Source organism: Ranitomeya variabilis, chromosome 2, assembly GCF_051348905.1.
Source record: "Ranitomeya variabilis isolate aRanVar5 chromosome 2, aRanVar5.hap1, whole genome shotgun sequence".
NCBI classification, from domain to species: domain Eukaryota; kingdom Metazoa; phylum Chordata; class Amphibia; order Anura; family Dendrobatidae; genus Ranitomeya; species Ranitomeya variabilis.
In genome coordinates, this window is record NC_135233.1 from 906621003 (window position 1) to 906693091 (window position 72089).

The 72089-nt window shown below is 42.9% G+C and overlaps 1 protein-coding gene across 2 annotated transcripts; it reads left to right on the forward strand.

Annotated features, from left to right (window-relative positions):
* Positions 1–17779: 17779 nt before the first annotated feature.
* Positions 17780–49245, forward strand: TNFSF10 (TNF superfamily member 10). 2 transcript variants are annotated; one of them, XM_077290525.1, is made up of 5 exons: positions 17780–18016; positions 39791–39937; positions 40059–40104; positions 43005–43118; positions 46523–49245. In XM_077290525.1, the coding sequence occupies exons 1-5, from the start codon at positions 17891–17893 to the stop codon at positions 46930–46932; spliced, it is 843 nt and encodes a 280-aa protein (XP_077146640.1). In that variant the 5' UTR covers positions 17780–17890; the 3' UTR covers positions 46933–49245. The 2 variants fall into 2 exon arrangements, with proteins under 2 accessions (XP_077146640.1, XP_077146642.1); XM_077290527.1 differs by lacking the exon at positions 17780–18016 and adding an exon at positions 34815–34957.
* The last annotated feature ends 22844 nt before the right edge of the window (positions 49246–72089 follow it).

Genomic DNA, 72089 nt, shown 5'->3' on the forward strand with positions numbered 1-72089 from the left:
CTGAACCCTGTTCCTCTCCTTTGCTCCTTCCCTTCCGGCTCCTCCACATACAACCCCTCGGGTTATCTGTCCTTTCCAGACCATCTACCTAACTCCTCCTCCAGGTCAGTATCCATATATCTTAGGGAAGCTCCCATGAAGCCGGGTACTGAGCTCCCCCTCCTGGCCTGGATTCAGAATGTGTTGTATGTGGGTGCCTTACCTAGTGAAGAGAACTCCATTGCCTCTGAGCATGATATTACTCTCCCCGAAGGAAAGGCAACATCACAGTAGCAACCGGTTACCTGGGGTGCTACACACCCTAGTAGTGGATGTAGGAGAACCTCAGCAGATGACTGCACTGTTGCTGAAAATAATCTCTATTTAAAAACCAACATTGATATTACCACCATATGGTCAGTGGTAGATACCAGTCGTACAGAACATATAAGAGATCACAGTACAGTAATAGATGGTTACTTACAGCTGACATTCTTTCTGATGGAATTGTTCATTTTTCACGTTGCTTTCCATCAGGTCCAGACCAACATGGCAACTCCTTCTAGCCAGGATTCAGATGCAGAGATTACAAATACACATTTCATGTCTCATATTTTCAGCACTGTTCCCATAGGGACTATTCCCAACCTGCACAAACTCATCATCCTGCTGATATCCCAATACTGAGCCACTGCTGCCGTATGTGTCCCTATTACTACATCTGCTATGTGGTTCTGTGTGCCCACTAAATTCTAAAGCAACCATCTAGAATATAGTAATAACAGGTTCAAATGCCCTAGAAAGCAGTGCCCATATTTTGTCTCCTAGAAAGTAACAATGCCCTCTGTATGCCCCTTTGACAGTCACAGTAACCTGAGTTCTCCTATAACAATAAATGACCACTTTACATTTAATAAAGTCCCAAGTCTCCGCCCTGTACAGCTCCCCTATACACAGTATGATATTCTCTTATACACAGCATAGTGCCCCTCACTGTATATATACTGACCCCTTAGTATCCCTCAAACTGATTGATGGCTCCAACACTGTTTGATGGCCCCATCACTATATTTTCCACACTGTATGATGGCCCCCTAGATAGCCTTTATATACTATAATGCACCAGATAGTCCACAATATAGTACAATGCACTCCCCACAGGCCTCCATATAGTATAATGTATTCTTCTTAGACAGACACTATATAGTATAATGCACCCACCATAGGCAGACTCTATAGTATAATGCAGCCCCCATAGGCAGACTCTATAGTATAACGCAGCCCCCATAGGCAGCCTCTATAGTGTAATGCACCCCCCATAGGCAGACTCTAGTATAATGCAGCTCCCCACAGGAAGACTCTACATAATATAAAGCACCCCCAGAAAACAAAAATACAATACTCACCTCTCTTCCTCCTCGTTCCTCTGCTGCTCCGAGAGCCCGCACATCTCCTGACAGTGGATGCCGAATAGTGACATCATGACCCCTGTCAGTGTCTGCATCAGGGACATCAGACACTGAGAGGGGGATGATGGGAGAGGGAGTGTAATGCTCCCAGTCTCATCAATGCGGTCAACTGTATAGACATCCAGCCGATACAGCTGACCCTGCGATGACGGGCTGGGAGGCCCACTGCTGGCACCAGACGCCCCGCCTGCTCTGCTGCAGAATGTAACTGTACATGCATTTTGATACAGTTACAGTAGCAGAGCTCCTGGTGGGCCCCCTCAGAGCATGAGGCCCAGGGCGGCCACCCCCTCGGTAGCTCTACGCTACTGGCTTTTAAGCCATAATAATCATTAACAAATAAACACTTGAAATAGATTACTCAGTATGTAATGACTCTATATCAAATAGGAGTTTCACTTTTTGCATTGAAGAACTGAAATAAATTAACTTTTTGATGATATTCTAATTTTGTGAGAAGCACCGGTACAGTTGTGGCCAAAGTATTGACACCCCTGCAATTCTGTCAGATAATACTCAGTTTCGTTTCTTCCTGAAAATGACTGCAAACACAAATCAAATTCTTTAGTATTATTATCTTCATTTAATTTGTCTTAAATTAAAAAACACAAAAGAATTGTCCTAAAGCCGAATTGGATATAATTCGACACCAAACATAAAAAAGGGGGTGGACAAAAGTATTGGCACTGTTCGAAAAATCATGTGATGCTTCACTAATTTGTGTAATTAACAGCACCTGTAACTTACCTGTGGCATCTAACAGGTGTTGGCAATAACTAAATCACACTTGCAGCCAGTTGACATGGATTAAAGTCCTGTGTCCTTGTGTGTACCACATTGAGCATGGAGAAAAGAAAGAAGACCAAAGAACTGTCTGAGGACTTGAGAAACCAAATTGTGAGGAAGCATGAGCAATCTCAAGGCTACAAGTCCATCTCCAAAGACCTGAATGTTCCTGTGTCTACCGTGCGCAGTGTCATCAAGAAGTTTAAAGCCCATGGCACTGTGGCTAACCTCCCTAGATGGGGACGGAAAAGAAAAATTGACAAAAGATTTCAACGCAAGATTGTACGGATGTTGGATAAAGAACCTCGACTAACATCCAAACAAGTTCAAGCTGCCCTGCAGTCCGAGGGTACAACAGTGTCAACCCGTACTATCCGTCGGCATCGGAATGAAAAGGGACTGTATGGTAGGAGACCCAGGAAGACCCCACTTCTTACCCCGAGACATAAAAAAGCCAGGCTGGAGTTTGCTAAAACTTACCTGAAAAAGCCTAAAACATTTTGGAAGAATGTTCTCTGGTCAGATGAGACAAAAGTAGAGCTTTTTGGGCAAAGGCATCAACATAGAGTTTACAGGAGAAAAAAAGAGGCATTCAAAGAAAATAACAAAATCCCTACAGTCAAACATGGCGGAGGTTCCCTGATGTTTTGGGGTTGCTTTGCTGCCTCTGGCACTGGACTGTTTGACCGTGTGCATGGCATTATGAAGTCTGAAGACTACCAACAAATTTTGCAGCATAATGTAGGGCCCAGTGTGAGAAAGCTGAGTCTCCCTCAGAGGTCATGGGTCTTCCAGCAGGACAATAAGCCAAAACACACTTCAAAAAGCACTAGAAGATGATTTGAGAGAAAGCACTGGAGACTTCTAAGGGTATGTTTCCACGTTCAGGAAACGCTGTGTGTTTGACGCTGCACAGAGCCGCAGCGTCAAACACGCAGCGTCCAGATGTTACAGCATAGTGGAGGAGATTTTATGAAATCCCGTCTCCACTATGCATGGTAACACGCATCCGGCAGCCCTGCGATTCCGGACATGCGGCGCGTCTTTTAAGATCGCAGCATGTCCGTTTACCTTGCGGCGCTGCTGCGCCGCCGCAAGGTAAGACACAGGGCCCTATGGGAGGGGGCGATGATGCCGGATGTGTGCAATAAACACATCCAGCATCATCGCGTCACAGAAGGGGGCGGAGCTTAGGGCGGAGCCGGTTTGCCGCTCCGTCCAAACCGCCGGCCTTCCTGAAGATGGACACGTACCCTAAGGTGGCCAGCAATGAGTCCAGACCTGAATCCCATAGAACACCTGTGGAGAGATCTAAAAATGGCAGTTTGGAGAAGGCACCCTTCAAATATCAGGGACCTGGAGCAGTTTGCCAAAGAAGAATGGTCTAAAATTCCAGCAGAGCATTGTAAGAAACTCATTGATGGTTAGCGGAAGCGGTTGGTCGCAGTTATTTTGGCTAAAGGTTGTGCAACCAAGTATTAGGGCTCATTTCCACTGGCGAGGAAAACGGACGAGTGCAATCCGATAAAAAATCGGATTGCACTCGGACCAATGTTATTCAATAGGTGTCTTTTCATTTGCGATTTTTTTCTCAGCCGAAATCGGACTGAGAAAAAAATCGCAGCATGCTGCGTATTGCTGCGATTCTCGGACGAGACTCGCCAATGCAAGTCATTGGGTGAGAGAAAAAAATCGTACAGCACTCGCACCATGCGAGTTCTGTCCGATTTTTACGCACGGGAGTCCTTTGAAAAGCCGGTAATTCAGCGCGGTGTACAGTAAAATCACACTGACAGGTTAGAATAGAGTAGATATATACGCATAGAATAGGTATATATACATATATATATGTCAGTGAGACACCTATATATGTATATTTATATTTAATTCAGCGCTAGATAGCATTAAAGCCGCTAATTCAATTGCCGGCTTTTCATTTCTCCTTCCCATACCCGACAGGATATGAGACATGGTTTACATACAGTAAACCATCTCATATCCCCCTTTTTTTTGCATATTCCACACTACTAATGTTAGTAGTGTGTATGTGCAAAATTTCGGCACTGTAGCTATTAAATTTAAGGGTTAATTCGCGGAAAAAATTGGCGTGGGCTCCCGCGCAATTTTCTCCGCCAGAGTAGTAAAGCCAGTGACTGAGGGCAGATATTAATAGCCAGGAGAGAGTCCATGGTTATTGGCCCCCCCGTGGCTAAAAACATCTGCCCCCAGCCACCCCAGAAAAGGCACATCTGGAAGATGCGCCTATTCTGGCACTTGGCCACTCTCTTCCCACTCCCGTGTAGCGGTGGGATATGGGGTAATGAAGGGTTAATGCCACCTTGCTATTGTAAGGTGACATTAAGCCAGATTAGTAATGGAGAGGCGTCAATTATGACACCTATCCATTAATAATCCAATTGTATGAAAGGGTAAAAAAAACACACACACACATGATTAAAAAGTATTTTAATGAAATAAACACACAGGTTGTTTTAATATTTTATTGCTCTCTCAATCCGTGTGTAGACCCTCGCTTGGAAAAAAAAATAAACCAACAATATACATACCTTCAGATGACTTGTCACGTCCCACGAGGTAATCCATCTGAAGGGGTTAAAATATTTTACAAGCAGGAGCCCTGCTAATGCAGCTGTGCTCCGTGCCTGTAAGCCCCGGGGAATGAAGGAAATGTAGGTCAATGTAGTTACCTTCAGTCACGGTGATGCGCCCCCTGGTGGATGTCCTCATGAACAGCAGCCTGGGAACTTTTTCCCACGCTCGAGGTCATATGAGGACAACCAGCAGGGGGCGCATCACCGCGACTGAAGGTAACTATAGGTCATTGACCTACATTTCCTTCATTCGCCGGGGCTTACAGGCACGGAGCACAGCTGCATTAGCAGGGCTCCTGCTTGTAAAATATTTTAACCCCTTCAGATGGATTTACATCGTGGGACGTGACAGATCATCTGAAGGTATGTATATTGTTGCTTTATTTTTTTTCCAAGCGAGGGTCTTCACATGGATTGAGAGAGCAATAAAATATTAAAACAACCTGTGTGTTTATTTCATTAAAATACTTTTTAATCATGTGTGTGTGTTTTTTTACCCTTTCATACAATTGGATTATTAATGGATAGGTGTCATAATTGACGCCTCTCCATTATTAATCTGGCTTAATGTCACCTTACAATAGCAAGGTGGCATTAACCCTTCATTACCCCATATCCCACCGCTACACGGGAGTGGGAAGAGAGTGGCCAAGTGCCAGAATTGGCGCATCTTCCAGATGTGCCTTTTCTGGGGTGGCTGGGGGCAGATGTTTTTAGCCACGGGGGGGGCCAATAACCATGGACCCTCTCCTGGCTATTAATATCTGCCCTCAGTCACTGGCTTTACTACTCTGGCGGAGAAAATTGCACGGGAGCCCACGCCAATTTTTTCCGCGAATTAACCCTTAAATTTAATAGCTACAGCGCCGAAATTTTGCACATACACACTACTAATATTAGTAGTGTGGAATATGCAAAAAAAAGGGGGATATGAGATGGTTTACTGTATGTAAACCATGTCTCATATCCTGTCGGGTTGGGGAAGGAGAAATGAAAAGCCGGCAATTGAATTAGCGGCTTTAATGCTATCTTGCGCTGCATTAACCCCTTCCCGACATTTGACGTACTATCCCGTCGAGGTGGGGTGGGCCCGTATGACCGCCGACGGGATAGTACGTCATGCCCTTTAATGCGACACCGCGACTTAAGTCGCAGTGATCGCATTAAAATTCCGATGCCATCTTACCGTACGGAAGATGGCCTCGGCATTTCGGGGTATGGCGCCGCCCCTCCGGCCTCCCGATCGCTGTGATTGGCTGTTCAATTCTGAACAGCGAATCACAGCCTTTCTCACTGTTTCAGCCAATCAGATTGGCTGAAACAGTGAGGTCCCAGGCTAGGATCGAGTACCGATGAACTCGATCCTGGGGCCGGTGCCTGGCAACGCCAGGCACTGGCCAGAACCCCCCGGATTGGCGCGATCGACGATCATATCGATCGCGCCAATCGCAGGGCACAGCGGCGGTGTTACCGCGCTGTGCCCTGCCTGTAACATTCTCCGCAGCCCCCTCTGCTCTCCTGTGCCCTGCCTCCTTGTGCTCCGGATCCTGCAGGTGTGATTGGCGCGATCGATGTGATCGTCGATCGCGCCAATCACAGGGCACAGCAGCGGTATGACCGCGCTGTGCCCTGATGGTGACCTGCCGGTGACCTGCCGGTCACCTGCTGGTGACCTGCCGGTAACCTGCCTATGACTGGAGCTGTGAGCTCCGATCATAGGCTGGTGCCTAGCAACACCGGCGTCACCAGGGCCTCCCCTGATTGGTGGGATCGATGTGATCATCGATCCCACCAATCACAGGTCACAGCAGCGGTGTGACCGCTCTGTGACCTGTGTCACCTGTCCCTGACCTGTCTGACCGCTCTTCAGGAATCCTCACACTTGGTGAGGGTTCCTGCAGAGCGGTCACGCTGTCAGATCCCCCTCCTGTGCTGAGACTTGTGGTGCCACAGTAGCCTGTGACACCATAATTCTCGCTAAAAAAACAAAAGAAAGAAGACAGAAGAAAGAAGACAGAAGAAAGAAGAGAGACTACAACCGTAAGTGTTGATACCCCGATCCCGGCCCGATCTTTCTTACCCCCCCATCCCCCCCTTACCCCCCCCATCCCCCCTCCACCCTCACTTTGCGCCGCGTCTGTCCGTGCCCAAATTTAGCAGCCGCCGAGCGTTGATTAGTGACGCAGTTCACCGATCAACACTCGTGCTCGCTTTTCTTTTTCACCCCCCTTAGTGCCGCCGAGCGTTGATTGGTGACGCAGTTCACCGATCAACACTCGTGCTCACTTTTCTCCTCCACATCCCCGTCCACGCACCCCGCCGCTGCGTCTGAACCCGTGCCTTTCGTTTCTTTTTTTTTTTTTCCACATCCCCGTCCGCGCACTCCGCCACTGCGTCTGAACCCGTGCCTTTCGTTTCTTTTTTTTTTTTTTTTACACATCCCCGTCCGCGCACCCCGCCGCTGCATCTGAACCCGTGCCTTTCGTTTCTTTTTTTTTTTTTACACATCCCCGTCCGCGCACCCCGCCGCTGCATCTGAACCCGTGCCTTTCGTTTCGTTTTTTTTTTTACACATCCCCGTCCGCGCACCCCGCCACTGCGTCTGAACCCGTGCCTTTCGTTTCTTTTTTTTTTTTTTCCACATCCCCGTCCGCGCACCCCGCCACTGCGTCTGAACCCGTGCCTTTCGTTTCTTTTTTTTTTTTTTACACATCCCCGTCCGCGCACCCCGCCTCCGCCGCCGAACTTTGATAAGTGACTCGGTTCCCTTATCAGAGCTCTCATGCCTGGTGTTTTTTCCACATCCCCATTCACACACCCAGCAGGCGCCGAACTTTGATAAGTGACGCAGTTCACTTATCAGAGCTAGGGCCTGCTGTTTTAGACTTTTCCTTTCACAGGTATTTTTTTTCCCTATTTGCTTTTTTTCTTTTGCTTTTCAGAAGTTTGCACCAAACACTATCCCCCACCCACACGTACACATAGTTCCAATAAATTGCACCCAAGCACCATACTCACACAAAAAATGTCCCGTTCGTCCCGTTCGTCCCAGCAGCGCTATTCAGCAGAGGAGGCATATTCTTTTCTTGCCTCCGACACTGATAGCGAGGGAGAGGATCCCACATTCCTTTACTCTTCAGATTCTTCATCCTCTTCCTCCTCCTCCTCCTCATCTTCCTCCTCGGGTCCTGCGGAACCGCCTCGCAGACGCCCCAGGAGAGAAGATGACGCAGCACCCACTCCTGAAGATGAACCAGCGCGCCCTTCTTCGGACCCCATATGGACCTCGCCCCCCGAAAATTACGAGCCACTGATTCCTGATTTTGTGGCAGAATCAGGAATCAGGTTTGACACCACCGGCCTCACAGAAATAGACTTTTCAAAGTCTTTTTCTCTGAGGATTTTATTAACCTCATGGTGGAGCAAACTAATTTGTACGCTCGGCAATTTTTGGAGCAAAACCCCAGTTCATCATTTTCTAACTGGTCTCCTGTAGACGCAGTAGAAATGATGCAGTTTTGGGGCCTGGTCCTCCACATGGGGATCGTGAAGAAGCCAGACCTTCGGCAATATTGGAGTGTGGATATTTTATATAACACTCCAGTGTTCCGAATGGTCATGGCTCGGACGCGTTTTGAGGCCATCCACAAATTCCTGCATTATTCCGATAATGCACAGTGTCCCGCACGAGATGACCCCAATTTTGACCGTCTGTTCAAAGTTCGGCCGGTCATCGAACACTTCAGCAAAAAGTTTGCTGAAGTGTACGTGCCCAAAAGGGACATCTGTGTGGATGAGTCCTTGGTTCATTTTAAGGGGCGGCTCAGATTCCGTCAATACCTGCCCAGCAAAAGGGCCAGGTACGGAATCAAACTCTACAAACTGTGTGAGAGTACCTCAGGGTACACCCACAGCTTTAGAGTTTACGAAGGGAAGGACAGCAGGATTGAACCGCCTGAGTGTCCCCCTGTCTTGGGAGTGAGTGGGAAAATAGTGTGGGATTTGGTGCACCCACTGCTGGATAAAGGTTATCACCTCTACACCGATAACTTTTATTCCAGCATCCCACTCTACAAATCCCTCTCTGCGCGAGGTACCGCAGCCTGCGGTACTGTCCACAAAAATCAGAGAGGCCTCCCGAAGACGCTACTTGGGCAGATGCTCAGAAAAGGTGAGAGAAAAGCCCAATGTAGCGACCACCTGCTGGTGGTCAAGTACAAGGACAAGAGGGATGTCCTTCTGTTGACTACCATACACGGTGATGGCAGCGCCCTCAGCACTGTACGGGGTACCTCTACACAGGTCTGCAAACCGGACTGTGTACTGGGGTACAACAAAAACATGGGGGGCGTTGATCTCTCCGATCAACTCCTCCAACCGTACAGTGCTTTGAGGAAGGCCAAGGTGTGGTACAAAAAGCTGTCGGTGTACATCGTACAAATGGCAATGCTTAACGCTTTCCTGCTGTCACGATGTGCACGCCACACCGATACGACGTACCTTCAGTTCCAGGAGGTAGTGGTTAAGGCCCTGATGTTTGGCACGAGGGAAGGAGCGGGCCCCAGTACATCCGGAACTGAGGGTGCTCGTATTGTACCAGGTCAGCATTTTCCGGGGGTGGTCCCGCCAACTGGTAGAAAAGGTAAGCCGCAAAAAAGGTGCCGAGTGTGCTACAAACGAGGAGTACGCAAGGACACCATCTATCAATGCGACACCTGCCCCGACAAACCTGGCCTGTGTATGAAGGACTGCTTCAAATTGTACCACACCTCCATGCACTACTAATTAGGAACCAGTAGATTAGTCCCAAAGAGGGGGCACATCTAAGTAAGTTCCATGGGGGTCTAGGTTCCAAAATGATGTCACTTGTGGGTTTTTTTTACTGTTTAGGCACATCAGGGGCTCTGCAAACGGAACATGACGCCCTCAGAACCAGTCCATCAAAGTCTGCATTCCAAATCGTCACTGCTTCCCTTCTGAGTCCCGAAGTGCCCAGTTTTTTTCCCACATATGGGGTACCAGCGTACTCAGAACAAAATGGACAGCAACTTTTGGGGTCCAATTTCTCTTGTTACCCTTGGGAAAATAAAAAATTGGGGACTGAAAGATCATTTTTGTGGGGAAAAAATAGGATTTTTTATTTTCACGCCCGGGCGTTATAAACTTTCGTGAAGCACTTGGGGGATAAAAGTGCTCACGACACATCTAGATAAGTTCCTTAGGGGGTCTAGTTTCCAAAATGGGGTCACTTATGGGGGGTTTCCACTGTTTAGGCACATCAGGGGCTCACCAAATGGAACATGATGCCCGCAGACAATTCCATCAAACTCTGCATTCCAAAACGTCACTACTTCCCTTCCGAGCCTCGAAGTGTGCCCAAACAGTAGTTTTCTCCCACATATGTGGTACCAGCGTACCCAGGACAAATTGGACAACAACTTTTGGGGTCCAATTTCTCCTGTTACCCTTGGGAAAATAAAAAATTGGGGACTGAAAGATCATTTTTGTGGGGAAAAAATAGGATTTTTTATTTTCACGCCCGGGCGTTATAAACTGTCGTGAAGCACTTGGGGGATAAAAGTGCTCACGACACATCTAGATAAGTTCCTTAGGGGGTCTAGTTTCCAAAATGGGGTCACTTATGGGGGGTTTCCACTGTTTAGGCACATCAGGGGCTCGCCAAAGACGACATGGCATCCGATCTCAACTCCAGCCAATTTTAGCTTGAAAATGTCAAAGGGCGCTCCTTTCCTTCTGAGCCCTGCCATGCGCCCAAACAGTGGTTACCCCCCACATATGGGGTATCAGCGTACTCAGGACAAATTGGACAACAACTTTTGGGGTCCAATTTCTCCTGCTACCCTTGAGAAAATAAACAATTGGGGACTAAACGATCATGTTTGTAGAAAAAATAGGATTTTTTATTTTCACACCCGGGCGTTATAAACTTTCGTGAAGCACTTGGGGATAAAAGTGCTCACGACACATCTAGATAAGTTCCTTAGGGGGTCTAGTTTCCAAAATGGGGTCACTTATGGGGGGTTTCCACTGTTTAGGCACATCAGGGGGTCGCCAAACACGACATGGCATCCGATCTCAATTCCAGCCAATTTTAGCTTGAAAATGTCAAAGGGCGCTCCTTTCCTTCTGAGCCCTGCCATGCGCCCAAACAGTGGTTACCCCCCACATATGGGGTATCAGCGTACTCAGGACAAATTGGACAACAACTTTTGGGGTCCAATTTCTCCTGCTACCCTTGAGAAAATAAACAATTGGGGACTAAACAATCATGTTTGTAGAAAAAATAGGATTTTTTATTTTCACACCCGGGCGTTATAAACTTTCGTGAAGCACTTGGGGGATAAAAGTGCTCACGACACATCTAGATAAGTTCCTTAGGGGGTCTAGTTTCCAAAATGGGGTCACTTATGGGGGGTTTCCACTGTTTAGGCACATCAGGGGCTGGCCAAACACGACATGGCGTCCGATTTCAATTGCAGCCAATTTTAGCTTGAAAATGTCAAACGACGCTCCTTTCCTTCTGAGCTCTGCCGTGCGCCCAAAAAGTGGTTCTCCCTCACATGTGGGGTATCAGCGTACTCAGGACAAATTGGGCAACAACTTTTAAGGTCCATTTTCTCTTTTTACCCTTGGGAAATTAAGAAAATTATTGCTGAAAGATCATTTTTGTGACTAAAAAGTAAAATGTTAATTTTTTCCTTCCATGTTGCTTCTGCTGCTGTGAAACATCTGAAGGGTTAATAAACTTATTGAATGTGGTTTTGAGCACCTTGAGGGGTGCAATTTTCAGAATGGTGTCACTTTTTGGTATTTTCTGCCATATAGACCCCTCAAAATGACTTCAAATGTGAGGTGGTCCCTAAAAAAATGGTTTTGTAAATTTTGTTGTAATAATGAGAAATTGCTGTTCAAATTTTAACCCTTATAACTTCCTAAAAAAAAAAAAATTTTGTTTCCAAAATTGCGCTGATGTAAAGTAGATATGTGGGAAATGTTATTTATTAACTATTTTGTGTCACATAACTCTCTGGTTTAACAGAATAAAAATTCAAAGTTGGAAAATTGCGAAATTTTCAAAATTTTCGCCAATTTTCCTTTTTTTTCACAAATAAACGCAAGTGATATCAAAGAAATTTTACCACTATCATGAAGTACAATATGTCACGAGAAAAGAATGTCAGAATCGCTAAGATCCGTTGAAGCGTTTCGGAGTTATAACCTCATAAAGAGACAGTGGTCAGAATTGTAAAAATTGGCCCGGTCATTAACGTGCAAACCACCCTTGGGGGTGAAGGGGTTAAATATAAATATACATATATAGGTGTCTCACTGACATATATATATGTATATATACCTATTCTATGTGTATATATCTACTCTATTCTAACCTGTCAGTGTGATTTTACTGTACGCAGCACTGATTTGCCAGCTTTTCAAAGGACACCGGTGCGTACAAATCGGATAGTAATACGGATGTCATACGGATGATGCGATTAAAAATCGCATTGCACTCGCATGACACTCGCATGACAATCGCATACGCTACATCCCTTTTTTCGGTCCAGATTACGGACCGATTTGTCTCTCGCCAGTGGAAATGAGCCCTTAGGGTACATTTCCACTGGCGAGGAAAACGGACGAGTGCAATCCGATAAAAAATCGGATTGCACTCGGACCAATGTTATTCAATAGGTGTCTTTTCATTTGCGCTTTTTTTCTCAGCCGAAATCGGACTGAGAAAAAAATCGCAGCCTGCTGCGATTTGCTGCGAGTCTTGGACGAGACTCGCCAATGCAAGTCAATGGGTGCGAGAAAAAAATCGCACAGCACTCGCACCATGCGAGTTCTGTCCGATTTTTACGCACCGGTGTCCTTTGAAAAGCCGGCAATTCAGCGCGGTGTACAGTTAAATCACACTGACAGGTTAGAATAGACTAGATATATACACATAGAATGTGTATATATACATATATATATATGTCAGTGAGACACCTATATATGTATATTTATATTTAATGCAGCGCTAGATAGCATTAAAGCCGCTAATTCAATTGCCGGCTTTTGCTCTCTCCTTCACAAACCCGACAGGATATGAGACATGGTTTACATACAGTAAACCATCTCATATCCCCTTTTTTTTGCATATTCCACACTACTAATGTTAGTAGTGTGTATGTGCAAAATTTGGCCGCTGTAGCTGCTCAAATAAAGGGTTAAATGGCGGAAAAAATTGGCGTGGGCTCCCGCGCAATTTTCTCCGCCAGAATGGTAAAGCCAGTGACTGAGGGCAGATATTAATAGCCAGGAGAGGGTCCATGGTTATTGCCCCCCCCCCCCGTGGCTAAAAACATCTGCCCCCAGCCACCCCAGAAAAGGCACATCTGGAAGATGCGCCTATTCTGGCACTTGGCCACTCTCTTCCCACTCCCTGTAGCGGTGGGATATGGGGTAATGAAGGGTTAATGCCACCTTGCTATTGTAAGGTGACATTAAGCCAGATTAATAATGGAGAGGCGTCAATGATGACACCTATCCATTATTAATCCAATTGTTTGAAAGGGTTAAAAAACACACACACACATGATTTAAAAGTATTTTAATGAAATAAACACAGCGGTTGTTTTAATAATTTATTGCTCTCTCAATCCATTTGCTGACCCTCGCTTGGCAAAACAATAAACGCACAAAATACATACCCTCTGTTGAACCATCACGTCCCACGAAGTAATCCATCTGAAGGGGTTAAAATAATTTACAAGCAGGAGCCCTGCAAAGGCAGCTGTGCTCGTGCTTGTAATTCCCCGGAGAATGAAGGAAATGTAGGTCATTGACCTACATTTCCTTCAGTCGCGGTGATGCGCCCCCTGGTGGATGTCCTCATATGACCTGGAGCGTGGGAAAAAGTTCCCAGGCTGCAGTTCATGAGAACATCCAGCAGGGGCGCATCACCGCGACTCAATGTAAGTACAGATCACTGCTTTCCTTTCAGCACCCGGGGATTACAGACACGAGCGAGTGGTTTATCGCAGCTCGTGCCTGTAATATTAGTTAACCCCTTCAGATGGATTACCGCGTGGGACGTGATCAGACATCAGAAGGTATGTATATTGTGTGTTTATTATTTTGCCAAGCGAGGGTCTTCAAATGGATTGAGAGAGCAATAAATTATTAAAACAACCGCTGTGTTTATTTCATTAAAATACTTTTAAATCATGTGTGTGTGTGTGTTTTAACCCTTTCATACAATTGGATTAATAATGGATAGGTGTCATAATTGACGCCTCTCCATTATTAATCTGGCTTAATGTCACCTTACAATAGCAAGGTGGCATTAACCCTTCATTACCCCATATCCCACCGCTACAGGGAGTGGGAAGAGAGTGGCCAAGTGCCAGAATAGGCGCATCTTCCAGATGTGCCTTTTCTGAGGTGGCTGGGGGCAGATGTTTTTAGCCACGGGGGGGCCAATAACCATGGACCCTCTCCTGGCTATTAATATCTGCCCTCAGTCACTGGCTTTACCACTCTGGCGGAGAAAATTGCGCGGGAGCCCACGCCAATTTTTTCCGCCATTTAACCCTTTATTTTAGCAGCTACAGCGCCGAAATTTTGCACATACACACTACTAACATTAGTAGTGTGGAATATGCAAAAAAATGGGGATATGAGATGGTTTAGTGTATGTAACCATGTCTCATATCCTGTCGGGTTTGTGAAGGAGAAGGAAAAAGCCGGCAATTGAATTAGAGGCTTTTAAGCTATCTAGCGCTGCATTAAATATAAATATACATATATAGGTGTCTCACTGACATGTATATATGTATATATACACATTCTATGTGCATATATCTACTCTATTCTAACCTGTCAGTGTGATTTTACTGTACACGGCGCTGAATTGCCGGCTTTTCAAAGGACACCGGTGCGTACAAATCGGACAGTAATACTGATGTCATACGGATGATGCGATTAAAAATCGCATTGCACTCGCATGACAATCGCATACGTTACATCCGTTTTTTCGGTCCAGATTACGGACCGATTTGTCTCTCGCCAGTGGAAATGAGCCCTAAGGGCTCATTTCCACATGCGAGGCACACGTCCGTATCTCGCATGTGGAAACCAAGCTGTGGAGCCGGCACTCAGGAGCGGAGCGTGCGGCCGCATAGGAACACATGGAGCTGCACAGCTCCGCTCCTGAGTGCCGGCTCCACAGCTTGGTTTCCACATGCGAGATACGGACGTGTGACTCGCATGTGGAAATGAGCCCTTAGGCCGGCGTCACACTCGGCGTAAGACAATACGGTCCGTATTTTACGGCCGTAATACGGCCGAAATACGGTGAAATGTTCCCAAAATAGTGATCCGTAGGTAGGGTGTGTCAGCGTATTTTGCGCATGGCATCCTCCGTATGTAATCCGTATGGCATCCGTACTGCGAGATTTTCGCGCAGGCTTGCAAAACCGACATCTAATGGATTTATGTGCTCAAATGTTCATTAAAACATATATACAGTATATATATATATATATGTCATTGAGACACATATATATATATTCTGTATTTAGATTTCATTCAGCGCGATATCTGTGAACAGCCGGTAATTCAATTGCCGGCTTTTCATTTCTCCTGCACAAACCCGACAGGATATGAGACATGGTTTACATACAGTAAACCATCTCATATCCCCTTTTTTTTTGCATATTCCACACTACTAATGTTAGTAGTGTGTATGTGCAAAATTTCAGCGCTGTAGCTGCTAAACTAAAGGGTTAAATGGCGGAAAAAAATGGCGTGGGCTCCCGCGCAATTTTCTCCGCCAGAGCGGTAAAGCCAGTGACTGAGGGCAGATATTAATAGCCAGGAGAGGGTCCATGGTTATTGGCCCCCCCGTGGCTAAAAACATCTGCCCCCAGCCACCCCAGAAAAGGCACATCTGGAAGATGTGCCTATTCTGGCACTTGGCCACTCTCTTCCCACTCCCTGTAGCGGTGGGATATGGGGTAATGAAGGGTTAATGCCACCTTGCTATTGTAAGGTGACATTAAGCCAGATTAATAATGGAGAGGCGTCAATTATGACACCTATCCATTATTAATCCAATTGTTGGAAAGGGTTAAAAAACACACACACACATGATTAAAAAGGATTTTAATGAAATAAACACAGCGGTTGTTGTAATAATTTATTGTTCTCTCAAATCCATTTGCAGTCCCTCGCTTGGCAACATAATAAACGCACAAGATACATACCTTCTGATGTACTGTCAGGTCCAACGATGTAATCCATCTGAAGGGGTTAACTAATATTACAAGCAGGAGCCCTGCTATAATGCAGCTGTGCTCCGTGCTTGTAATTCCCCTGCGAATGAATGAAATGTAGGTCATTGACCTACATTTCATTCATTCGCGGTGATGCGCCCCCTGGTGGATGTCCTCATATGACCTGGAGCGTGGGAAAAAGTTCCCAGGCTGCAGTTCATGAGAACATCCACCAGAGGGCGCCTCACCGCGAATGAATGAAATGTAGGTCAATGACCTACATTTCATTCATTCGCAGGGGAATTACAAGCACGGAGCACAGCTGCATTATAGCAGGGCTCCTGCTTGTAATATTAGTTAACCCCTTCAGATGGATTACATCGTTGGACCTGACAGTACATCAGAAGGTATGTATCTTGTGCGTTTATTATGTTGCCAAGCGAGGGACTGCAAATGGATTTGAGAGAACAATAAATTATTACAACAACCGCTGTGTTTATTTCATTAAAATCCTTTTTAATCATGTGTGTGTGTGTTTTTTAACCCTTTCCAACAATTGGATTAATAATGGATAGGTGTCATAATTGACGCCTCTCCATTATTAATCTGGCTTAATGTCACCTTACAATAGCAAGGTGGCATTAACCCTTCATTACCCCATATCCCACCGCTACAGGGAGTGGGAAGAGAGTGGCCAAGTGCCAGAATAGGCACATCTTCCAGATGTGCCTTTTCTGGGGTGGCTGGGGGCAGATGTTTTTAGCCACGGGGGGGCCAATAACCATGGACCCTCTCCTGGCTATTAATATCTGCCCTCAGTCACTGGCTTTACCGCTCTGGCGGAGAAAATTGCGCGGGAGCCCACGCCAATTTTTTCCGCCATTTAACCCTTTAGTTTAGCAGCTACAGCGCTGAATTTTTGCACATACACACTACTAACATTAGTAGTGTGGAATATGCAAAAAAAAGGGGGATATGAGATGGTTTACTGTATGTAAACCATGTCTCATATCCTGTCGGGTTTGTGCAGGAGAAATGAAAAGCCGGCAATTGAATTACCGACTTTGCACTAACAGCGCTGCGTATTTCTCGCAAGTCACACTGCTGGTCCGTGTGGAATCCGTATTTTTCTCGCCCCCATAGACTTTCATTGGCGATTTTTTTGCGCAGTACGCTGACAAACGCAGCATGCTGCGATTTTGTACGGCCGTAGAAAGCCGTATAATACTGAACCGTAATATACGGCTAATAGGAGCAGCCCCATTGAGAATAATTGTGCCGTATGTTATGCGAGTTTTACGGACGTAGTTTCTGCGCTCTTACGTCCGTAAAACTCGCCAGTGTGACGCCGGCCTTAGGCTGAGAGTGCCAATACTTTTGTCTGGCTGATTTTTGGAGTTTTCTGTGAAATGATCAATGTTTTGCTTTTTGCTTCATTCTATTTTGTGTTTTTTCATTTAAGACAAATTAAATGAAGATAATAATACGAAAGAATTTGTGTTTGCAATCATTTTCAGGAAGAAACTGAATATTATCTGACAGAATTGCAGGGGTGTCAATACTTTTGGCCACAACTGTATCTTACAGGGGCCAATAGAAACTCTTGTAAACTTGAAACCAAATAAAAGCAGGTTGTATAAGAGCCATGGTTCAAGCAGTCAGTAAGGAAAAACGAAAGCCAGAGTTTAAGAATGTTCCTCCCTCCCTATAAGAGGGCGTAGAGGAGAGTGCACCTCACCACTCAGAGTGCAATCCTCCTACCATGAACATGAAGGCTGCTCCAGGATCCCCCTATCTCCCTCTGGCTGGAATTGTCATTTTCATACTCTTGCTTCAGTCTCTATTTTTTGCAGTCACATTTATTTACTTCAGAAATGAAATGAAACAGGTATGCTGCGTCTTCTTCACCTTTTGAAGCTTTTCAGACTGAAGCTTTCCTGACAGCTGGGGGCGACAGCCTTTTCACAGTAGCACACTCGTGTGTATACATACACATAGATTATACTTCATGTGTGTGTATATATTATATTTACACATATACTTCATGCATATATACATATATTATACTTCCCATAGTCTATATATCGTACATACTGTATATGTTTTTCTGTCTTTTCTCAGCTTTCTGTGGGAGAAGGGAATAAATCCTGTTGATTCCTTCATGCACTGCCGATTTCTGACTTTTTAGAGTTTAGAGCCTTTGTGATATTTTTCTCTGCTGTTTGCAGGGTATATGCTGCACCATTATTGCTCTGCAGCTGCAGAATACCCTGGTTAATATCTCTGGCTAGTTTCCAGAAATCACAAGGTTGTCCAGTGTTTGTGTCTGGAAATGTTCCCGGGGCACATTAGTGCTGTTTTTCTCTAAGTCAGATATGAAGCTTATTATCTTTTTATTATTGTGTGCATGAAATCTGCTGAATTTGCTATTTAACTATTTGGGACGGTACTGTCTGCAGAGCAATAATTCTAGAATGGAAGTTACTGCTTGGGTGGATCTTCAGTCCTATATAAAGTGACAAATAAGACATTAAAGGCTACGTTTCCATGATGAGTTTTTGGCAAGTTTTTTGCGTATTTTCGGGGGGAAAAATGCAAGTAACCTATTTTATTTAATGGGTGAAGAAATGGTACATAAAATCTGCAACATTAGAAGCTCATTGTGGGAACATCGCCTAACAAACCCAACACTTCTGCTTCTGACATACTTGGGTCAACAGAATCTACAGCTCACCATCTGTTCCAATCTCATGCAGGGGGGCAATGGGGTGACGTCAGGGCCGGACTGGCCATTTGGCAATTCTGGCAAATGCCAGAGGGGCCGGTCTGGTTGTGGGCTGCCTTGTGTGATACATTGTTAACAGAATCAATGTTCTCAAGACCCCCATACTGTTAACAGTTGTGACGGAGCACAAATCCGGTCACTCCGTCACTTACCTCAGCATGCCGTGGGTATAATTAGAAATATTGGTCTTGTAGAAAATCTTCCTTTCCTCCATCCAGGGTAATATTAGTAATATATCCCATCTGGTTATTGGGGACGGGGACACCATGGGCCTGTGTGATTTCAAATGCCAGGACTGAATTTCATCCCCAGTCCGTACCTGGGTGACGTTACAACATTGCACAGTTGTAGGTGTTGTGTGACGGTACAGTATTGTTATTTTGTGACGTTAGTGTGTGATGTTTCAGTGTCTCTCAGTTGTGGGTGTTGTGGTCTTTGCATCAAAGCTTAGTGTGCAACCACATCCATTGAGAAGTTTTAGGATGTTTTGACCATACAGTTGAGCAGTAGTAATCTTGTGATCAGTTTGCAATTCTGATGAAGTTCCTCCACTGGAAACTCTGGGATTATGGCTGCCCTGGTGTTTACATGCGCGTCCATGTAGCCAATATACACAGCTGGTTGTTGTAGGCTACAATAGAGACGTAGGTGTGTGAGCCTGTAAACAAGCTCAACCCTGTAACCATAAAACACAAACAGTGCTTGGCTATATGAGCACTGCGAAGTAAAGGTAGATATCCCATCTACATTCCAAACTAGCAAGAAAAGAAATGCAAATGTACATGCATGTGTTATAAAATGCCCAAGGACAGTGGTTTAATGTATAGGCCATATGTAATGTTCTATATACTATATGTATGGTTGGATTATAGGGTGGTAATAGGGACAAAATAACTGGGGCCTTCATCATACTCCTTATAATGATTCACTGCAGACTAGAGCTATGTTCACATTGAGTCTTTTCAGCCATGTTCACACGTTCAGTATTTGGACAGTAATCGAAACCCAGGTGAGGAACAATGAGAGGAAAAGTATAATAGAAACACGTTCTCACCCAATTGGGATCCATGTTCTCTGGCCACTGTATAGCACTATTACTTAGGCAAGGTCTGGAGGTATTAAGTTACTCTATTTGTGTTTCTAAGTTTAAGGATATGCGCACATGTTGCGGATTTTGCTGCGGATCAGCAGCCGTTTTGACACTGCAGATTCCCAGCAGTTTTCCATGTGTTGTACAGTACCAAGTAACCCTATGGAAAACAAAATCCGCAGTGCGCATGCTGCGGAGTCAATTCTTTGTGTGGATTCCGCAGTGATTTACACCTGCTCCTCAATAGGAATCCGCAGGTGTAAAACCTCAGGTGGAATCCGCACAAAATCCGCGGTAAATCCGCAGGTAAAACACAGTGCTTTTTACCTGCAGAATTCTCAAAACAGGTGCGGAAAAATCCGCAGAGGTTCCATCTACGTGTGCACATACCATAATGTCTAGTTTGTTTCTCTTCCCAAGGGACCTTGAATTGGCCCAATTGTTTTAGCTGAACTTTAATTTTACCCATTAATAGATTAAAAAAATCCCTGATACATTGTAATTTAACTTTCTTTTTTCACTCATAAATCCCTGCAAATGTTATTGCTTATGAAGGTTATAAGGTACAAGGCTATTAACCGATTGTAAAGTGATAAAAAGGAAGGCAATGTTCTTGGGCACTGATAATAATGTTACATTCTCAGCAGACAGGATATTGTTTAGACCATAAAAAAGGGAGAAACCAGCACTGCTTAAGGTCAGGAGTCAGGACACAATACATAAGGTGCACATGCACATACTAAATTCTATCTGTATTTCAAATTGTTTAGACCATAGTTCACACTATCATTAGCAGATTATAACAAAATAGGAGGATAACATGCATGTTTTCAGAAAAATCTTTCTTTTGTGGTATTTTTGTGCCATGGAAAAACCATTAAACACCACTTTAAAATGCTGTAGAAAACTGCACGATCCAAAGGGAAATTCAAAAAGTGCAGCTAAGTCTTACAGTAAAAAAATAGATGTGAAGTAATTGACAGCTTCATACTTAAATTACATTTTTTACTTTAACTGATGTAAAAAGGCAACTGGAAAAAGTTGAATATCCACCAATAAAGAATGATCTTTTTCATCTAAATAACTTAGGAATTGTGCCCGCCTTTATTTTTCATGTATTTTTATAGTAGGTGGAACTGTTTGTTAGAGGCAGCTTTAGGGCTCATACTCACATGCGAGAAACTCGGATGAGTCTCACACGTCAATACCCGGCACTCAGATTGGAGCGTGCGGCCGCATAACAATACATGCGCTGAACGCGCCGCTCCTTTGTGCCGGGTATTGATGTGTGAGCCTCATCTGAGTTTCTCGCATGTGAGTATGAGCCCTTAGTCATATTTCTGCTATGTACAATGACCAATAGAGGGCGCTATGAGATGTGCTGCATACATGCAACCTATACATTATACCCAATAACACAGTATGCAGTACTGGACACTGCCTGGTGGTTGGAGGCAATCTGAACTTCAAAATAGAACTCAAGTGGGCAGAATTATGAATGCCCCTGTATTTTCCAGTCACCGTATTTCTGATATTTGTGGTGCACATTAGTATAATAAGGCTAAGTCCTAACGATGAAGGCTTTCGTGCATTTTTCCACTATATGTTTGCTGTGTAAAAAAAAAAATGCATCGTATTTAAATACAACTTGATGCTTTTATATATACTGGAAGCTGGATCCTTTACCTGTCTTGGACATATCTCCCTAAAACTCCATGCAGTGGGGCGGTTTCTGGGCTTCCCCACTGACTGGATCAATTTTGGAAAGGGTCAGCTGGATCATTTCGTTTGTTTGAATATAAAAAAAAAAACATGGATGAATGGGAATATTGTAATATAACTTCACATCTGGCTAAAAAAAAAAAAAAAACTCAAGGGAACTGCCCTGTATGAACTCTCCCCTAGTAATCTGTTCCAGATGTAAATTGCATCAGGCTTTTTGTTTAGGAAAGGAAATACAGTATGGGGAGAATGCAGGGGTTTGTATGATTTAATAAGGCCTCATCCTCTGTGCTGTGGCAGTGGTGAAGTTCTTCACACTTTTGATTCTAATTATTAATTTCTTAACACTGAATGCAAGCAATCCTACGTACCTGAAAATGAAACCAAAGTGTTTTGTTTTTATCCGAGCTCTGTGTTAACCTAGGGAGGGTCTGGATTTCATCCTGTTTCTTTTCACAAACAAGGAAGTTGAGCCCAGTCCAGCAATGAAAGATAAGATATGACTGATTGCTTGCAGGCATCCACTGAGGTGGGATATACAAGTGGAATCCCCTATGGAGTTTATAATGTGAGCGCTGCACATGTGTATACCATTACTGTAAGCATTTTTAGGGCAAAAAAATGTCTCCAGGTTGCAAGGGGTAAGGTTTCTCCTTGTGGTGAGTGACTAACCAGCACTGGCTTGTCAAGGTAAGGAGGCTTATTCGCCGTGCAATGCTCCTCTGGGAAATATAATATGCAAATTGCCTCTTCAGAGAAAAAGACGACTTGAACTCTATATAGTGCCACTTGTTGGAAGTAGCGATCCTACAAGTCAAAATCAACCCTTTAAAGAACCTTGCAATATGGCTTAGGATAAAAGACAGATCAGTATCTCAATTCACAGACATGGTGTTTTGGGCTGTTGGCCCTCGTCAGTACGAAGCATGAGAACTAATTTGGCTAGGTGAGAGGCTCTGGACTGGCGTCTAAGGCCACATTCACACAGTCAGTATTTGGTCAGTATTATACATCCGTATCTGTAAACCAAAACCAGGAGTGGAACAGTCAGAGGAAAAGTATAATAGAAACACGTCACCACTTCTGTATTCATCACCCACTCCTGATTTTGGCTTCCAAATACTGATGTAAAATACTGACCAAATACTGATCGCGTGCATATGGCCTAAGGGTGCGTGTCCATGATCAGGATGGCCGGCGGTATCGCCGGAGCGGCGAAGCCGCTAGGCGCTAAGCCCCGCCCCCTTTCTGGGACGCGATGATGCCGGATGTGTTAACTGTACACATCCGGGATCATCGCTCTCTCCCATAGCGCCCTGTGATATGCCTTGCGGGGACGCTGCGTCCCCGCAAGGTGTACGGACATGCTGCGATCTGAAAAGACGCGCAGCATGTCCGGAGTCGCAGGGAAGACGGATGCGGGTTTCCACGCATAGTGGACACAGGATTTCATAAAATCCCCTCCACTATGCTGGAACATCTGGACGCTGCGTGTTTGACGCTGCAGCTCTGCGCAGCATCAAACACGCAGCGTTTACTGACCGTGGACACTCACCCTAAGGGTATGTGTCCACGTTCAGGATTGCATCAGGATTTGGTCAGGATTTTCCGTCAGTATTTGTAAGCCAAAACCAGGAGTGGGTGATAAATGCAGAAGTGGTGCATATGTTTCTATTATACTTTTCCTCTACTTGTTCCACTCCTGGTTTTGGCTTACATATACTGATGTAAAATCCTGACCAAATCCTGATGCAATCCTGAACGTGGACACATACCCTAAGGGTATGTGTCCACGTTCAGGATTGCATCAGGATTTGGTCAGGATTTTTCATCAGTATTTGAAAGCCAAAACCAGGAGTGGGTGCGTGTCCACGTTCAGGATGGCCGGCGGTATCGCCGGAGCGGCGAAGCCGCTTGGCGCTAAGCCCCGCCCCCTTTCTGGGACGCGATGATGCCGGATGTGTTAACTGTACACAACCGGGATCATTGCACCCTCGCATAGGGCCCTGTGATATTACTTGCGGCGACGCAGCGTCGCCGCAGGTAACACTGACATGCTGCGATCTGAAAAGACGCGCAGCATGTCCGGAGTCGCAGGGCCGACGATTTCAAAAAATCCCCTCCACTATGCTGGAACATCTGGACGCTGTGTGTTTGACGCTGCAGCTCTGCGCAGCGTCAAACAAGCAGCGTTTACTGACCGTGGACACATACCCTTAGGGGTAAGGTTTCTCCTTGTGAAGAGTGACATACCAGCTCTGGCTTGACAAGGTAAGGAGGCTTATTCGCCGTGCAATGCTCCTCTGAGTTCAAGTCCTCTTTTTCTCTGAAGAGGTAATTTGCATATCCAGGTTGCAAGCAATTTCCCCTCATGGGGTGCAAATGAAGTCTGTTGGCCTAGGCTGATAAGGTACCGTTACACTAAGCGACTTACCAACGATCACGACCAGCGATCGTGATCGTTGGTAAGTCGTTGTTTGGTCGCTGGGGAGCTGTCACACAGACAGCTCTCTCCAGCGACCAACGATCAGGGGAAGGACTTCGGCATCGTTGAAACTGTCTTCAACGATGCCGAAGTCCCCCTGCAGCACCCGGGTAACCAGGGTAAACATCGAGTTACTAAGCGCAGGGCCGCGCTTAGTAACCCGATATTTACCGTGGTTACCATAGTAAAATTAAAAAAAAAACACTACATACTCACCTTCTGATTGTCTGTCACGTCCCCCAGCGTCCACGCGCTGCTGCAGAGAGCTTTCCCTGCACTGAAGGTATCAGCGGCGCCGGCAGTAACAGCGGTGATGTCACCGCTGTGCTCTGCTTTACAGCCGGCCGGCGCTCACACAGTCAGTGCAGGGAAAGCTCCCTGCAGCAGCGCGTGGACGCCGGGGGACGTGACAGACATCAGAAGGTGAGTATGTAGTATTTTTTTTTAACTTTTACTATGGTAACCAGGGTAAATATCGGGTTACTAAGCGCGGCCCTGCGCTTAGTAACCCGATGTTTACCCTGGATACAAGTGAACACATTGCTGGATCGGTGTCACACACACCGATCCAGCGATGACAGCGGGTGATCAGCGACGAAATAAGGTGCTGGCCTCCTAGCTCCGACCAGCGATATCACAGCAGGATCCAGATCGCTGCTGCGTGTCAAACACAACGAGATCGCTATCCAGGACACTGCAACGTCACTGCAACGTCACGGATCGTTGTCGTTCTCGTTGAGTGTGACGGTACCTATAGTATAAGCTAAGCATGTAATCTTGAAGGGGATATAGGCTCTTTAGACTACGTTCCGACGATGAGCTTTTGGTGGGTTTTTGACGGATCAGAAGCGCAATGTCTCACACGTTTTTTAGCTGTTTTTTTAAAGCAAATATTCAGCTGCGTTTCACAGTACCAGCAAAGTGTAGGAAATTCAGAAATCTCATGCACATATTGTTTTTTTTTTTTACCTGACTGATTTGTCAGAAGAGCCTGGTTTTTGCAAAATATATTGTCACTTCTTTCAGCGTTTTTGCAGTGTTTTTCACCCATTTGAAGCAATGGGTAGTGTAAAAATGCAGCAAAAAATGTAGGTATCAGGTTTTGCTGCGTTTTGGGTGCAAAAACCTAATGAAGTTGAATGAGGTTTTTTTTAATGCACTAAACTTTATGAGAATGCACAAGAGACAACAACGGAGTAAAAAATAAAGCTAAAAAAACTAAGAAAAACCTGATTTTTGTAAGCAGCTTAAGCTTGGCATCAAAACACAACGTGGGAACATTTATAGAAATCTCAAGCCCATTATTTTTTTTATTTTATTTTTTTTACTTGATGTTAAATTCACCTACTGTGCACGTCAAATCCGCAACATGTCAAATTCTCTAGCGGGTACGCTGACTGTTTTGTGCAGATTTTCCCCATAGAATTGCATTTGATGTGCAAAACCTGCAGGTACAAAGCATACATCCATTTTTAGTGCTTTCCAGAGGCAGAAAAGCATCCAAAACGCAAACAATCCACACCTAAGTATAGCAATAAAATTTGGGCAGTCAAAAACTAGGATGTATAAAAAAACAAAGCAGTTTTATTTAAAACAATAGCCAACAAGAGACTAAAAATGCAGAGTCAAAAATTCAATTAAAATGTATGTTAAAAAAAGCACACAAATACAATGGAAAAAAGGTAAGTAACTTAATTTAAACAATAGGTGCAGAAGTGGCACAGAAATTCTGCAGTGTCAAAAACTTACCAAAAACTCATCCTGGGAACATAACCTAAGGCCACTTTCACACATTGAGTATTTGGTGAGTTTTTTACATCAGTATTTGTAAGCCAAGATTTTGCAGTGAATCAGCAGCCAAATGTGCAGCAGAACACATCCATCCTATCTGAATTTACCGTAAAAGCGATTTTCTCCATTCAAAGCTTTTTATTACAATATAACAATACATAAATGGTTAAAAACACCCCCATTCCTCTTCCCTGCCCTTTAGGGGTTGATATACTGCTTCTATAATTGTTTCTCAGTGTGCCGATAGGCATTTGCGACAGGTTGTGTCAGTACAAATGCTTGATATTGTCTTGACCAGAATATTTGCAATTTTTCTAACCAAACACATCGTTAATGATCAGCAGAATACTTTAACAAGCATGTAAGGTTAATATCGCCACCGTTACTTACCCTTTAAAATTGTTGCAAAATTCACATGTTTCTACATGATTGGCAGCAATTCAAGGAACATTTTACTCCAAGCTTGTGCATGTAAACTGTATCACAACAGTATCGCAACTCACAGACCCATGCGTCATTAATTCGGGCACACATCAGTTTTAAAAACTGATCCATGTCTCTGGTCCATGAGACTCGGCCCATGTCCTTTCTTCATTCATTTTGTGGATCAGACATGGCCATTAAAGACTATGGGGATCTTTATAAATTAGAAAACCTGTTTTGTACTTCAGCATTTTTTCCATTTTTAACTGATCTTGGGCATAGAGCCAACGGAAAAGCAATGTTCAGACAGTCCACGTGACGCAGTGTAATGAAGCATGATGCAACTAGGTTGGCAATTGAGAAAAAAATCAATGTTTCTTTCAGATGGTAAGACCATATTCACACATCCTTGTATCATGATCAGAGCGTGGACTGTAAATCATGGACTGACCGCAGATCTCCTGACCCGAATTTAACAGCTTCAAAGATATATATGGGGCTGTCAAGTTCAGGTCAGGAGACCCACAGCTGGTCCATCAATCATGGTCCATACTTGGACTGTGACACACTGATGTGTGAAGGTGGCTTAGGCTACTTTCACACTAGCGTCGGGAACAACCCGTCGCTGTGCGTCGGGCCGCCGTTCCCGACGCTAGCGTGGTCTCCGCCGCACAACGGGGGCAGCGGATGCATTTTTCCCACGCATCCGCTGCCCCATTGTGATGTGCGGGGAAGTGCAGGGAGGTGGGGGCGGAGTTCCGGCCGCGCATGCGCGGTCGGAAAAAGCGGACCGTCGGGAGCAAAAAACGTTACATGTAACGTTTTTTTCTCCCGACGGTCCGCTACCACACGCCCAAGCGTCGCAAAACGGACGCGACGTTTTGCAATGCATCGCAAATGCGTCGCTAATGTTAGTCTATGACGAAAAAACGTATCCAGCAAGAACTTTTGCTGGATGCGTATTTTCGGCAAAACGACGCATTTGCGACGTATTGCAGTTAACGCTAGTGTGAAACTAGCCATAGCACTCACGCCTGAGGCTACATTCACACATCCATTCAATTTTTTTTTCTCCCCTCCCCCCCGCAAGGCTTCTGATTTGTATCCGTCTCTCATGGATCCCAGTGGATTTTACTGGTTGATTCTGATCTGTAAAATTGGATTAGAATAAATCTTGTTCTGAGTTATGCATATCCGACTTTTAGATCCATGATTTTCAAGGATGTGTGAACATATTTATTCTACTCTATGGGTGCAAGTGCTGTCCAATTAAATCGGACAGTACTCGGACATTTCACACAAATGGGTGAGTGCGGCTTTAATCAATGGTAAAACTGGAAAAACCATGATGGAAAAAGTCACAAAAGCCTAAACAGAGCATACTAGTAAATAAACTGGTGGAAAACCTGTGATAAAAAGGTCACATAGAACAAATATGGAACATCTCCAGAGCCGGAATCAATAACTTCTTTGTGGTGTTTCTTGTGCAAAATTCACTTTCAGCAGCAAACTTTTTATCTGCAGAACTTTTTCAGGAAGTAAACATTGTATTAAAGTTGTAGAACAGCCACAATCAATTACTGCCAATCTACTGTACAAGGAAACTGGTCAGACAATATGCAAATTTCTGTTTCAAATTACCTTCAGAGTCCAGGAATCCTATCTAAGAACAAAAAAGTCTTGCCTCAACTGAGAAGTGCTATTTTCATCTTTCGAGCAACGAAAAAGGAAAATTCCAAGAGATGAACTCTTGCTGTAAGAAAAACTTTTTTCATCTTCGGTTCCTTATAAATGTAGACCAGGAAATGTCCGCAAACCTCTCAGAAGAAACAAAAGCTTCAGAGCTAAATCTATTAAAGCGAGAAACTGAATTTTACTGATTTGTTTTCCCTAGTCAGTCGCAGCTCCCTACTACAGTAGTTTCCAATATATTCAGTAATTAAACAGGCAACTATATCTTACTAGATGGTGGCCCGATTCTAACGCATCGGGTATTCTAGAATATGTATTTAGTTTATTTATGAAGTTTTCAGAATAATGCAATTTATACACAGGATTCGGCCAGCCGGCCACGACCAATTAGCGAAGCGTGGTTCAAATTCCGCGCCAATTCGTGAGTGGACTGCGCCTGTCGCTGATTGTTCGTGGCCGGGAGTGACCAATCAGTGAAGCCAGGGCCGGCTCCAGGTTTTTGAGGGCCCCAGGTGAAAGAGTCTCAGTGGGCCTTCCTCTTTAACACATACCATGATTCATGATGCACAGATACAGCAGAGAAATATAGCACAGCCAAGCAGCGTATAACATAGCCCACGTAGTATATAACACAGCCACGTAGTATATAGCACAGCCCAGGTTTTTGAGGGCCCTGGGCGAAAGAGTCTCAGTGGGCCCTCCTCTTTAACACATACCACGATTCATGATGCACAGATACAGCAGAGAAATCTAGCACAGCCAAGTAGCATATAATACAGCCCACGTAGTATATAACACAGCCACATAGTTTATAGCACAGCCACGTAGTATATTGCCCAGCCACGTAGTATATAGCACAGCCCACGTAGTATATAACACAGCCCACGTAGTATATAACACAGCCCACGCAGTATCTAACACAGCCCACGTAGTATATAGCAATGTGGGCACCATATCCCTGTTAAAAAAATAATTAAAATAAAAAATAGTAATATACTCACCCTCCGTCGGCCCCCTGGATCCAGCCCAGGCGTTTACCGATGCTCCTCGCAACGCTCCGGTCCCAAGAGTGCATTGCGGGCTCGTATGATCATGACATAGCGGTCTCGCGAGACCGCAACGTCATCATCTCGCGAGACCGCAATGCATGGACCGGTCACCGGAGCGTCGCAAGGAGAGGGAAAGGCCTGGGCTGGATCCGGGGGGGCCGACGGAGGGTGAGTATATAATGATTTTTTATTTTTTTTATTATTTTTAACATTAGATCTTTTTACTATTGACGCTGCATAGGCAGCATCAATAGTAAAAAGTTGGTCACACAGGGTTAATAGCAGCGTTAACAGGGTGCGTTACACCACGGCATAACGCGGTCCTTTAACACTGCCATTAACCCTGTTTGAGTGCTGACTGGAGGGGAGTATGGAGCGGGCACTGATGGCAGGGGAGTAAGGAGTGGCCATTTTGCCACTGGACTGTGCCCGTCGCTGATTGGTCATGGCCGTTTTGCTGCATCCAATCAGCGACTTGGAATTTCCATGACTGACAGACTGAAAGACGGAAGTGACCCTTAGACAATTATATAGTAGACTAGATGCTGGCCCGATTCTAATGCATCGGGTATTCTAGAATATGTATGTAGTTTATTTATTAAGTTTTCAGAATAATGAAATTTATCACAGGATTCGGCCGGCCGCGACCAATTAGCGAAGCATGGTTCAAATTCCGCACCAATTCGCGGGCGGACTGCGACTGTCGCTGATTGGTCACGCCCAGCTGCGAACAATCAGTGAAGCCAGGGCCGGCTCCAGGTTTTTGAGGGCCCTGGGCGAAAGAGTCTCAGTGGGCCCCCCTCTTTAACACATACCACGATTCATGATGCACAGATACAGCAGAGAAATCTAGCACAGCCAAGTAGCATATAATACAGCCCACGTAGTATATAACACAGCCACATAGTTTATAGCACAGCCACGTAGTATATTGCCCAGCCACGTAGTATATAGTACAGCCCACGTAGTATATAACACAGCCCACGTAGTATATAACACAGCCCACGTAGTATATAACACAGCCACGTAGTATATTGCCCAGCCACGTAGTATATTGCCCAGCCATGTAGTATATTGCCCAGCCACATAGTATATAGCACAGACATGTAGTGTATAGCACAGACATGTAGTATATTGCCCAGCCACATAATGTATTGCACAGCCGCATAGTATATTGCACAGCCACATAATATATTGCACAGCCATGTGGTATATAGCACAGCCACGTAGTATATAACACTGCCCATGCAGTATATAACCCAGGCCACGTAGTATAGAGCACAGCAATGTAGTATATTGCCCAGCCACGCAATATATACCACAGCCACCTGGTATATAGCACAACCCACATAGTATATAGCACAGAGATGTAGTACATAACACAGCCCACGCAGTATCTAACACAGCCCACGTAGTATATAGCAATGTGGGCACCATATCCCTGTTAAAAAAAAGAATTAAAATAAAAAATTGTTATATACTCACCTTCCGTCGGGTCCCGGATCCAGCCCAGGCGTTTAGCAATGCTCCTCGCGACGCTCCGGTCCCAAGAGTGCATTGTGGTCACGTGAAATGATGACGTAGCGGTCTCGCGAGACTGCTACGTCATCATCTTGCAAGACCGCAATGCATGGACCGGACCATCGCGAGGAGCGGGAAAGGCGCCGAAAGGTGAGTATATAATGATTTTTTTAATTTTTTTAATTATTTTTAACATTAGATCTTTTTACTATTGATGCTGCATAGCTAGCATCAATAGTAAAAAGTTGGTCACACAGGTTAATAGCAACGTTAACGGAGTGCGCTACAGAGCAGCATAACGCGGTCCGTTAACGCTGCCATTAACCCTGTGTGAGCGCTAACTGGAGGGGAGTATTGGGCGGGCACTGACAGCAGCGGAGTAGGGAGCGGCCATTTGGCGGCCGCACTGTGCCTGTCGCTGATTGGTTGTGGCCGTTTGACCACGACCAATCAGCGACTTGGGATTTCCATGACAGACAGACAGAAAGACGGAAGTGACCCTTAGACAATTATATAGTAGATTATCACAAAGTCACAGTTCTAAAAAAACAAACTCCAGCCCTTTGAAGTATATAGATGTGATGGGAGATCATAGCAAAGTGCACATTGTGGTTACATTTCTGCTGCTGATTGATTCTTCCACCCCAAATCTTTCCTGGACATGAGGACTTGGTACTTCTCTTCCCATTTCTTTGCATGATCTTTAGATTAATTACCTGCACCATCTCGGTAAAGAGGTAAAGACAGATTCTCCCACGCATTACATTAAGGGCTACAACCAATCTTGTCTGGAAAACTTTCCTTCAGGGGCCACGTGCAAGTCCATGGGTCCATAGAAACCATTTGACCACACTCGGCTGACATCTGAGTGCACTCTGACTTTCATGGACTGACTAAAGGCTGATTCTACTCTGATCAAACTATCGGAGTCTGAGTTGCATAATCGGATCACTTTTCTCGCATGGAGAGAAAAGGGTTGTGTGCGACTACACTAATTTTTCAGACTTTGTAAGATCTATGCCCTTATAGCTATGTAATTAAAGATAACAGTAGTGATATCAGTCATCATTAGGACAGTACCAGGAATATTGAGATATGTAAATGTTTCTTAAAGGGGAACTATGCTTTCAAGTGACTTTTCAGAATAATCTGTCGTCTGTGTGTACATAATGAATAATACTATTTCTGGCCATTTATATGTATCATATCCTGCTTTTGTCATCAGTTTTTCTCTTTGCTGGCTTTAATTTACAATTGAGTATGAGCTAATGGATGGAGGCTAGCGACAATGATACACTAAACATAGAGGGAATCCTGTTCTTTTTCTATTTGGTAACACCCTGATAGAAGCAGCAGAGGCATGGAGGAAATGAAACAGCAGTACTGAGAAGTGCAGCTGTGCATGCAGTACTGAGAAGCTAGAATCTGCACTGGCAGTTCCACTGCCTTTCACTCTGCTTCTCTCATCCACCCTTCCCCACGGTCTCCCATATACTATGTAACCTGGCACATCACTAAGCTACCAGTCTGTATAGTCTTAAAAGGAACCTGTCAGCAAAGCATGCTGCCCAAACCGCAAGTAGCATGAGACAGAGCCTGGCGGCATGATGGAAGCAAGGTATACAGAATTTCAGAGAAACTGTAGTTGGAAGATCTCTTATGGGAGAGACCTGTCAATCACCGAAAGGGGCCCTGGGAAAAGCCACAGCATTTCAGAGAAGAATATACCTGGTGCAATCGAGCAGCCAGGCTCCAATTCATGTTTTCCATGGTTTGGGCAGCATGAAGCGCGTGTCAGGTTTCCTTAAAGCAAGATGGATTTGGGATGTGTTTTTCAGTGAAATTCAGGAGGCAGGGATAGGGGAAGAACCAGTTCATATGTGGAGAAAGAAGGCAGATTCTCTGATAATATATATTAAAATATTTCTTATATTCGCTTGTTTTATTGATTTTTGCAAAGTTTGTGGAAACTACAGTTCTATGTCAATTTCTTCAGAACAGAGACAAATCTACGTAAAGCTTCTTCAACATAAAATAATAATCATTAAAGTGGCTATCCATGAATTTTATTATTGTTTTTTATCAGCTGAGAATGAGCAGGCAGGTCGTTGGTAACATCCTACCTCTCTGTATGGGGACAATCTCTGCTGGCTCAACCGGTGATTCCCCTGCTTCATTTCACCGCTCCTCAACAGAGCAACACTGTTATGATCTGGTAACCTTGGAGCCGCATGAAACTTTCTCTGGAGTCGGTGGAACCTGTACTGACCGCAATCCTGAACTAACACCGCAACTAGAAGTAGCTGTGGGGTGTGCCTAACATACCCTAGACACCTCGACACAGCCGGAGGACTAAATACCCCTATAGATGGAAATAGGAATGCTACCTTGCCTCAGAGCAGACCCCCAAAGGATAGGCAGCCCCCCACGAATAATGACTGTGAGTAGGAGAAGAATAGACACACACAGGTAGAAAACAGGATTTAGCAAAAGAGGCCACTCTAGCTAAATAAGAAAGGATAGGACAGATTACTAGGCGGTCAGTATTAAAACCCTTCCAAAAATATCCACAGCAGATAATACAAAAAGTTCCACAATCTAACTAAAGACATGGAATGTATATCTGCCACTCCAGAGAATCCAACAAGACTGAGAAAATACTGACACAATCTAAGCTGGACAAGAAAACACAAAGAATAGCACTGAATTGTGAAGCACACAACATGTGTGCCACAGGGAAAAAGAACCAGACACTTATCTTTGCTGATTTGGCAGAAAGGCAGGAGGAACCAGGCAGAGGTCCTACACCTCCCAACAACAATTGACAACTGGCAAGGACTAATGAATCCTGCACGCCTAAATACCCCAGTCAGAACTGCAATCAGCAGATACACCTGACCAGGACTGCAACTCAGGGGCAACTGCATTACCACCTACAACCACCGGAGGGAGCCCAAAAGCAGAATTCACAACACAACACCCTCTCTTCCACTCTGATCTGTCGATGGAGCGTCACGGAAAACGTCATGCTGATTGAAAGCCAGCTCTCCACAATTAGGCATCGGGATCTGGCTGTTAATCAACATGACATCGGCAGAGACGCCCCATCAAAGACGCTGCTTTGTCAACATGACGTAAGCAGAAGCCACAGAATTGCCGGCAGGAGATGTTTGTGACCGCTCTTATCCGGCAGAGATCATTAACGGGCAAAACAGGCAGGAAGCTAGCAACTACTTGCCTTTAAGGCCTTAGCCCCGTACGCAAAAATAATAATCATCATTAAAGAGGTTATCTGTGACTGAGTCAAGTAAAAAGAAATTTCAATGCCAGTATAAGGAACGAGGATCTTAATATTTTATTCATTAATGTGGGTAGCTGAAAGATAGTCATTTTTAGAGCTCTGCGTATTAGTAGAAAAAAAGCTTCTTTTCTAACTTGTATACAAGCAAATACCTAGATGTCTGCTAAAACCGTGATAATATATAGTGATATAGAGTTATAAACACCATTGTAAACATATTATCAATAATAACTCCTTTTTGGTTAAATACAAATGTTTTTGGCACCTGGCATAATATCACCTACTGAAAGCAGCAAGTCAGCAAATTCTGAAATGCTGATTATATTTGTGGGTTTTCTCACTAATTTATTTTATTCTGAGTTCTGAGTTCATGTCTAGCCTTGAGGCTTTAGTTTATGATTCATTCTGGGTTATGTTTAGTTAAAGATTATTCCCAGAGCTCTGAACAAAATCAGGTCAGGGCATGTGTATAATAAAACTGCTACATGTATTGTCTACATGTTAAAAATTAAGTAGGAAAAAATAATTCAAATTTTGTTTTATCTTTATTTATTTTTTTTATGCGGTTATGTCCCATGCTGTAAAAATAGATAGGAGAAAAACTAGTCACTTCCTTCTTCCTCAATGTTACAACTGAATTTGCCCTGATGATTCTTGTTTTCAAGTAAAAGGGAAGACAATCCAAGATTTGGGCAAAAAAAATATTCATTGTAAATGTGTAATGATCTGAAACACTGTATGCCGGAAGCTAGCGGGTCAATATATGATTCTTGTCAAACTATTAATACCAATATCATTTCTTACTGTTTCCTGTACGTCTAGATGACTATAATATTTTATTGAAGATATGGAAAAATTGTGGATACCTCTGGCACCGCTGATTTTTGAAGAGAGAAATATATGAAGAAAGTCAGCTTACCACGTTGTAGGACTACAGATGGGAAGTCCCGCACGGATAGCCAGGAACCAGGCAAGTCTTCAGTGGGAAAAGGAGATGGTAATCCAGAGAGACAAATGTGGTAAAAGCCAGGGAAAAACTTTATTTTAAAAAAACAAATAAAATACAAGGATGGAATCTCCAGCGGCACGTTGACCAACGCGTTTTGGCTAGGAAGCCTTAATCATGGATGGTGATACCATTCTTTTATTTAATTTATTTTTGAAAATAAAGTTTTTCCCTGGCTTTTACCACATTTGTCTCTCTGAATTACCATCTCCTTTTCCTGATGATTATTGAAGACATCAATTCGCTGAAAATTATTAAACTTGCAATTTTTATTCAAGGCGTTTCGAGGTGACAGGCAATTCTTCAGGAGACCGAATATAGACATTCATCATACAGGGCAGTTTTTAAAGCCTTGAATTTCAAATAAATGCGCCAAACCAACCCAGGACAGTGTGTGTTCTGTCAGTTCACTAGGTCGGCACATAATTAAATCAGATAAATTAAATGTATTTGAAATACACACAAAAATTCTTTGAATAAAATGTCGAAGAAATCATATATTACAAACAATGTTTAAAACATAAAAGTATATACTAATTCAAATATTCGTTTAAATAAAATTCTGTGTACATTTACTCTGAGAGTTGAACGAGAACACAGGTTTCTATAGGGAAATCTATAGTATCCTGTGTTATTTATTCATTAACCCCTTTCCGACATCGGGCGTAATAGTGCGCTGATGTTGGACTCCCTCCCTTTGATGTGGGCTTCACATCTTTTCCGGCATATGCCAGCTGTTTTGAACGGGTGGAATTGCGATACACCCATGACTGTTAACTAGTTAAATGCCGCTGTAAATCTGACAGCGGCATTTAACTCTCGCTTCCAGCAAATGCACTGGAAATCCCTCCCATTGGTGACCTCGTCACGTGATCGCAGGTCACCGATGGGTTGGAATGACAACCAGAGGTCACCAGCAGACCTTTATGGTTGCTATAGCCAGATTGCTCTGAGCACCGACCAACAGACAAGTGAGCATTTCTGCTACATACTGATCTGATCCTCACCAGTATGTAGCAGAGCTGATCAGACAAGTGCAGCTTCTAGTCTCCCATGGAGACTATTGAAGCATGCAAAAGTAAAAAAAAAAAATGTTTTTATAAATATTCAAATAAAAAAATAAGTTCAAATCACCCCCTTTCGCCTCATTCAAAATAAAACAATAAAAAAAATCAAGCATATACATATTTGGTATCGTCACGTTCAGAATTGCCCAATCAATATAAAAAAGAGAAGAATTAACTCAATCGTTAAATGGTGTAACGAGAAAAGTCAAAACGCCAGAATTACGTTTTTTTGGCCGCCGCAACATTGTATTAAAATGCAATAACAGGCGATCAAAAGAACATATCTGCACTGAAATGGCATCATTAAAAATATCAGCTTGGAACACAAAACATGAGCCCTCACCCAACCCGAGATCATGAAAAATGGAGACACTACAGGTATCGGAAAATGGTGCAATTTTTTTTTCACCACTTAAATAAAAAAGAACCTCCTCATGTTTGGCGTTTATGAACTTGTAATGACCTGGAGAATCAAACTGGCAGGTCAGTTTTAGCAATTAGTGAACATGGTAAAAAAAAAAAGAAGCAACTGTGAGATTGCAGTTTTTTGCAATTTCACAGCACTTGGAATTTATTTTACCATTTTCCAGTACACGATATGTTAAAACGAATGGTGTTGTTCAAAAGTACAAAAAACAAGCCCTCATATGCCCATTTTGACCAAAAACTAAAAAAGGTGTGGCTCTGGGAAGAAGGGGAGCAAAAAATGAAAGTGCTAAACCAAAAATACCTCTTGTCATTAAGGGGTTAAGCTTCTGCTTGTGGTAACACACTGTCATGTGTTGGTTTGGAGCCTTTATTTGACATTCAATCCTGTAAAAACTGCTTTGTGTGTTTTAATGTCTATATGCGGTTTTTTTTTCCTGAAGAAGTGCCTGTCACTTTGAAACGCATTGAATAAAAACAATAATTTTTTGTGAATTGACGTCTTCAATAATTAGCATCATGGGAGGTATTCAAAAATTTCTCCATATCTTCATTCTCATTGGTTTTGAGAACCCAATAATTTGCAGCAGCTGAAAATTGACTTTAAAACATATCATGGATCAGTTTAGAACAATCTGATAAGAACACTTTTTATTGTTTGTCGGCTAAGATCCTATATGCGCTACGTTGTCCCTAGTGTTTTATCTCATAATATTTTATTGACCTACAGTACAGACCAAAAGTTTGGACACACTTTCTCATTTAAAGATTTTTCTGTATTTTCATGACTATAAAAATTGTATATTCACACTGAAGGCATCAAAGCTATGAATTAACACATGTGGAATTATATACTTAACAAAAAAGTGTGAAACAACTGAAAATATGTCTTATATTCTAGGTTTTTCAAAGTAGCCACCTTTTGCTTTGATGACTGCTTTGTACACTCTTGGCATTCTCTTGATGAGCTTCAAGAAGTAGTCACCGGGAATGGTCTTCCAACAATCTTCAAGGAGTTCCCAGAGATGCTTAGCACTTGTTGGCCCTTTTGCCTTCACTCTGCGGTCCAGCTCACCCCAAACCATCTCGATTGGGTTCAGGTCTGGTGACTGTGGAGGCCAGGTCATCTGGCGTAGCACCCTATCACTCTCCTTCTTGGTCAAATAGCCCTTACACAGCCTGGAGGTGTGTTTGGGGTCATTGTCCTGTTGAAAAATAAATGATGGTCCAACTAAACGCAAACCGGATGGAATAGCATGCCGCTGCAAGATGCTGTGGTAGCCATGGTGGTTCAGTATGCCTTCAATTTTGAATAAATACCCAACAGTGTCACCAGCAAAGCACCCCCACACCATCAAACCTCCTCCTCCATGCTTCACGGTGGGAGCCAGGCATGTAGAGTCCATCCGTTCACCTTTTCTGCGTCACACAAAGACACGGTGGTTGGAACCAAAGATCTCAAATTTGTACTCATCAGACGAAAGCACAGATTTTCACCGGTCTAATGTCCATTCCTTGTGTTCTTTAGCCCAAACAAGTCTCTTCTGCTTGTTGCCTGTCCTTAGCAGTGGTTTCCTAGCAGCTATTTTACCATGAAAGCCTGCTGCACAAAGTCTCCTCTTAACAGTTTTTGTAGAGATGTGTCTGCTGCTAGAACTCTGTGTGGCATTGACCTGATCTCTAATCTGAGCTGCTGTTAACCTGTGTTTTCTGAGGCTGGTGACTCAGATAAACTTATTCTCAGAAGCAGAGGTGACTCTTGGTCTTCCTTTCCTGGGGCGGTCCTCATGTGAGCCAGTTTCTTTGTAACGCTTGATGGTTTTTGCAACTACACTTGGGGACACTTTCAAAGTTTGCCCAATTTTTTGGACTGACTGACCTTCATTTCTTAAATGGCCACTCGTTTTTCTTTACTTAGCTGCTTTTTTTCTTGCCATAATACAAATTCTAACGGTCTATTCAGTAGGACTATCAGCTGTGTATCCACCAGACGTCTGCACAACACAACTGATGGTCCCAACCCCATTTATAAGGCAAGAAATCCCACTTATTAAACCTGACAGGGCACACCTGTGAAGTGAAAACCATTCCTGGTGACTACCTCTTGAAGCTCATCAAGAGAATGCCAAGAGTGTGCAAAGCAGTCATCAAAGCAAAAGGTGGCTACTTTGAAGAACCTAGAATATAAGACATATTTTCAGTTGTTTCACACTTTTTTTTTAAAGTATATAATTCCACATGTGTTAGTTCATAGTTTTGATGCCTTCAGTGTGAATGTACAATTTTCATAGTCATGAAAATACAGAAAAATCTTTAATTGAGAAGGTGTGTCCAAACGTTTGGTCTGTACTGTATATTGCACGACTTTACAGTAACTGTATCACTTTACATCCATCTTTTGTCATACTGAACTTACAATTTAATTTTTGCATGTTAGATGCCACCATATAGTGCATTGATTTTCCATGAAGCAACTTTTTCCATCTGACACTAATTTCTGTAGTGCCCCATATGAGTCAGATGAGCAGACTTCATCCAGATGATCACACTGTATTAGTAAATCTGAATCCTATGCTTGGCTGTGCAGTTTATGGCTATACAGTGTGCTGTTTTATAAGCCCCTGTGCCAGGGTCCACTAGGGTACCTGTCATGGGGCACAGAGATGGTGTTTGTCAATCTGTATTTAGATTAGAAGCGTTTTTGCTGCATTTTTCTTCAGCAACCAAAAATTGCTCTCGTAGCAGTAAAGAAAATACTGGGTTAAAAATCCTGTTTTGCGTTGCTATCCTTTCAGTTTTTTTGCAGTGTTTTTTTTGGGTGCTGATTGCTTGTGTGCTTTGTCTAAAGTACATGTTTAATAAAGTTTGTTTTAGTTACCAAAAATGCTGTGAAAATGCCGCAAAAACCTAAGTTGCGTTTTTTCACTTTTTCATTGCTTTCCATGGGTGAAAAACATGCTGCAAAAACGCTGAAAGAATTGGCATGATTTTAAAAAATGCTCCAGTTCTCAAATCTCATATCTTTTGCTGGTATTGTAATTAGCAGCTCTTAATTTGAATAAAAAGATGCTGCAAAAACGGAATGTGTGAACATAGCCTTAGACTTTGGGGGAAAGCACGATTGTATGCTTGGGCTGTCGATAATGTGTACAGGCTGCAAAGATGGGAAGGTCTGTCTGGACGTTTGAAGGTGAAAAGGCTTTTTCATACTAGACTGATTTTGTTTTTTCTATGTAATTACAGTGTAATATTCATTACCCATAGGAATAAACATCTTTTAATACAGCGATTTTCTATTTTCTAGATGAATGAAAACTACATAAGAAGCAATATTGCCTGTTTGGTAGGCGAAGACTTCAGTTATGTGTTTCAAGCAGCAAGCGTCCATAGTGGTGATGACAATGAACCATGTAGAGAAGTGAAGAAACAAGTCCAACGTCTTATCAGAAATGTAAGTTCTCAAATTATTTTGTACTAACATGTGGTCAACACAGTTTAAGCAATCACAGTGAAGGTTTTTTATTTTTCATTAATGATTGAAAATCAGTAATTTCTTGGATTTTTCTTTTTAGATTTTGGAGGAAAAGTATGGAGTTGAAATAACATCACTGATTAAAGGTATCTTTTCCCACCAACTTTTTTTCTGCAACCTAGTACCCAATCTTAGGGTTTGACCAAATCACTCATATAGAGGCATATAATTTCCAGTAAATGATTGTATTAGGTCACTCGCACCACTTTTATTCCTCCCAGCCCTACTACCACACTAACTGGGCGCCCTACGACTGGCATCTTAAACGCTGATTCTATTGAAAGAGCACTAAAGTAAAATGCAACAGATTTTTTTTAAAAGCTTACGCCTCTTAATAAATGTGGTGCATCGTTGTTGCCAGCATTTGGCTGGAGTAAGTTTAGGCAATAATTTAGAAATTTGTTGGGCTAAAGGAAACCATGTCTATCCTACCTGAGTTGCAATCACTTTCTGAATAATGACTTGACCACTATAAAAAAAAAAAAAAGATCCACATTGTTGCATACAATACTTGCACCAAAATGTATAACTTTTTTCCAGCAGAAAAAAAATGAAGCGAGTAGAATAATAAACTTCCCCCATTGCTTTCTGGTCAAGCGTTGGACGCTACCATTGGCCTGATCACTGTCACGTATAGGTATAATAGTCAGAAGCTCTGACCAGAAGTGCTCAGTGGTGCACACAGTGATTTCTGGGCATGGAGCATATGTTCTGTTCCTCCCTTATAGAATCAGAACCTTACGAACAGGAAGCAGCTGCCTCCATGGTCATAGATGTCGCACACCTTCCCCTTTATGGCTGCTATGTTGCCTCAGACAGCATATTAGTCATCTATTAGTCATTGTATCTTTTTCACTTTTACCCATTTATGTGAAATCTGCAATCTTTGTGATTTTTTTTTTTTTTCTGTACAATCTTGCTGCTATTGTAAATGTGCAATCAATTTTAAACTTTTCTCAGGTCAAATAACCAAAGTCCAATGCTTCACTGCACAATGCATTTAACTATACATTTCACCTATTAATAAGTGATTACTTAAATCTATATTTCTTGTCATAGTGTGGCTGGCCTCTTCTGTTCTGTCTAATTTGTTCACGCTGATCCTTATAAATGTCTTAGAGAGAACTTTTTATTAGTTTTTAGCTATATCATCTTCGTCAGTACAAAGAGGGTTGTGTACGAGGCAATACCAGAACTCCAAAGTGCTTGTAACAAAACTATTTGGACTTTCTCACTATAAATATTACCGCATATCAGTGTGTCTTCACTAAAGCCATAATGCAAGGATACAAATGAAAGGGGAATCGGGGTTTCAGCAGATAAATTAATACCAGATCAGGGACACAAAAGAGAATATTCTCTTGGAGATTTGATGCTATTCTCTAGTCTTTCAGAAAAGTAATGTATTACAGTTTGTGCCAATATAGCTTTTTTATTGTATAATGAAAAAAACTACAATTTTTCAATCTACTTTAAATATGAATCACTCATGCTAATAAATATCTCTGTCAACCTTCATTGTTTTTCTTAAAGAGGTTCTTTGGTACCTATGTTTAGGAGAGGTCACCAAAAGTAGGGACCACCACCAATAAGCTGTTCCCAGAAAATTGTAATGTAGACCTTTTCAAAATACAATAAAAAAGCTATAATTGTACAAACTGTAATACCCCTCTAAATTACTCTTGTGAAAGACAAGTGAATCACAGCGAATCTAGACAGAGAATGCAGTCATTTGCCCTAGTTGTATGCTGTTCTTAATATCCACTTCTAATGCTGACTCACATTTGTAATGTACGTAAACATGTACTAATAACCTGATACATTCATACGTACTCTATAGTTGCCTTATCCCTTGTGTTGTGCTCAAAACTGCAGAATGTTTGCTTTCTTGGCCTTTTTTTCAGAGAATATTAATTATAACACCAAACTTTTTCTCCACTTATGGTTAGTGGTTGGGTGAAGCCATTTATTGTCAAACTACTGTATTTTCTCTTTTTAAATCATAATGACAACCCAAAACAGCCAAATGACCCTTTCCATTTATTAATCACAGTTTGAACGCTGCTGACTGGCATTATCAATTCCTCACACATCTTTTTGTATCCGTTTCCTGTTTTATACAGTTCAACTACCTTTTCCCATAGATCCGTTGACAATTCTTTTGCTTTCCCCATAACTCAAATCCAGAAACATCAGTGGCTGGGTGAAAGATGCAAGAGTCTGTCTAGATCCCAGAAACTCACTCAGCTTTTATGCACACACACTGATTACAAGCAAACAGGTCACAGGTGAGGATGTTACCTTTAGTAGCCATTCAAACCCATTTTGTGTCATCTTCTGTGCATGTTATCAGGCCAAAATTACCAGGGTATGTGAACTTTTGATCAGGGTTATTTGGATGTTTTGGGTTGTCATTATGGTTTAAAAAGAGAAAACAGAATAGTTTGACAATAAATGGCTTCACCCAACCACTAACCATGAGTGGAGAAAACGTTTTGGTGTTATCATTCATATTCTCTGAAAAAAGGCCAAGAAAGCAAAAATTCTGCTGGGGTATGTAAACTTTGGAGCACAACTGTATGATAAGGCTTAATCTCCCTGAATGAAAGGGCTGAATCTGCTATGCCCCCAAAAAGATATCTTCCGATTAGGGAAGAAAAAAAACAAGCAGAGCCGATATTCCCAAGATAGATAAATTGCTACTAAAGCGGTCTGACAGTCGCCAATTCCTATGAATAGAAATAAACATTTTCACTTTCCAATCCCTGCTCATGGGGAAGATTGGAAAGATAGTCTAGTATTCCACCAACATCCACAGCTATGTCGCATTCACAATTCTTCACAGGTGTTTTCAATATAAGACATTTCGGACATTTATATAAACGTTCTAAGATTTGTGGGTTACAGTATGCACATATCTGTAGCGTACATACAATTTGGATTACATATCATTGTCTAAATATGTTCTTTTTTTTTCTTAATCCAGAAAAGGTTTCCAATGTTCTCCCAGTCTCTGTTGCTGAGAAGCAAGTCTACGCTGGCTCAATGATTGCTGCCCATGTCACTGGGGATAGTAAGAAAGCCAAGACTGCCGTAAAAGGTATGACATAAGATTTATATGATGTTTAATAAGTAGTGTTGAGCATTCCGATACTGCAAGTATCGGGTATCGGCCGATACTTGCTGTATCGGAATTCCGATACCGAGATCCGATATTTTTGTGATATCGGGTATCGGTATCGAAACAACATTAATGTAAAAATGTGTAAAAGAGAGAATTAAAATAAAAAATATTGCTATACTCACCTCTCCGCAGCCTGCACCTTACCGAGGGAAGCGGCAGCGTTCTTTGTTTAAAATTCGCGCTTTTCTTTCCTTTACGTGAGTCCCGGCTTGTGATTGGTTGCGTGCCGCCCATGTGACCGGGACGCAACCAATCACAGCAAGCCGTGACGTAATTTCAGGTCCTTCAGGATTTTAAAATTACGTTCCGGCGTTGTGATTGGTTGCGTTGCAGTCACATGGGAGACACAACCAATCACAGCAAGCCGTGACGTAATTTCAGGTCCTTAAGGATTTTAAAATTACGTCCCGGCTTTGTGATTGGTCCGCGTCCCGGCAACATGGCCGCCATTAACCAATCACAAGCCGTGACGTCACGGGAGGCTGGACACGCGCGCATTTTAAAATGGGCGCGTGTCCAGCCTCCCGTGACGTCCCGGCTTGTGATTGGTTGCGCCGCGGTCAACCAATCACAAGCCGGGAGGCTGGACACGCGCCCATTTTAAAATTTTAAAATGCGCGCGTGTCCAGCCTCCCGGCTTGTGATTGGTTGACCGCGGCGCAACCAATCACAAGCCGGGACGTCACGGGAGGCTGGACACGCGCCCATTTTAAAATGGGCGCGTGTCCAGCCTCCCGTGACGTCCCGGCTTGTGATTGGTTAATGGCGGCCATGTTGCCGGGACGCAGACCAATCACAGCAAGCCGTGACGTAATTTCGTCACGGCTTGCTGTGATTGGTCCGCGTCCCGGCAACATGGCCGCCCTGACCAATCACAAGCCGGGACTTCACGTAACCAAGTAAAAGCGCGAATTTTAAACAAACAACGCTGCCGGTTCCCTCACTGAGGTCCAGGCTGCGTCGGAGGGTGAGTATAGCGATATTTTTTTATTTTAATTCTTTCTTTTACACATTTATATGGATCCCAGGGCCTGAAGGAGAGTTTCCTCTCCTTCAGACCCTGGGAACCATCAGGATACCGTCCGATACTTGAGTCCCATTGACTTGTATTGGTATCGGGTATCGGTATCGGATTGGATCCGATACTTTGCCGGTATCGGCCGATACTTTCCGATACCGATACTTTCAAGTATCGGACGGTATCGCTCAACACTATTAATAAGACGTTTTATTTATACAAATTTAACTAACACAGGAAATAAAGAATTGCGTATTTTCTCACTATGATTCCAAGGCTATACATCAATTTATTTAACGTCTCTATTTTTGGGGGACACTGGCTTTAATTGAGAAGTCTTATTGGCAATGCGCAGTAAAAAAAACAACAACCAAAAAAGCAAACATGTAAATTAAATTAGCTCTCCAACAGAGTGAAAAAATGATATAATATCTCTGGTTATGTAAGACACTAACCTAAAGGCTATGTACTGCCAATATGTGGCAACTGCAATAACAGGTTAAATCTTTTTTAAATAATTTAACCCCTTTACCCCTAGGGTGGTTTGCACGTTAATGACCGGGCCAAGCTTTACAATTCTGACCACTGTCCCTTTATGAGGTTATAACTCTGGAATGCTTCAATGGATCCTGATGACTCTGACATTGTTTTCTCGTGACATATTGTACTTCATGACAGTGGTAAAATTTCTTTGATATTACCTGCGATTATTTGTGAAAAAAATGGAAATTTGGCACAAATTTTGAAAATTTCGCAATTTTCCAACTTTGAATTTTTATGCCCTTAAATCACAGAGATATATCACAAAAAAGTTGACCAGCAATTTCTCATTTTTACAACACCATTTTGGTTTTTTAGGGACCACATCACATTTCCTTTGAGGGGTCTATATGATAGAAAATACCCAAGTGTGACACCAATCTAAAAACTGCACCCCTCAAGGTGCTCAAAACCACATTCAAGAAGTTTATTAACCCTTCAGGTGTTTCACAGGAATTTTTGGAATGTTTTTAACAAAAAATGAACATTTAACTTTTCTTCACAAAAAATTTACTTCAGCTCCAATTTGTTTTATTTTACCAAGGGTAACAGGAGAAATTGGACCCCAAAAGTAGTTGTGCAATTTATCCTGAGAACGCTGATACCCAATATGTGGGGGTAAACCACTGTTTGGGGGCATGGCAGAGCTCGGAAGGGAAGGAGCACCGTTTGACTTTTCAGTGCAAAATTGACTGGAATTGAGATGGGACGCCATGTCGCGTTTGGAGAGCCCCTGATGTGCCTAAACATTGAAACACCCCACAAGTGACACCATTTTGGAAAGTAGACCCCCTAAGCAACTTATCTAGATGTGTGGTGAGCACTTTAACCCACCAAGTGCTTCACAGAAGTTTATAATGTAGAGCCATAAAAATAAAAAATCATATTTTTTCACAAAAATGATCATTTTGCCCCCAATTTTTAATTTTTCCGAGGGTAACAGAAGAAATTGGACCCATAAAATTGGTTGTGCAATTTGTCCTGAGTACGCTGATACCCCATATGTGGGGGTAAACCACTGTTTGGGCGCATGGCAGAGCTCGGAAGGGAAGGAGCGCCATTTGACTTTTCAATGCAAAATTGGCTGGATTTGAGATCAGACGCCATGTGGCATTTGGAGAGCCCCTGATGTGCCTAAACAATTCTAACTGAAACCCTAACCCAAACACAATAATTTGAATGGAGCAGTGGTCAGCCATGTGCCCTGATGCTTCATTTAAAGTCTTAGAAAGATAGCCAGATACAGTACAATGGACAGTATATTAAGGTATTGCTGTGCATATAATTCCCTAGTATAAAAAATGTGTCTTGGTATTCTTTAAGCGTGAAAAAAGCACTAGATAATAAGATCACAATTGAAAATCATCCTTGTGTTTGTAAAAAAAAAAAATAATTTTTGTTGTCTCTAATACATGAATGACTGAAAAAAAAGGTCTGAAAGAGCAAATTTGCTTCTTCGCAGATATCACCTATGGAAGGACGGACATGATACTGATTTTTTGGCTTAGTATATTGAAATAAGTAATTCTCTAACCAGTATATTAGAACCATATATTGTGAGCTCACTATCTAGGAAGGTTTTTAGAAAATGCTTAGGGTGGCATATAAAAAACACATTAAAACTGGTATGTAAGAAACTGGGGCACTTACTTCTCCAAAATAGTAATTTTTTGCATTTTACTGTTGCAATATTTTACATTTCTGCATCATTATTTTACAAGTATTACAGTCATTAACACATATATCCCTTTTTCCTCAACAGTTTTACCAAATGGGCATTACAGTGGGCATAAAATAATTGGATGGTCTAATAATACCCTGTCAGATATGAACAGCATCAAAGTACAAAATGGAGAACTGGTCATTGCAAAAAGTGGCTTTTATTATATCTATGCCCAGACGTATTTCCGTCAGCAGGATGCTGAAGTGAAAGAAAAACAATTAATGCAACACATTTACAAAATGACAAGCTATCGTGATCCCATAGAACTAATGAAAAATGTAAAAACAACATGTTGGTCAAAAGATGCGGAGTATGGACTTCTTTCCATTTATCAAGGCGGTGTGTTCAAGCTAAATGAAAAAGATCGGTTATTTGTCACTGTAAATCATGATCATATCCTTGATATGGATGAAAAAGCAACATTTTTCGGTGCTTTCTTATTATTCTGAAGAAATGATGGACAAGGTTGCAAAAGTATCACAAGAATTAAGCATCAAGTACAAACAGTGCAGCTTAATTCCTTGAGTGCATGGTATCTCACTTACATATTGCATCCAGGTCTTCTATAGCTCAGGGATACTTAAAGCACCAAGAAATGTGTTCAGTAAACCTGATGTTTTGGACTCTGGGAAGCAATGAGATGAAGCCTGCACCATAAATGATTGATGTGGGTCTCCATACCAAGTCTAATTCAGTGGGGGGCTGGACCGCCCTGCCTTACATCACCACCCTAAAGGAATACTAAACCTAGAAATGAATGATTCGCGTTAACAGGAGATAAACTTGCTCCCACTGTTGGTTAGTCTGTAGGAATTTCAGTACATTCGTTTGGAAGTCTTGCAGAGAACGCAGGTGTAAATTTCCTTCAAATCCCTCCAATTTTGGCTGGCAGGTTTCTGAGTGGTAGGCCTAATGTTCCTAGTATTTAATAGCAGACAAAGCAGTAGGGAGAGGCTCCTGCTGCAGCCAACTGTTCCAAAGCCAGACACAGAATTGTGAGAAGGAGGAGAGGAGAAATGGCTAATCTCCTGGGATGCTTACAGAAGAATTCTTTATATCTTACTTCATCTAGTTTTTAATATGAGATGAGATAGGAGGGGGTTAATGAAGAATTCCTGTAATTTTGCATTATCTATGCTTAGTGTTCCTTTAAGTTAAGGAACTGCACCAAATAACAAAATATTGCTCACAGTATTTTAAAGTATTATATACTCTGCTTAATTCCCATTTGAAGGAACGTTTGTTAGTAAGTACATGCTGAAGAAACAATCCAAAACATTTTGGCCCTACTGATAACACTACAATATTACCATGCGTTTTTTCTTTTTTTTTATCAAAGTTGTAGCAACTAAGAAGACACAGCAGACTTAGAAAATGTAGCCAATGTGTCGGCATCACTTCATCAGCAAGATCAGTATGTAATTTTGTGAGCCAAAAGACAACCCGCCAGGCTTCTGGATGTAGTGGACATGAGGGATGAACATGAAACATTCCGTGACTGTCCAGTATTGTTCATGTCATATGACAGTCTAGATTAAGTGTGACCTGTCAAGAAACAGTACAAGTTCCACGAGACTATAGTAGCACGCAGAAAAGACTTTAACCCATGCTGATGTGTATCATTCAGGGCAGCATCGATTGAGTGCTCTTGGTGTACAAGAACTTATGTCGTTGTTCTCCAGTTATAATGGATGAAGGTCTTGGCTTATGGGGGAACCTTCTAATGAGGAAAATTGTGAACAAATTGCCTTGCACAGAAATGGACGACCACATTTATTTTGAAACTATGTGGTAGCTCTTGGAATAAAGATCTGGCCACTTGTGAACGCCTTTAAGACAGATTATAGTGAGCACCAAGCCTTAGATGTGGTGTTCTTCCAACCAAGGGCTCATAGATTTCAACATACTATGGATCCATACATCATTCAAAATGTTCAATTCAACAATAAAAAAAGTGGCCTGTTCCATCAGATGCCAGTTGACAGAGCTAATTCCCCCAAGAAGCATTGCTTTTAGAGGAGAATATCCTCATAACATGGTGCTATGATGGAGGCACTCCGCAATGGCGCATGGAGTGCCTATAGCTCCGACCCTAGAGACTGTGTGCCTTTGTTCTGGATCCTTGTATATGGCTGTGCCTGAGTATGTAGTTGATCTGCATCTTACAGTAAATGATTTCTAATAGAAATGGCAATAATCTGCTTATATTAAGCACAACAACTTTTGAAGACAAAACATGAATGTAGATAATGTATAACCTTGTACAATTTTGTAAGTTTCACAATTTTTATCAAATGGAAGGAATGGTTTTTTTTTTTCATATCTCACAAATAGATTAAAATATTCACCTTTACTAACACATCATATAAAATATGCCACTAATAGGCCTACCAATAAGGGAAAAACCACTGAAGTAAAAATCAATATAAATAATAACAGTAATACATTTGTAGCCATAAGCAAACATACTCATGTGGGACAATTTATTTCATTCTGACTAATGAACTGGGATGGTAATTTCAAAAGTCTATATCATTAGTATAAATGTATACAGAATTATTCATACTTCTCTATGGCTATACATGTTGCTTAAAATCTGTTGACTTGAATACTATTTTTTTTAAATTGGAAATCTTGAATTATGCTGTAATGTACAATATTCCCTTGGATTTTGTAATCATCTGCTCACTACCATTTCCAGTAAATTAATTTTTAGTATGTTCAATATACTTTTTTTTACTTAAATAAAAGCAGAAACAATACATTTGTCTCCTTTCACATGGCAGGTTATCTTACACTGTGGACAAAAAGTTCAGGAAAACCTGTATGTCTTACATGTAGGGATTGCTGTGGATTTTAAACATTTGCATTGAAAAGAGTAAAATTTACTGCAGAAATGTAGATGAATTTCATATAAGGACATGCTGTAGCATATCTGAGAATCCATGTGTATTTTCTCCACAGCAAGGTGTATAAAACCCCTTTTATTTGCATTGAACTGTAATTTATTGTAAAATCTACATTGAAACAGGGATGCCATTGGCCGAACATGGCCAAAAGTATTTTTTAGCCCTTGTTCAGAATTCTTAGGAAGGCCTAATTGGCTCTGTCACTAAGCCCCATTTTTCAATTCTGACGTTTTCACGGTAATACGTTGGAATGCTTTCATCAATCCTGTTGATACCAATAATTGTAAAAATGTATCGGCAAATTTTTTATTTTTTCAAAGAAATTTACAAAACCTTTGTTTCACATATGTATTTGGATTTCAAGTGACTTTGAGGGACCTATTTTTCAGAAAACCCACAAACAATACCCCATGATAAAAACTGCAACCTTCAAAGTATTTGTGAAGTTTAACCCTCCAGAAGCTGCAGGAATTGGCACAAAATGGAATGAATTGAATTAAAATTTACTTTTTTTTCAACTAAAATGTTGCTTTTCCTAAACTTTTCATTTTCACTTGGGGTATCAGGATGAAATGGACTCATAAATTTGTTATGCACTAGTTCTCGAATGCAGTGATATCCCATATATGGTCAGAAACTACTGTTTCAGAATGCACCAAAAGGGACCTCATTTTGGAAACTGCACCAATCAAAAATTTCATCTAGACATGAAGTAATTATTTTGGGCCCAAAACTGCTTCTTTTTGGTGAGGGATGTGATGTTAGGTGGTATTGATGACAATGCTACATGCAACTCTTATTTTCAGGTTTGAGTCTCTCAATCTGGAGTTGGGTTGATTCCTTGAAATGATAAGTTTTAAAAAGAAATGTTCGCAGCAGTAAGTTGTTCTGAACACAGATACTTACTTTAATGAATGCCTTCCTAAAAAGTAAAATATATTATTAAAAAAATAATAATAATCTTTTTTTTTATATAGCGCTAACATATTCTTTACATATATTATCATCACTGTCCTTGATGGAGCTCACAATCTAAATTGAGTATCACTATGTTTTTGGAATGTGGGAGGAAACCGGAGAACCTGGAGCAAACCCACACAAACACGGGGAGAACATATATTGCAAATATTGTCCTTGGCGGGAACTGAACCTAGGACTCCAGCGCTGCAAGACTGCAGTGCTAACCACTGAGCCACCGTGCTGCCATATTACTGCTCATGTAATGTTTATAGAACTCAAGCAGTCATATACTGAGGATATACTGAGACTCTGAATACATTACATAGGATACGCTGAAATTCTGATGTGTATATATAAGGATAAATTGAGACTATGTGTATATACATCACATAGCATACACTGACTGCTGTATACATGACATAGCGTACACTGAGATTCTGCTCTATATTCATGGCATAGAATACATTAAGACTCTGATGTACACATCACATAGGATACACTGAGACTTCTGTATACTAAAACTGCTGTAATCATCATGTAGGATACACTTTGAGACTCTGCTGTACACATCACATAGGAAACACTTGAAGCTATCAAATGAGAAATGAAGAATAGCTTTCTACCAAGAATTTGAAACTTAATTTACCTAAAAAAAAAACTGGGTAAAAAATGTGTTGGTATTTTCAAAATTATTGGACAAGTTAGCTCAGTAGCTTTCTGTCTTCAACTTCCCAGAACAATACAGACACATCCAGTGTTTCATGTTTCCTTATTGAAGTGATTTGTTCCAAATCCATTACCAGGATGGCATCTACCTCCTCCTAATCCTGTTGAAGTGGATGGACAAGAACATTACACTGTCGAAAAGATCCTGGACTGCAGAATATTCAGAAACAGGTTGCAATACTTAACAAAACAGCAAGGATACAGCCCTGAGGATAATTCCTGGGCAACTGTAGAAAATATTAATGCTCCCCAACTGCTTAAAGAGTTTCACCAAAGATATCCAAATAAACCAAGTCAAGTAGCATCCAAAGGCTGCTGTTGACAGTGGAGGGAGTAATGTCAGGATTCTGTTGTTTTTTTGCAGATTGACTACTTTAGGCTGCTATTATTCACTTTGCTAAATTGTGCTGCAATTCCACTCCTTACCACTGGAGCCTGTTATTGTGTTCTGCAATCACCCTTTAGTAAGATGAACCTGTGGATGACATCCTATTTCCTATTTGTGCCTACTTAAAGCCATATGGAACATTCACTCGTTGCTTGAGTATTGTTGTATCTAGCCTTCCATCTAGTCCCAGTCTCCAGGTCCTAGGTCCACTGTCTTACCCAGACTGCTCCCACTTCTCTCTGGTGGATTGTTCCCTATGATCTCTATTGCTACAACCAAGAACTCCCAACTACACTTGCTGTTCCTGTTCATGTGGCCATTGGATTCCAGCCATTGCCCACTAGTATAGTAACAGGATACTCAAGCCTGACCATGGAATTCACTGAAGGAACTTGTTTAGAGGATTGATTCATCTTGGCTTACTGACATCTATGTAGACATGCAAAAATTGAAGACAAAATATACAACATTTGAAACTCAGGCAATCCATAACGTTCAATTTTTTGGATAAGTTACTCATGATCTACAGAATATTGTACAAGCCCTGAGTAATAAGATTGCACAGCAGTCCGAGAAGATCCTTCACAAAATCAACATATACCTCCTGCTCCTCCATCCACCCTTTCACTTGCACTTTTCAGGCTTGGTAGAGACCATGGCAAATATCATGGATCATCAAGCAATGCAGATTGTACTTCAGTGCACACCCTGCTCACTTGCCTACTGACAGATCAAAAGAATTGTATATCATTATGCTACTAACATATAAAACTTTAGCCAGGGCCAGCCTCCTTATTGAGTCTCACGATGATCAACTTAATGATCTGGAGCCCTTCATAGCAGCCATGGGCCAAGCATTTGATGAGCCTAATTATTGTACAACAGCTTCAGCTACATTAATGGCTTTACGTTAAAGTAAGCGCTCTGTAGCGGAATACGCCACAGAATTCAGACAGTGGATGATTGACACTGAATGGAATAATGCTGCAAAATTATCTTTTTTTTAAAAGAACGGACTATCCAGCACACTTTAAGATTAATTTAAATGGGCTGATGCTCCTACAAACCTTGAGGTCTTCATTCACCACTGTATTCACATTGACACCCAGTTATCTGAGAAAAGACTAAAGAAGTAGAGTTCAACCTGGTCATGTAATCATTATTCAGCTTCTTCAAGACTAGTCCAAGAGACTTCATAATGGATTCCTCACATATCTGAAGCTGAACCCAAGCAGGTTGACAGCCTATTCAAACATGAAAGTGCCAAGGGAAAAGAACAAAGACCTGAAAATCAGTGTTTCTGTTGTGGGAAGTTGGACCACTTACTCATCAATTGTCCTTCTCAATTATGTAAAACAGTGGCAGTATAAGTGGATTCCACCCTTTTTCCAATGAAGGATCGGTCTTGTATGAGCCAGCGCCTCCAGTGAATGCTGTCATCTATTCAATTTCTTTTATTTTACCCAATATTAAAACAGAAAATTAGGATTCTCATTGCTTCATTTCTATCAAATGTCATATTAATTCTCAATCGATTTCCACATCTGTCATGGTTGATTTGGGAGCAAACAGAAATTTTATTGACATTTCTTTTGCCAAAAAACAGGATAAAAATTCAAGACAGACTTCAATCCATTATCACGGAAACTGTTGATGGATACCGATTAAGTTCGGGACCAGTGATTCAAGAGACTGAGCCCTTGGATATAGTTATTGAACCTAATCACCATGAGATCTTATCCTTCTTGTTAGTCTTGTTAGTCTCATATTTACATTTTTCAATCATACTGGGATTGCCATAGCTACAAACTCAAAATCCCACAATCAACTGGAAAACTAAAGAAGTGTCTTTTCCACCTACTGTCTACTCCCCAACTTCACCAAACGAGGTTGTAAAGGATCTTGGACAACCTTCTGATTTATCACCTGTATACAAAGAATTTGCTGATGTATGTGGATCGCCCCCACGCGTAAGGGCAATGGGATACTCGGTACTGGGTCCTTCGGTTCGGGGGATGTCACGGTGGCCTGACCCGGTTCGTGGCCCTTTGAGAGGCGTCCGATTAAAGGTGTAGTCTGTATAATGTTCGTGACGCCACCTGTGGTGTTCGGTCAGGGTGACCGACGCTGCTTAGGGGTCCGCTGGGGTGATGGAATGGCAGCTAGATGGTATACCTTCCCACAGGTGAAGTGTACCCCCAGGGCTTCCCAGAAGTGTAGGTGGTGATGGTGGACGATGTAAAGCGCAGTGAATAAGGAGGACACAAAGGTTGCAGTCTCTTTACCTTTTACTGAAGACTTTGGCGTCCACAGTCCAGAGTACAGATCACAGGGCAGGCAGAGTCTGGCCGGTCCGAAGGCAAAATCCAGAGTTCTCTTATCCAGGTGGAAATAAGTAGCCTTCCTACTAGCGCCTGTGTGTTGTAGTACCTCCCTGCTGAGCACCACGGGATAGTCCTCACAACCTTTGTAGATGTTCTAGATGTTATTTCTTCCTCTCTGTCCCCCAGATGGTATGGATAGGACATACCCGTATGACTGATGGCCTGAGGCTTGTTTATAGGGACCCTAGAGATGCCCCGACCCCCACAATTTGCCACTGTGTCGTCTTAGGTTTTAAGGTCGGGCAGCCAACTTGGAATTGACTGTCCTGCTGGTCTTTGAAGTAAAGCGTGGAGTCAATTACTCCCTCGGTGTTCCAGCCACCGGCTACGCGCCTCAGAAGGAGGCAGCCTCTTACAGGACAGAACTCCTTCTGGTGTTGTCTCCTTGTGCTGTGACTTCGTTTCTCACTCCCTGCAACACAATTCCTTTCTTGTCCTTCCTCAGGATGCTGCCGCACGTGGGGCAGGTGCAGCTCCGTATCGTTCTGTCTCGTGCTAGGCCCTTTTTCCTTCCACTGTGATGGTTTGAGTTGGCGAGTTTATCTTATACGCTCCTGTAAGAGTCATATCGGTCTGGTAGTCGGGGGCAGATATATCTCGCCCAGGTACCTATCCTATGTGAATTAGGCCGCTCAGTATCTTCAGGATACTGAGGGGTTAATAAGTGCAGGAATAAAAGGAAACCAGCTGGGGGTTTCGGGCGTCAGCCTGGGGCACACAGATTGCCTGTCTGTGTGAGACAAACGTGAGTGAGAGCTGTGCTCAAGGACTGTGTGTTGTTAGCTGGGTGGGAGTAGCCCCCCCAGTTGTTAAGATAGCAACGTTTTGGTTTAGTTAGTGCCGGACAGGCTAGGATTTATTTTTATGTTTTGTTTTTTCTATGTTGCTTTCACTTTAATAAATCTGACCTGAGGTCAGCCATCTCGGAAACCTGCTGTACGCCTCAGAGTTCAATGCACAAACCACGTGACCTTTGACCCCAGCAAAGGGGATCCCGGAGTGTTTTGTCACATTGTGGTGGAGAATGCGGGCATAACGTGGCACAGGCGACAGTATGGAAGACGTGGTAAAAGCCCTAGTACAGTCCACTGCCGTACAGCAGCAGGCCACTGCGGCACAGCATGAAGCTAATCGCTTGATGGCCGCACAGCTGAAGGAGTTAGTGGACATGACGGTTGCAGACCGCCAGCTTCTCCAACAGGTGGTGCAGCGCCTGGTGAGCATGCCTGAGGCGGACCCGGAAGCAGAGTCCAGAAGGATCCATGTGAGTCGATACTGGCAAAAGTTGACTGCAGAAGATGACGTCGAGGCATACCTGACAACGTTTGAGCGGACGGCATTGAGGGAGAAGTGGCCGAAGGCACGATGGGCCGATTTGATTGCTCCGTTTCTCTCCGGCGAGGCCCAAAAAGCTTACCATGACTTGGACCCGGAAGTCGCTCAGGACTTTGAGAAGCTGAAAGCTGAGGTCCTGGCCCGGCTGGGTGTGACGACGGCTGTCCGTGCACAGAGGGTACACCAGTGGACATACCAGCCAGAGAAACCGCCGCGATCTCAGATGTTTGACCTGATCTACTTGACAAAGAAATGGCTGCAACCCGAGGTACTGACAACCCCAGAAATAATCCAGCGGCTTGTCCTGGACAAGTACCTGAGAGCACTACCACCAGCGCTGAAAAGGTGGGCAAGCCAAGGAAATCCCACGACAGCGGATCAACTTGTGGAGTTGGTCGAGCGTTATTCCGTGGCAGAAGGACTTCCCAACGAAACCGCTAGCACCCGGTCTGTGCCTCCTCCTCGTGGAACCGGTAAGACTGTTCCAGGGACTACGGGTGAAGGAAAAGCGCCTAAAGCTGTGGGGGAGGAACACGGGACTGCTCGCACTCCGAGACCGAGAGTGATGGACGGTGGGCTCAATAGGGGGCCTGTTAGGTGTTTCCGCTGCCATGAGAAGGGCCATGTTTCTGCGAACTGTCCTGTTACCACTGAACCCATGCAGTGCGACGTTACAGACTCTAAGAAACGCATGTCTTTGGTTACGCGGCTAGTGAGTGTGAATGCGGGTCAAAATGATACAGCGAAACACCTGTGTGAATTATCTGTTGATGGGAAAAATGTTGTGGCATTACTAGACTCTGGAAGTGTGGTGACTCTGGTGAAAGCTAGTCTGGTGGCACTTCCGTCCGGTCCGTCTGACAAATTTTCTGTAACGTGTGTGCATGGTGACACCTGCTCGTACCTAACAGCGGTCATATGGATTTCCACTCCCTATGGGTCTGTGCAACACAAAGAGGGACTCGTTCCCGCATTGTTACAGGATATAATCCTGGGCAGGGATTTTCCCCTTTTCTGGCAGTTGTGGGAGAATCAGTTGCTCCTTCACGGTAGCTGTACCCGTGAATCTTCTCCCATGCCATCGGGAGGTCCCGAACTCCTAGAGGAGGTCCCACAGGAAGACGTTACTGGGGAGGTTATTGAGTCTAACCTTCAGTACCCCTTCTCAGTTATGGCGGGGGAAACTGAGGAAACTGAGGAAACTCAGCGAGAGGCGGAGGCAGACAGCCATCCAGCACCCTGCCTGCCAGATTTGGGAGTCCAGTCAGATGACTTCCACAGCGAGCAAATGAAAGATCCTACCCTGACTCCGGCTAGGAAAAATGTAAAAATGATAGATGGGGTACCCGTAGAACCTGACACTAGGCTGGCATACCCGTACATGGTTCTTGAGAATGATTTTCTCTACCAGGTAGAAAAAAAGGGGGGAGACACTGTGCAACGGTTAGTGGTGTCGAAACCTTATCGGCGGAAGGTACTGGACCTGGCCCACGGACATATAATGGGGGGACATCTGGGGGTACAGAAAACCACGGAAAGGATATCACATTGTTTTGTGTGGCCCGGCATGCATGGTGATGTGCGTAACTATTGTGAGTCCTGTCCAGAGTGCCAAGTCTCTGCGCCCAAACCTCGGTTCTGTAGCCCTTTGGTACCCCTCCCTATCATTGAAGTCCCATTTGAGAGGGTTGGGATGGATTTGGTTGGGCCCCTTCCCCGGTCCGCACGTGGGCACCAACATATCCTCGTCATCATGGACTATGCCACTCGTTACCCAGAAGCCATCCCCTTGCGTAACACTGCTACCAAGACGATCGCCAAGGAATTGGTACATGTGTTTAGTCGGGTGGGAATTCCAAAACAGATACTCACCGACCAGGGGACTCCCTTTATGTCGAGAGTAATGAAGGAGCTCTGCAGACTCTTACAAATTGACCCGTTGCGTACATCTGTCTATCACCCTCAAACAGATGGCCTGGTTGAGCGGTTCAACAAAACTTTAAAACAGATGCTCCGGAAGGCGATAGACAAAGATGGGAAGAACTGGGATTACTTGTTACCCTATTTGCTGTTTGCCATTAGGGAAGTTCCCCAGTCTTCCACAGGATTTTCGCCTTTCGAGGTGTTGTACGCCCGTCGTCCCCGTGGACTGTTGGACGTCACAAAAGAAACCTGGGAAGGACAAGTCACTCCCTTTAAAACGGTGATCGACCATATAACACAAATGCAGGACCATATTGCTGCTGTAATGCCCATTGTTAAGGACCATATGTTACAGGCCCAGGGAGCCCAGAGGCAAAGTTGTGATAGAGGCGCTAAGGTCTGTACATTTGCCTCCGGGGATAGGGTGTTGATCCTGATCCCTACGGTGGATAGTAAATTTCTGGCGAAATGGCAGGGCCCCTTTGAGATCATAGAGAGAGTTGGTGAAGTGAACTATAAGGTGTACCAGCCTGGTAAGAGAAAACCAGAACAGATTTATCATGTGAATCTGATAAAACCCTGGAAAGACCGCTCTGCCTTAACGGCGGATCTGCCCCGTCCGGTTTGCTCACCTACCGTACCGGAGGTGCAGACGTCCGAGACTCTCTCGGAACAACAAAAATCTGAGGTTAAGCAGTTTTTGTTACAGAACCGACAGTTTTTCTCGGAAAAATCTGGCCGGACTAAGCTGGTGAAACATGAGATTGTCACAGAACCTGGTGTCACAGTTCATGTGAAGCCCTACCGGATCCCGGAAGCGCGCCGTGAAGCCGTCTCCTGGGAAGTGAGGGCAATGATGGACTTAGGAGTCGTTGAAGAGTCGCACAGCGCCTGGTCCAGTCCAATTGTGTTGATACCTAAGCCGGATGGTTCCATACGGTTTTGTAATGACTTTAGGAAACTGAATGCGGTTTCTAAATTTGATGCGTACCCTATGCCCCGGGTCGATGAGTTAATCGACCGGCTTGGCAAAGCCCGATACATTACGACCCTGGATCTAACAAAGGGGTACTGGCAGATCCCTCTGGCGGAGGCGGCCAGAGAGAAGACGGCATTTGCTACACCGGAAGATCTGTTCCAGTATGTTTACATGCCGTTTGGACTTCACGGAGCTCCAGCAACGTTCCAGAGATTGATGGATTGAGTCTTGAGGCCCCACAGGCAGTACGCTTCTGCCTACCTGGATGACATCGTAATTTACAGCATGGACTGGGAAACTCACCTCCGGAAGGTACAGGCGGCGATTGATGACCTGCGAGACGCAGGCTTAACGGCGAACCCCAAGAAATGTCACATCGGGCTTGAAGAAGCCCGATATTTGGGCTACGTGATTGGCAGAGGAGTGGTTAAACCACAGATCGACAAAATACAGGCAATTCAGGGCTGGCCGCAACCAGTGAACAAGAAACAAGTACAAGCTTTCCTGGGGATTGCCGGCTATTATCGCCGGTTCATACCCAATTTTGCAGCCATGGCTACCCCCTTGACGGATCTTACCAAAGGGAAGGGTTCCGTCATGGTAAAATGGACCTCAGCTGCTGAAGAGGCCTTCCACAGCCTGAAATGGGCTTTGTACTCTCAGCCCGTGCTAGTGACTCCTGATTTCAGCAGCGAGTTTGTGGTCCAAACTGATGCCTCTGATACTGGTGTCGGAGCTGTACTTTCACAGGTGAGGGACGGAGTGGAACACCCGGTCCTCTACCTCAGTCGGAAACTGAATGTACATGAGCAGAGGTATGCCGTGGTTGAAAAAGAGTGCCTAGCCATTAAATGGGCTCTCGACTCCCTCAAGTATTACCTGGCGGGTAGGAAGTTTAGGCTGGTCACGGACCATGCCCCTCTCAAGTGGATGCACCTCCACAAGGACCGTAATAGTCGGGTAACCCGGTGGTTCCTTGCCCTGCAGGCTTACTCTTTCACGGTGGAGCACCGCCCCGGATTGCAGATGGGGAACGCTGATGCCCTGTCCCGAGTGCACTGTTTCAAGAGTGTTCTTGCTCGATCGGAGTGGTCTGAGCAAAAGGGGGGGATATGTAAGAGTCATGTCGGTCTGGTAGTCGGGGGCAGATATATCTCGCCCAGGTACCTATCCTATGTGAATTAGGCCGCTCAGTATCTTCAGGATACGGAGGGGTTAATAAGTGCAGGAATAAAAGGAAACCAGCTGGGGGTTTCGGGCGTCAGCCTGAGGCACACAGATTGCCTGTCTGTGTGAGACAAACGTGAGTGAGAGCTGTGCTCAAGGACTGTGTGTTGTTAGCTGGGTGGGAGTAGCCCCCCCAGTTGTTAAGATAGCAACGTATTGGTTTAGTTAGTGCCGGACAGGCTAGGATTTATTTTTATGTTTTGTTTTTTCTATGTTGCTTTCACTTTAATAAATCTGACCTGAGGTCAGCCAACTCGGAAACCTGCTGTACGCCTCAGAGTTCAATGCACAAACCACGTGACCTTTGACCCCAGCAAAGGCGATCCCAGAGTGTTTTGTCACAGCTCCCTATATCACTTTAACAGGCTCGTCCCTCTGTGATACTGGTAGCGTTGCCTTTTATAGGGACTATTTTTGGTATTTCAACTCCCAAATCTTTTTTTTTTTTTTGAGGGGATTTACACTTATCTCCTCTTGCTGCAGTTTAGTAGGCTTATTGAGGCCCCCTTGCTAGCATTAGCCTTTTCATTTATATAGGGGCACTCCTGCACTATATGGTACTCTGGGGACACCCAGAGTTTACCTGCTACCTTGCTCTGTGCACATAAGCCATTGTGCACATAAGTCACCGTTTGTGCATATGTGTTGTGCTATTTATGCTACATCTTTGTATCTTACATTTACGAAAGTACCAGCAGTGTGTTGGTGGCGTGACTCACCATATATTATTGTATCTTTAGCTGTCTCCATATATTTACTCTGTATAGGACCATTGGTGTGTCGGTTGTATTTTATTATGTTTTTATTGGTGTTTTCTGTCTTCCTCATTAATAAATAATTTTTTGTATTTTTTCAACTTTATTGTACTCTGGGTGTGCGCCCTATATGCATAGTCTCTTTGCTTGTTTGTTTGGTATATGCTGCTGCTATGCATTGAGCTGCACCCCTTATTATACTTACCTTATAGGTCGCAATTAGGCTCCTCGCCCATTGGTAGTGCTCCCTAGCTCTCCCTCTTCCTTTTCGTGCTACGCCTCTGTCAGGATCCCACCCCTGACAAGGGCCCTCTGTCTGCAGCTCAGATGTTCCTCCTTTCCCCCTGTCTGCCTGACAGGTCCTCTCTGGGTCAAACCCAGGCAGCTTCTCCCTAACTTTCTATCCAGCCCACCAGTTTTACCCTAATGTAAGGAGTGTCCTAATAGATAGAAACAAGGCTCCCCCTGGTGGACTAGAGTGTGAAGTGTGGTGTCTGTTTTGTGATGAACTCCTTTAGTACCATCAGACGTAATATCACTCCCCCTGGTGGAAGAGCGACATTACTGCAACGACCAGGACTCTGGGGCGCTGCACTTGTGACAAGAAAAATGCTGACAAACTCCCTCCCCATCAGCTGTATGACTGTCCAAATGATCCATTGCCTGAAGCAGCTATACCCTTTGGAAAAATATATCAACTGGCAGAGCAGAAATTAAAGACCTTCAAAGAAAGCATGGACACCTATATTTTTCATCAAAAAGAAAGATAGTTCCTTGAGACCCTGAATTGATTACAGAAAATTTAATAAAATTACTGTATAGAATCGTTGCTTGATCAATTTTTGTTAATTTATGTTGATAATACACTAATCTTGTCTAATTCTGCAAGAAAATATCAGAACCATGTGAAAAATGTGTTAGATTGTCTGAGAACCCATCATCTCTATATTAAGCTGGAGAAATGTGAATTCATGAAAAGGATCCAGTTGTTGGGTTATATAATCTCTAGGTAAGGATTACAAATGGATTCTAGCAAGATTTAAGTTATCATTGAATGGCCAATCCCACAAAACATGCAAGAGGACCAACGATTTTTACAGATGTTTCATTAAGAATTTTTCAGGTATAATTACATCAATCACCAAATTAGCAAAGAAAGGCATATCATTGATCTGGTCTCCTTAAGCACAAGATGATTTTATTTGCCTGAAGAAGAAGTACACTGCAGCTGCTATACTGATTCTTCCCAGTCCCGAACATGTCTTTATTGTACAAGCGGATGCTTCAGATCTTACAATTGGGATCATTCTATCACAAAAAAAATTGGTTTAAAGATTTTCTACATCCTTCCTTGTGCTTATTTATGACGTTTGACAGTGTCAGAAAGGAACAAAGATGTATAGAACCACGGGCTCCAAGCCATCATTGATGCCTTCAAGGAATGGAGACATCACCTAGAATGAGAAGCTCAACAAATTGTGGCTCTAACTGACCATTGTAATCTTGAATTTATCAAGTCTTCCAAATGTTTGTCTTCTCACAAAGCTAAATGGGGTATTTTTCTTAACCAAATCAACTTTTAAGCCTACAACCTGCAGTAACCACCGATCGACCAAACCGCTGCATGACCAGCTCTATCCTCACCTACTGTATTCTCACCCATCCCTTGTAGATTGTGAGCCCTCACGGACAGGGTCCTCTCTCCTCCTGTACCAGTTATGACTTGTATTGTTGAAGATTATTGTACTTGTTTTTATTATGTATACCCCTCCTCACATGTAAAGCGCCATGGAATAAATGGCGCTATAACAATAAATAATAATATCTCTTGCAGACCTGGTTCCCGTAATGGTAAGGCTGATGCTTTATCTAGTATTTTCTCCAAAGATTCCTCTTCAACCGCACCTCCAACCACTTTTCTGTCTGAGTCCAATTTCCTTGAGGTGATCCATAACAAAGACTTGCTTAAAAATATACAGGAAGCTTACGAGAAAGAAACAATTCTTCCACCAGATGATATCTTTTACCTTTTGAAATAAAGAATGTGCTCATAATCTTTGCTTTTATGTTCCACAAGCTGTGAGACAAAAGGTATAAAAACTGATCCATGACTCCAAGTTAGCAGGACACAAAGGATTTAATAAAACACAAGAATTTCTGTCTCTTGTTTTTTGGTGGTTCAATTATCAAAAAGATGTTAAAAAATGTTCCTTCCTGTAGCATCCGTGCCATGTATAAAACTCCTCGCACATCATCAATGGGATTATTGCAGCCTCAGTCAATTCCATTTCGCCCTTAGGTTTCTATATCTATGGATTTTATTATTGATTTACCAATTTGAAAAGAGTAGAGATCCATCCTAGTCATGATTAACCAACTCACCAAAGCAGCACATTTTGTTCCTTGTACAAGTTTGACCTCTGCTAAGGAGACTGCCGACCTCATAAATCACAATGTGTTTCATCTTCATGGAGTTGCAGAGGAAGTTGTCTTTGATCATGGAGTTTACAATTTACATCAAGATTCTTTAAGAATTTTTGTGCAGCATTGGACAATCTATTGGTCAGACTGAATGCACTAATCAAACCATGGAGCAATATCTCCGACATTACATTTGCCATCTTCACAATAACTGGGTTGATTTACTTCCTATGGCAGAATTTTCAGACAACAATTCTCAAAATGCTTCCACTAAACAGACACCATTCTTTGTGCAAATTTGGGTTACCATCCCTGCATTCTTCTCAATTTTCCTAAAAAAAACTTCTATTCCTGCAGTCACTGACAGAATACAATCTCTCCAACAGAATCTGGAAATGCTAAAGGGCACATTAAATATTTCCAAGGATAAATATAAAAAAGTAGAGGACAAATCTCACAGACCTTCTCCAAGCTTTCAACTGAGAGATGAAGTATAGCTTTCCACCAATAACTTGAATCATCAATTACCTTCATTGGACAAGTTATCTCAGTATCTTGCTGTCTTCAACTTCCCAGAACAATTAAGATACAGTCAATATTTCATGTTTCCTTATTAAAACCATTTGTCCCAAGTCAAATAGTATCCAGAGGCTGTTGGGAGAAATGACAAGATGCTATTATTCTGCCGAATGACAAACAGTGGCTGCTGTTATTCACTTTGCTAAATTGTGCTGCAGTTTCACTCCACTGGAAGATGTTATTCTGTTCTGCAATCACCCTTTAGTAACATTGCCAATGTTGCACCTCTGAATGCCATCTTGTTTGTGCCTACTTAAACATGATGACTTTATTCACATTTGTATTCAAATAGACACCCGATTATTAGAGAGAAGGTTGGAAAAGTGGAATTCAAACTTGTCACGCAACAGTACCCCTTATCCACCTGCTTTAACCACCAGTCCCAGAGACTTTGAAATAAAGAGTCCTCACATATCTGAAGCTGAACCCAGGCAGGTTGATAGCCTATTAAAATGTGAAAGTGTTGAGAGAATAGAATGAAGACTTCAAGAAAATCAGTGTTTTTATTGTGGCAGATCTGATACTTTCTCATCAATTGTTCTTCTCGACTATGTGAAACAGTGGCAGTTGTAGCAGATCCCAACCTTTCAGATGAAGAATCTGTCTTGTCTGAACCAGTTCCTCCAGTGAATGCCATTATCCATTCAATTTCCTGTATTGCTCCCAACATTAAAAAAACAAGGACTCTCAGTGCTTCATTTCTATCAAGTTTCAAATTCATTCTCAATTGACTTCCACTTCTGCCATGGTTGTTTCAGAAGCAAATGGAAATTTTATGGGCATGTCTTTCGCTAAAGAACATGGGGTAAAAATTCATAGCAGACTTTCATATATTATTAGAAACTGTTGATGGATCTCCACTAAATTCAGGACCAGTGAATCAAGAGACTGAACCCTTAGGGATAGTTATGGAACCTAATCACCATGAGGTTTTATCCTTCTTACTATTCTCATCTCCACATTTTCCAAAGATCCTGTGGTTGCCATGGCTACAAACTCAGAATCCTGCAATCAACTGGGAAACCAAAGAAGTCTTTTCCATCTGCTGTCCACTTCCCACAGGCTTCACCACATGAATAGGTAGTGAACAATCTTCTTAACTACCATCTATATATATAATTGTCTAAGGGTTTTTCCGTCTGTCTGTCTGTCTGTCTGTCTGTCTGTCCTGGAAATCCCGCGTCAATCAGCGACGGGCACAGCATGGCGACGATGATGTCATAATGGAAATCCCGCGTCTCTGATTAGCGACGGGCACAGTATCGACGTAGATGTCATAATGGTTGCCATGGCGACGATGATGTCATAAAGGTTGCCTCGACCAATCAGCGACGGGCTCAGTCTGCCGCGAATCACATAATATGGGGACATGCATATTCTAGAATACCCGATGCTTTAGAATCGGGCCACAGTCTAGTCTATATATAAGGAAGTTGCTGATGTATGTGACTAGAAAAATGCCGACAAACTCCCTCCTCATCAGCCTTATGATTGCCCAATTGATCAATTGCCTGGAGCAGAAATACCATTTAGAAGCATTTATCCATTGGCAGAGCAGGAATTAAAAACACTCAAAAAATACATTGATGAAAATTTAGCTAAAGGGTTAACTCGTGCATCTTTATCACCAGCAGGTGTGCCTATATTTTTTGTCAAAAAGACAGTTCCTGGAAACCCTGCATTGATTACAGAGAATTGAATAAAACTACTAATCTTTTCTAATTCTGCAGAAAAACAACAGAATCATGTGAAAACTGTGCTAGAGCATCTAAGAACCCACCATCTTTATATTAAGCTGGAGAATTATGAGTTCCATCAGACAGAGATCCGGTTCTTGGGCTATATAATCTCTACTCAAGGATTGCAAAAGGACTCAAGATTCAAGATGCAAGATTCAAGTTATCACTGAGTGTCAAACGCCAAAAAACATGAAAGAAGTTCAACTGTTTGTGGACTTTGCCAATTTTTACAGATGTTTCATTAAGAATTTCTCATATATAACTGAATTAACAAAAAAAAAGGCAAATCGCTTGTTTGGTCTCCTTAAGTTCACCAGAGCTCCTATACTGATTCATCCTTATCCTGAACATGCCTTTATTGTAGAAATGGATGCTTCAGACTGTGCAGTAGGGTCCATTCTTTGCACAAAGAACAGTAATAAAAGGTTTGCTACATCCTTGTGCCTATTTCTTCTGCAGTTTGACCATGTCAGAAAAGAATTATGGGGAAAAAAGACATCATCTAAAAGGAGCAGCCTAACAAATTGTTGTTTTAACTGAACATCGTAACCTTGAACTTTTCAGGTGTGCTAAAGTTCGATGAAGTCTTTTTCTTGACCAATTCAACTGTGCTATCTCTTACAGAACTAGCTGCTCTAATGGTAAGACTGATGCTTTATCTGGGATATTCTCCAAAGATTCTTCTACAGCAGCACCTCCAACAACTATCCTGTCTGAGTCCAACTTCCTGGGGTGATCCATAACAAAGATTTGCCAAACAAAATACGGCAAGCATACTGGACAGACCCAATTTTTCAGCATCCAGATGATATATCTCGTACACTCTGATACTCTGCTGTAAACATCACGTAAGATACAATAAGACTGCTGTACATACATCACATAGGATACACTGGGACTCTGCTGTACACATCACATAGGAGACAGACTGCTGTACATACATCAGATAGGATACACTGAGACTCTGCTGTACATACAGTATCACATAGGAGACAGACTGCTGTATATACATCACATATGATGCACTGAGACTGCTGTATGCATCACATAGGATACACTGAGCGTTCATTGTATACATCTTATAGAATACAAGACTGCTGTACATATATCATATAAGATTTTGTGAGACTGCTGTATACATCACATAGGATAATAGGAGACGCTGCGACTGCACCATATATCTTATACGAGACACTGTGACTACTACATACATCTCATAAGCCACAGCACAAAGCACATTAATATAGACGTAGTCTTCAGGTAAACAGCATTTAAATCCTTTTTAGCTGGCTTACTGGACCAGCAGATACAGGAAGAAAATTAAGTTATATCCTTTCTACAGCCGCTCACTTCTTGTCATAGGGGTGGTGCAGTGAGCTATTGCAGTCACCATTCCATATACAGTGCTCACATTGTTATCACTTTGATTTACAGTCTTCTCTACATACATGCTGCTGATCAGACTCTTAATCAATGTGATTACAGGACTCACTGTATAGTTAGGGGCAACTATAATAGTTCAGTTCAACACCCTGATGACTGGAAGCGAGTGGCTACATGGAGTATATAACTTCATTTTCTCCCTGTAAAACATAATCTGCAGGTAATTGGCATTTCTATAGGTGACAGATTCCCTTTATGTGGGCTCTTCCTGCTACAGCAATGTCATACATGCGGCGACTAACTGAAATTTTGGCATACTGCAGGGTTCAGTAGGGAGTAGGGAAATATTACAATGAAAGCAGATTGATATTGTAGGGTTTGGAGGATTTTTTATGCTTTGCTACTTTTGCACACTAAAAGCAATTAAAAAATATAAAATTATACATTTATTTAATTTATTTTTTTTCTCAGTGCCATATTCTTCGAGTTAAAAATTCCTTATTTTTCAGCCAGCAGAGAACATATGAGGACTTATTTTTTTGTGAATTAAGTGAAAGGTTTTAATGGTACTGTTTTGGGATACATATATTTTTTTTTTACCTTTTTATAGTTACAACTTTTCGACTTAATGTGCACCAATATGTGCCATAACTTTTGCAAAACAAGTTGGTCTAAAATAACCAAACCATCAAAGAAATGGTGTAATTTTATGCAAAAGTGTGATAAACATGATAAAACATGAATGATAACCAGCAACTGAGAAATTGGTTTTATTTAATTTTTGTTATAAAACATTATTTTGTTTTGCATTCCATATTCTGAGAACTATAACTGTTTTATTTCTCTTCCAACAGAGAAGAATGTGGGCTTATTTTTGCACCATATGAATTAAATAATGTGGCAGTTTTATACAGTACCTCGGATTGTTCTGGACGTGACAATTATTTATACTTTTTTAATATAGTTGTTTTCACATAAAACCTGTTTTTTTTTAATGAAAAACATCTTTTTCTACTTTTTTACTCAGCTTCCCTATGAAATTTGAACATTTTACACTTTGTTGGACCATAGAGATACAATAGTTCTACATTGCAATGCATTAGAGCTAATTGCCTAATAGACAATTACTTAGCCTCAGGTTGCCATAGGAAACATAGGTATCTCAAGTTTGCTTTACGGGCGCTCCGATGGGGGCTAAAGAGGGATCCCCATCCCTCTGTTAACTATCTACAGTGGATATAAAAAATCTACCCAGCCTTGTTAACACACCAGGTTTTTGTCTTTTAAAAAAAAAATCATACCAAGTAGAATTTCTGAACTTTTTCCACATGTTAATGTCACCCATAACCTGTAAAAATCGAATAGAGAAACAAATTGACATTATTTTTTTTTTTGCTGGAGAAAATAAAAATAACAAAATAAAAATAATGTGGTTGCATCAGTGTGAACACCATCTTATAATTAGGGATGTGGTTATGTTTAGAGTTAGTCTATAAAATTTAAACTTATGTTAAATAATAATCAGTACACAGCTGCCATCATTAAAAGTGATTCTTATTAACCCCATATAAAGTTTTCCTGTTCTAGTAGGATGTTCCTGACATTTTCTTAGTTATGTTTTACAGCAAAAGCCATGGTCCGTAATCAGCTTACAACACAGCAAAGGGATCTGATTGACAAAATTCATTACTCATAGGAAAGGTACAATAAATTTCCAAGGCATTAGATATATCATAGAACAATGAAAGGATGGTCATGAAGAAGTGGCTTACATATGGCACAACAGTAACATTAGCAGGAACTGGACATTTCTAAAAAGTTGATGAACAGACCAGAAAAAAAACTGGACCAGGAGGCTGCTAATAAGCTAACAGCAACATTAAAGGATATTCAGGAATTTCTGGCAAGTACTGGTTGTGTGCTGGATGTGACAACAATCTCCTATACTCTTCCAATGTCTAACCTGTGGGGTATGTTGGCAATACAGAAGCTTTTTCTTACAAAGAAAAACATCTGAGCCCCAACTATATTTTGCTAAAACCTTGTTGTAATCTGTCAAAAGCAGGTCGGAAAACATGTCATGGTATGTTTGGCGCATAGCCAATACTACGAATCCCCAAAAGAACACATTACCCACAGTTAAGTCCGATACACGCCAAGACAGGCAATGGAGGGGATGGATAAATTACTTTCCCCATCTCTTGCACTCTTGTGCTGTGATTCTCTCATGCAACACTCCATGAGCTCTATAGCTGCAGCCGAGTGTCATTAGCATATTGCTTCTGTGCTCTCGTATAGTATCCACATCAGCATCTCACCATTAGCATATCGCAACTGATGCTCTCGTATAGCATCCACATCAGGATCTTATCATTAGCATATCGCAACTGATGCTCTCGTATAGTATCCACATCAGCATCTCACCATTAGCATAGCGCAACTGATGCTCTCGTATAGCATCCGATGTGAGAGCACCGGATGCTATACGCGGGTGTGATTCCAGCCCTAAACTCACAAACAGTGAAGAGCAAAAGGGTAACAATGTTTTAAACTTTTGACTTTCAGGCTCCATATCTTACCATCCACTACTGCTTTGATGGCGAAACTAACATCTGTCACAACTCTTGTCATGTGACCTGGGACCAAGGGCTCCTTCCCTGTCCCTAACATTAGGGGCGCCCTAGCGCTATGTTCCTCGGGTTACTTCTGTAGGTGAAAAAGCCGGGGCCACGTACCTTGGCTTAGCTCCTGAGTCTACCATCATTCTGTACCCTTCCCCCACCCAGGGACGAGAGGAGTAGTAGTGCACCATAGTACACCAACCAGACTAACAAGGTAACGTGAAAAGGGGGTAATGGAAAATACCAAACATTTAAATATGCACTCACATATAACGGAGGTTGGCACCTGGGAGTAAAGGATGGGGTTAAACCAAAGTAAGAGAAGAAAGGGAATTATCATACTCACAAAAATAAGCAACTGTCACAGATAAATCCACCAACCGACTACTCAAATAACCACCAATACCGATCCTCCTAGCCATGTAGCATAAGCTAGCTTTGACGATATGTGTTAGTCAGGACCCAGATTATAGGGCATAGGAGTGGCTAACAATGCATAGCTGAGAGCCTAAACACTCCAACAGCTTTCAACAGAGGCGATTAACCCCTGCACTGCCTAAAGAAATTTGCACCGTTTAATAAGAAGGTGAAGTGCTTCTATTCAGTGCAGGAGTAGGAGAAATCAGACACTGCGTTTCATTTATTACACAATCATCTTATCTATCTCATACAAAAATTTGACTTGCAACTACTTTAGCGTATTATTAGTTATGTAGATTCTTGTCATGTCACTGCACTGTTACTGTTTTACTCCTGGTGGTGGAAAAATATTTTTCTTTCTGGATACTACAAAATACAACCTATTCTCATATTTTCTAATAGCTCGGTGTGTTATTAGGTTGATTCCCAAGTGAAAGGTCATTGGCTTAAATCGAGGAGCAGCCATGTAGACGATTTCCTAAAAAAAAGAGAAACAGAATTATCCAGCTCATCGATAGCGGTCTCTTGGCCAAGATAATTGCCAAACTGCATCATGTGAGTGACATGACTGTTGGAAGAATATGAAATGAAGTCTGTCCATCCATCCATTCAGAAGCCAAAAGGTGGATATCCAGGCAAAATATTGGAGAAAATTGTAAACGGGTGCAAATCGGTCTGAAAGTAACAAGGTAAAAATGGACTAACGGAGTGAGAAATTGAAGGAAATGTCAAGTTCGGAGAAGGACTGATGATATGGGGTTGTTTCACAGCCAAAGGCATTGGATACTTGACCAGAATCTATGGTGGTCTCAATGCTGAGCTATATGTGAGTATCCTGCAATATAAGTTACTTTGTACACTCCTGTACTATGGGTATGAAATAGTAGTAGTAGTAGTGTTCCAGTGCAGCGCCCCAGAGTCCTGGTCGTTGCAGTGCTGTGGCTTCGCCGCTAAGGGGAGCCATGGTACGTTCGATGGCACCGAAGGAGTTCCTCCAATCAGGTATCACAGACACCAATATGTTTCACAGCTGGGCCTCCGGGGGGAGCTAAGGGTGCTATTCATTAGGCCACTCCCCACCATAGTGGGTAAACTGGGGGTCAGGCAGGAAGTTAGAGAGAACGCTGACGGGATTGAACGGAGCAACACCCTGTGGCAGGGGGTGTTGTGAAGGGAGAGACTGTAGGGTCTCTGCCAGGGGTGGGATCCTGGCAGAGGCTTGGCATTGAAAGAACGTAACGGGTCCGCGCAGGCTCCTGGAAGCGGCGGGACTCAGGAAAGGACTAGAAGCGAGATAGATTGTGCTGAGTGAGAAACGAGATCAAGCAGAAGGAGAATACCAGCAGGGGTTTTGTTGAAAGAGGCAGCACCCTGCTGAGGCGCAATACCGGTGGCCGGAACGCCGAGGGAGTGGATTAGAATACAGCTTCAAGCCATACTCCAAACAGCGGCAGGACAGTCGGTCTCAGGCGGGCTGTCTACCACATATCACCTATGAAGTCTTGGGGGGCAATTGCGGGAGAGGGGCGACTCTAGGGTCCCGGAAGAACTCCAGGCCTACCTGACAAACGGGTGCCATTCCAACCTGAATACAGGGAAGGGGTGGATTACAGAGGAACATCAAATCGAGTTGTGAGGGAACTTAAGAAACAGACACAACCGTTGTGGGGTTACTTTCCGTAAGCACAGCAGGGAAGGACTACAACACATAGCGCTAGAAGGAAGGCACAGATTTCCACCTGAGAGGAGAACTCTGGAGGTGCCATTGGACCGGCCGGACTTGCGTAGCCTGGTGAACCGTGTTCTGGACTGAGGACTCAGAGATCTCCAGTAAAGAGGTAAAGAGACTGCAACCTGGTGTCCTCGTTATTTACCGCGACTTACACCCCACAACCGCACCACTACATCGCTACCATTACTACTACCTATTTCACCGGACGTCCCCCACTGACGGACAGGGCCACGGACCGGGTCTAGCCATCGTGACAACCCCGAGACTGAGAACTAGAGGCCCGGCTCCGGGTACCCCCCCTCGGCCCTGCGGTGGTGTGGGGGCGCTCCAACTTGGCGTCACGAACAGGATCTACTTAAGCCTGAAGAATCAGGTCATGTGTGCCTAGAGACTGTGATTTGTTGTGCTTGGACTGTACTTTATTGTAAGACTGTGCTGCGCCATTAACCGCCAAAAGTTCCCGCCAAAAGGCGCCGCCATTGCTACACCCAAGGAGAAGGAGGGCTGTTGTGAATTTGGATTCTGGGCTCCCCCGGTGGCTACTGGTGGAATTGAACTTGTGACATCATCTTCCCTGTTCACCTGTTCTGATTAGATCTGGGTGTCGCTATATAACCTGGCTTCTCTGTTAGATGCTTGCCGGTCAACAATGTTATCAGAAGCCTCTCTGTGCTTGTTCCTGCTCCCAGACATCTACTAGATAAGTTGGACATTCGTCCATGTTTTGTTTTTGTATTTTGGTTCCAGTTCACAGCTGCAGTTTCGTTACTGTGTCTGGAAAGCTCTTGTTGATCAGGAATTGCCACTCTGGTATTATGAGTTAATGCCAGAGTCCTAAAGTAATTTCTGGATGTGTTTTGTTAGGGTTTTCTACTGACCATGAAAGTATGCTTTCTGTCTTCTGCTATCTAGAAAGCGGACCTCAAATTTGCTAAAACTATTTTCCTGCTGCGTTTGTTGTTTCATCTCATATCACCGCCAATATATGTGGGGGGCCTCTGTCTCCTTTTTGGGCATTTCTCTAGAGGTGAGTCAGGTCTTATATTTCCCTCTGCTAGCATTATTTAGTTCTCCGGCCGGCGCTGGGCATATAGGGATAAAAAGTAGGACATGCTACCTGGCTAC

Bases quoted from the DNA above. Each gene is read 5' to 3' on its own strand.
- TNFSF10 (XM_077290525.1), top strand. From the start codon at position 17,891: ATGAACATGAAGGCTGCTCCAGGATCCCCCTATCTCCCTCTGGCTGGA. The intron at 39,938-40,058 runs GTAAGTTCTCAA...TTTTCTTTTTAG, and splicing joins TCCAACGTCTTATCAGAAAT to ATTTTGGAGGAAAAGTATGG. The intron at 40,105-43,004 runs GTATCTTTTCCC...TTCTTAATCCAG, and splicing joins AATAACATCACTGATTAAAG to AAAAGGTTTCCAATGTTCTC.